General features: G+C 51.3%; 14 protein-coding genes across 14 annotated transcripts in view; 8 read left to right on the top strand and 6 right to left on the bottom strand.

Annotated features, from left to right (window-relative positions):
* Window positions 1-232: 232 nt before the first annotated feature.
* Window positions 233-2487, bottom strand: BDW47DRAFT_131794 (uncharacterized protein). The gene is made up of 3 exons (XM_024817396.1): window positions 2272-2487; window positions 1349-2134; window positions 233-1289 (listed from the first exon to the last, which is right to left on the bottom strand). The coding sequence occupies exons 1-3, from the start codon at window positions 2285-2287 to the stop codon at window positions 382-384; spliced, it is 1710 nt and encodes a 569-aa protein (XP_024671950.1). The 5' UTR covers window positions 2288-2487; the 3' UTR covers window positions 233-381.
* Window positions 2488-4199: 1712 nt separating this feature from the next.
* On the top strand, window positions 4200-6954 carry BDW47DRAFT_106092 (putative transcriptional regulator (Cti6)). The gene is made up of 5 exons (XM_024812704.1): window positions 4200-4443; window positions 4507-5145; window positions 5353-5634; window positions 5684-5934; window positions 5984-6954. The coding sequence occupies exons 2-5, from the start codon at window positions 4544-4546 to the stop codon at window positions 6664-6666; spliced, it is 1818 nt and encodes a 605-aa protein (XP_024671949.1). The 5' UTR covers window positions 4200-4443; window positions 4507-4543; the 3' UTR covers window positions 6667-6954.
* A 470-nt stretch (window positions 6955-7424) lies between these two features.
* On the top strand, window positions 7425-8366 carry BDW47DRAFT_117696 (peroxiredoxin; the record flags this gene model as incomplete). The annotated part of the gene is made up of 3 exons (XM_024815112.1): window positions 7425-7476; window positions 7596-7777; window positions 7923-8366. The coding sequence occupies 3 exons, from the start codon at window positions 7425-7427 to the stop codon at window positions 8364-8366; spliced, it is 678 nt and encodes a 225-aa protein (XP_024671948.1).
* Window positions 8367-8690: 324 nt separating this feature from the next.
* Window positions 8691-10854, bottom strand: hexA (putative Woronin body protein HexA; the record flags this gene model as incomplete). Its single annotated transcript, XM_024815111.1, has 3 exons — window positions 8691-9732; window positions 10131-10481; window positions 10826-10854. 3 exons carry the CDS (start codon window positions 10852-10854, stop codon window positions 8691-8693), a joined length of 1422 nt encoding a protein of 473 aa, XP_024671947.1.
* A 1220-nt stretch (window positions 10855-12074) lies between these two features.
* Window positions 12075-16658, bottom strand: BDW47DRAFT_106085 (uncharacterized protein). The gene is made up of 2 exons (XM_024812703.1): window positions 16294-16658; window positions 12075-16220 (listed from the first exon to the last, which is right to left on the bottom strand). Exons 1-2 carry the CDS (start codon window positions 16327-16329, stop codon window positions 12423-12425), a joined length of 3834 nt encoding a protein of 1277 aa, XP_024671946.1. The 5' UTR covers window positions 16330-16658; the 3' UTR covers window positions 12075-12422.
* Window positions 16659-20281: 3623 nt separating this feature from the next.
* BDW47DRAFT_106084 (uncharacterized protein) lies at window positions 20282-21544 on the bottom strand. Its single transcript, XM_024812702.1, has 2 exons — window positions 20598-21544; window positions 20282-20531 (listed from the first exon to the last, which is right to left on the bottom strand). The coding sequence occupies exon 1, from the start codon at window positions 21354-21356 to the stop codon at window positions 21042-21044; it is 315 nt and encodes a 104-aa protein (XP_024671945.1). The 5' UTR covers window positions 21357-21544; the 3' UTR covers window positions 20282-20531; window positions 20598-21041.
* Window positions 21545-23404: 1860 nt separating this feature from the next.
* On the top strand, window positions 23405-25571 carry BDW47DRAFT_106082 (DHHC family palmitoyltransferase). The gene is made up of 5 exons (XM_024812701.1): window positions 23405-23710; window positions 23776-24286; window positions 24335-24458; window positions 24514-24554; window positions 24607-25571. The coding sequence occupies exons 1-5, from the start codon at window positions 23602-23604 to the stop codon at window positions 25265-25267; spliced, it is 1446 nt and encodes a 481-aa protein (XP_024671944.1). The 5' UTR covers window positions 23405-23601; the 3' UTR covers window positions 25268-25571.
* A 3468-nt stretch (window positions 25572-29039) lies between these two features.
* BDW47DRAFT_32893 (uncharacterized protein) lies at window positions 29040-31769 on the top strand. Its single transcript, XM_024818765.1, has 2 exons — window positions 29040-31213; window positions 31275-31769. Exons 1-2 carry the CDS (start codon window positions 29491-29493, stop codon window positions 31472-31474), a joined length of 1923 nt encoding a protein of 640 aa, XP_024671943.1. The 5' UTR covers window positions 29040-29490; the 3' UTR covers window positions 31475-31769.
* A 5722-nt stretch (window positions 31770-37491) lies between these two features.
* On the top strand, window positions 37492-37747 carry BDW47DRAFT_106078 (uncharacterized protein; the record flags this gene model as incomplete). Its single annotated transcript, XM_024812700.1, has 1 exon — window positions 37492-37747. A coding segment is annotated over exon 1 (218 nt), but the record flags the coding sequence as incomplete, so codon positions are not given.
* Window positions 37748-43474: 5727 nt separating this feature from the next.
* BDW47DRAFT_32849 (uncharacterized protein) lies at window positions 43475-47886 on the top strand. Its single transcript, XM_024818764.1, has 5 exons — window positions 43475-43934; window positions 44735-44996; window positions 45095-46147; window positions 46609-47334; window positions 47600-47886. Exons 1-5 carry the CDS (start codon window positions 43860-43862, stop codon window positions 47797-47799), a joined length of 2316 nt encoding a protein of 771 aa, XP_024671941.1. The 5' UTR covers window positions 43475-43859; the 3' UTR covers window positions 47800-47886.
* A 1466-nt stretch (window positions 47887-49352) lies between these two features.
* bgt3 (putative cell wall glucanase) lies at window positions 49353-51848 on the top strand. The gene is made up of 2 exons (XM_024818763.1): window positions 49353-51329; window positions 51400-51848. The coding sequence occupies exons 1-2, from the start codon at window positions 49543-49545 to the stop codon at window positions 51542-51544; spliced, it is 1932 nt and encodes a 643-aa protein (XP_024671940.1). The 5' UTR covers window positions 49353-49542; the 3' UTR covers window positions 51545-51848.
* Window positions 51849-51907: 59 nt separating this feature from the next.
* On the bottom strand, window positions 51908-52835 carry BDW47DRAFT_117689 (SRR1 family protein; the record flags this gene model as incomplete). The annotated part of the gene is made up of 2 exons (XM_024815110.1): window positions 51908-52290; window positions 52388-52835. 2 exons carry the CDS (start codon window positions 52833-52835, stop codon window positions 51908-51910), a joined length of 831 nt encoding a protein of 276 aa, XP_024671939.1.
* Window positions 52836-53758: 923 nt separating this feature from the next.
* BDW47DRAFT_32793 (copper acquisition factor BIM1-like domain-containing protein) lies at window positions 53759-54790 on the top strand. The gene is made up of 3 exons (XM_024818762.1): window positions 53759-54074; window positions 54130-54443; window positions 54509-54790. The coding sequence occupies exons 1-3, from the start codon at window positions 53864-53866 to the stop codon at window positions 54710-54712; spliced, it is 729 nt and encodes a 242-aa protein (XP_024671938.1). The 5' UTR covers window positions 53759-53863; the 3' UTR covers window positions 54713-54790.
* A 5993-nt stretch (window positions 54791-60783) lies between these two features.
* Window positions 60784-60948, bottom strand: part of BDW47DRAFT_106059 (uncharacterized protein) — a 4933-nt gene continuing 4768 nt past the window's right edge. Inside the window, exon 6 of the mRNA XM_024812699.1 lies at window positions 60784-60948. This exon is cut by the window's right edge and continues 578 nt beyond it. The gene's annotated coding sequence lies outside the window, so the exon portion shown is untranslated.

Raw genomic sequence — 60948 nt, 5'->3', positions numbered from 1 at the left:
CGCCGTTGCTCCACGTGAGAACCAAACCGATCATACCATACCAAAACCCAAAGATGAGAGAGAGAAACCATGCTGTATCATGAGACGTAATGCTCAGGTGTGTAGAGCGGGGATTCGTTGATGCTATTTTTGCAATGATAATAAAATGATAAGATGATGAACCGAGGGGGAGGGGGGAAGAAAAACGGGGGGAGGGTACAAAAGGAAAAGAAAGTAAAAATAAAAAAATGAAAAAAAACCGAAGAGGAAGAAGAAGAAGAAGAAGAAGAAGAAAGGCTAATAGTGAAGAACAGGCCATGCAAGACAAAGGAAATAGAGACAGCGACGGCAGGTCAATTGCCTTCAAGTAGATAGGCAGACCTAGACGCCGCTGGCCTCCTGTCAGGGCGGCCTGTACGTGCCTGCGTCCGCAGCCCCTTTAACGCCGGATGCACTCGCCGGTGCTTTGGGATGATTCCCGGGCGGCAGGGGTGTTTTAAAGGTTCCGGTTGGAGGTGCTGTAGGAGGCGGATCAACAGGTTCATCATCGTAGTCGTAGTCATCGTCATGCTGCCCCGATCCACCTCCCAAGGACGAATGGTCGGCCGATGCCCGATCGTGACTTCCATCGCAGCACCCCTGGTGGCTCGCGGTATGCTTTGTCGCCCCCTTGGGGGTCTTCTTGTTCTTGCGGCCCTTCATCTTAGCCTTCTCCAGTAGCCGCTTCTTCTCCGCCAACCGCTTGCGCTCCTTCCGATCCTTAATCTCATACTGTCGAATCAAGGCTTCCGGGGGATGGCCGAAGATACTCTCGTACTCGCAGAACTCGCAGATCCAGATGTCTTCCAGATTCGGAGGATGGTGCAGGTTGGTATACTGCTGCTGGATCTTGCGTTGTCGCGCGGCCAGCGCATAGATGCTGCCGGGAGACCGCTTCTTCTTCCGCCCTGCGTTGTTGGGTTCGACCCCCGTAGCAGACGGCGGATGACCAGGCTGTTGGCTCATCTGAGACGCGGTGTTGTTGGGGCTAGTTTGCGTCGCCTGCGTCGAGAAGCGCCGCTGATTCTGGGCGGCCGCGATCGATCCGGGCGAGCGGTGCGTGGCCGCGTACGGACTCTGCGGCTGCAGCGCCATGCCTTTGGACGAATCCGATTCGCACGTGAAGGTGAATTGGGTCTTGGTAGGGGTCGTGGCCTGCTGTTCGAGCATGCTTACCGCCTTCGATCCGGGGGGAGGGGAGGGAAACGCCGAGGCGGCCGCATTGGCGATAGCAGCGGAGATGATCCCCTGGTCCGAGCTCGTATATTCCCCTAACTGGATTAGCGGGATCCTGGATGGTAGGGAAAATGACCACCCCGAAGGAACATACCTGTGGAGCCAGGCGAGGACATACCGTCACGGCGAGCCGGCCCCCGTCCCTGCGACCAAGCGACCGGACTCGGGTGAGACATAGAGCCTCGCCCCGTGCTGTTTCGATGTGCATGACGACCGAGACGGCCTCTCCCGGGACCTGACATGCCATGGCCGACGGGAGAAGCCGGGCTACCGGTGCCGTAGAAGGTGCTCACGTGGCTTCCATCTCCAGGAGGCCCCGTCGATGGAGCCGAGGAGGTCAGCCCCATAGTCGAGAACTCGGGCGACAGGGTGGAGTGACTTCCTAAATTTCCCGGCGTGGGGATTTTGCGCTTCTTTTTGTTGTTGGTGTTCTCGAAAGCGTCGTACCCGTCGGGCCCCGCCGAAGACTTGATCGGGGTGCCTTCCCCGTTGCCCGGGTGGGGTTGTGGCTGCGAGTTGACCGCCGACGGGGACAGGGGCGACCCGCGGAAGCCAGCACTTCGGTGAACCACCACGGGACCGTCCTCATCATCCCCGCTCTCAACATCTACGCCGTTCTCATACGGAAGGTGATCGCGTTCCGGACTGTGATCATGGCCTTCGCTCTGCTGCACATACACTTTGGCATCATTCACCACCTCCCCGCTATCCGCACATGCACCATAGAACAATTGGGTCGCCGGGGGAGCCGGGGGGTAGAGGATCGAGTCCGCGGCGTCGGAGGATAGTCGGGTACGCAGCGGGCGTTTGGGAAGAGGACGGATCAGTCGATCTGGATAGACGGGGGACGGTGTATCCGGAGCCGAACTGTACATCCCATCTACAATTAGGCAGGCAATATCAGTAACCAATCCACTAGCAGGTCCCGATCCCGGCCACTCAGTGCCACCCAGTTGGATCCTGGGGACGTCCGGGGAAAATCTGTAGTTCCCATACACTCTTGGTGAATAGACATACTCAGCGTAGCAGCCATGATGCAAAGATCTCTCGTCTCTCGACCGTCACAGCCACAGCCGGACGGTGCGGTGACTCCAGCTAACTCGACCAACGGAGGTACGGAAGATGATTGTTCCTCGCTTGATCCGTCTGGTTTGAGGGACTTCAATTATAATTTTACCCTTCTCGTATGAAGGCCCTCCACCCGGATGATCGACTGTAGGATAGATTTATGGGGGCGAAGATTTAATTGACACGGGGTCGGTGGGAAAAGAGAAGTGAATACGGTGACGGATTCTGGATCGGGGCAACCCACTTGTCAGTTGGCATGTTGTTCAACCGAGCGCCAGGTCCGAACAGACCGGGTACGTCCCCCAGTCTCACCCCCCAGGAGCAAGTCAAAGCGCAGGACCCGGTCTTACCGACTCGATCGACGTAATGGGAATGGAGCTTACCCGTGAATCATCCACCAGGACCGCGTCTGCAGACTTTTTGGCAGCCCAAGTGTCGGGTAGGGGAATCGCCAGGCACACCCGACCGACACCTCACCACCAACGGGCAGAGACGTGGAAAGAAGGATCAGAAAAGAAAGGACGGACTAGTCGGAGTAATCCGAGAGGAGACCTCACTGATCACCACGAGCCAGGAGGGGAGGGGGATGGGAGAGGATAGGGGGATAAGAGGGGTGAAATGGAGAGTCGGGATCTTGGATGAACAACCGCTCATTACGGGGATTATCTTTATGCCTGTCGGGCTTAGTCAGGTCACGCATAAGTCTTGGATTCGTCGGGTTATGCAGGTGGAGGTGATGTAATCAGCGATACCCTCTCACCGCCTTCTCAAGCGAGCGATCTCGTTTCCCCACGTTATTCTGACAGTTGTTTGCGAGTGATAACTCTACACTACAGCCGTCTCTAATGACCCCAGAACCATATCCGATGTCCAAACAAGGAGATCCACCTGTCTGGTTCAGGAATTAAGGTTTGGGAAAATGATAGTTCTTGTTCAGTGCAGGAATCTTCTCGCCGCAAGGGTCGGGACTTTCTCCAGGTACACTGCACGAACACCAACATAACCCGTGCATCCTCGGTGCCCAACCAACGATATATCCGACAACGACTTTTATGCTCTGACGTGGATCAGTGACTGTTGGAGAATTGATTCCAACCAGATGGCTAGTTGTTCCAATGACTACACAATACCGGACTACTACCGGACTACGCTGTCAGGGCCAAGTTGAGGGGAATCGTCTGCGCTGGCACATCGCATTTAATGCGCGACTGGACACATATCGAGGGTTCTCATGGCCATGTCAAGACCATGTAGAGGGGGAGATTCTTGCATCGGATCAATCGAGGAACCGCCATCAAGTATGTGGACAGCCGTTTTGCCGATGCGAGTGTCCGATCTCTTTTCCGTAGCTTGCTTGATGCAAACAACACCTTGATAGAGGTAGTCCATCATGTCCATCCTACTACAATCGAGTATTTCGAGACCATAGTATATCTATTATGATGAATTGTATTTGGAAAACTCGAGAGTCGGCAGGTATCCGAGATGAGTGGGGGGAGGATGCAATCGGGAGAATCTGTTTGACAGTAAGCCAGGGATTAATCACGAAACACCTCAACGTATAAGATCTAAGAGAGAGATAGAGATCCCACAGTGGACCATATAAAATTCAAACGGAACAAAAAGCCCAAAGAGGGAAAGATAAAAAAAAAAAAAAAAAGAGAAAGAGAGAAAGAGAGAAGTTGGATGACTAACACTCGAGCGGGGAAACCGGCGACGGAACGGACCAATTGAGAAAGCCGCGCAGAGCACCAGTCCAGCAGTAGCAGTAGCAGTAGTAGCAGTACGGTGCGGTGCCTCCAGGTAGTAAGAGGCAGTCTAAGTCATAGTGAAGTCCGCTACTCTCTCCCTCTCCATTTCTTTCTCCTCTTCTCACTCCTCTCTTCCCCTCCCCTCCCGCTTCATCCTCTCTTCGGACTATGTAGTTCGCCGTTTGCTTGCGAGCTCCCGGTCGCTTTCCTCATTTTGGCTCTATCTCTCCTCAACGGGTCGCAATTGTCCTCCCCTTCTCATTCTCTTCTCTCTCCCGCTTCTCCATCCATTCTCCCTCCACCTATCCCGTCCGATACCTCCTCCACCGTGCGACAGCTCGCCTACGGGCTTGTCTGTCCTCGATCTCTGGTACGTTCTCTCCAGCTGTGAAGAAGGAAAAATTTTAATCTAATTCACGTGGTTCATCTTCAGATCCTCCCTTCCTCCCCCGCCAATTCTGCTTCTTACCATGACACCTCGTCGCTCTTCTCGTGCCCGCACTTCTCAACCCTCACCAGCGATCCTGCCGCATACAAATTCATCCAGTTCCTCATCCTCAATGACTCGCGAACGAAGCACCCGATCCAACCACAAAATCCCCTCCCCTCACGGCTCCTCCGGCCACCGCTCCCAGTCAGCCGAAGAGGTTGACGCGGGTTCGAAAATGGATTACCCACAGACGCGGCAGCGCCAGCGCGCCCGCGGTGACGACGACCCCTCTCTAGGAGAAGGGGAAGAAGAAGATGGCGAAGAGGATGAGGAGGAAGAGGAAGTTACAAGATGTCTCTGTGGACAGCAGGAATACCCTGGTCTACCCCCCTCCCGTCGGGAAGCTCTCGGTCGCAGTGGCATGCGGCCCCGGGTCAAGGAGGATGCGTCCTTGAACCCGCCTCCCGACTCATCCGAACTGATGTCGGATGATATGGGGAGTATGTTCATCCAATGTGATTCCTGCAAAGTTTGGCAGCACGGCGGCTGTGTGGGAATCATGGATGAGGCGATGAGTCCGGACGAGTATTACTGTGAGGAGTGCCGCAAGGAGCTCCACAGGATTAAAAGCGAAGTCAATGGGTGAGTTTCTCTGTTTATTTTTTTCTCACTTGTCGCCGGCGTTGTTTTTTTTTTTATTTTTTTTCCCTCCTTCTACTTTTGGAGCAGGGTGAGCGAGTTGAAAATTCTCTCATCCGGAGGCCACGGGTGTCATACCCTTCGCCTTGTGAAGCTTTTTCTTTCACCTCCTAGCACAACATCACATTACAAAGCCTAACCTGATTCCAGCTCACGCTCTTCTACCTACCTTCCTGTCGTCGCCCCCTCTTCCACAGCGGTTTCCTCCCGCGAGTCCTCCCATGATCCCTCCAAACGATCCAAAGATTCCAAATCACGCAATAATGACATGCACAATCCCAAACGTCGCTCCACCATGAACAGCCGCGATGCTGCCTATGACGAGGAGGAGTTGATCCGCCGTGCGATCGAAGAGAGCAAAGAAGATAACCAGCTGGACACCGATGAGGCATCTGTCCGGCGGGGTAAAAGAAGTCGCAGTGACAGCGAAGCGTCAGTCATTGAGCCCATTGCGTGAAGAATATTGCTAACAGGTCTTTAGTCATAAGCAGGTGGCCAAGAAGCAACGCACGAGTTCGCCGTCGCCCGGGATTCCCGAACCGAGCAAACCCGTCTCGCAGCCGGTGTCCGAAGACGATAAGGAGAAGGAAGTCACCAACGGGACCCGACGACAGCGAGCGACGTCCCGAGGCCAACGCGACAAAGAAACCAAAGAGCCGGAAGAGCCGGAAGAAGAGTCGCCTGAAAACAACCGACGCAGGGGGAGAACCGATCCTCAGAAAGATGACGGTGGTACGTGTTGATCCAACTACAGACCACCAACGAAGCTAACACGGAATAGAAGCCGAATCGAACCACGAGGCGGCCTCTTCCCCAAAGCCGGTGGTGGCCCCCGAACCCGAACCGTTACCCCCCAGCCCTAATGAGACCCCCGTCCCGCCCCCAGAAACAACGGCCGCACGCCCCTCCACACGGAAATCCGGTCGCCCGCCGGCGCGTCGTGGCGGCCGCGTGGGCCGCAATCAGTACACGCGGGATCGCGACGTGAACGGCACCGATTCGAACGGCACGCTGAATTCGCCGCGGCGCGGACAGTCCTATGATATCGGTGGGGAGTCGCCGAGAATAGGCGGACCCAATGGTCACGTCAACGGAGAGGTGGGCAAGCCAAGCCGACCCCGCTACGTGAACCAACGGACAACCATGAACGAGATGAAGAGACGCGTGGCCGGCATTCTGGAGTTCATCTCGCGGATGCAAGTCGAGATGGCCGTAGCCGGTCAAACCTCACCTCCGGGAGGCGACCAGCCGAACGGGAGTATCCGGGCGATGGCGGAGCAGATCGACGCCAAGTTATCATCCCTCAGCGACGGCGAGTCCGCGACGACGACCACAGACGGCGAAGCGGGGCCGGTGTCAGCTGAGAAAGACTTCAAGGGTCTCAGCAGCGTGGAGATGATGGACGTGCTAACGCGACATCTCTTGAAATGGCAGCAAGAGTATGGCAAATTCGGGGAGCGGTGACTACTCCCCGATTGCAACCTACATACTGCGAAATCAGCGATACCCTGTTTGTCCTTTGTCTCTTCAGCAAGGAATGTATAATACGGAGGAGCATCAGACTGGTGTTGGCGTTGGTGCGCCATAGGCGTAATATCATCTTTCTCTTCTTTTTTCTTACCCCTTCTCCTTTTTGTCCTTTCCTTCTATCTCTTTCTTTTATCTTTGTGTGGTTTGTGATCTTATACGGGGTGGAAGGATTTACGGTGTTTGACTAGGGGATGGCGTTGATTGTCGGATATAGTACCATTTTAACATTTTGGATATGATCAATATCAAGAAGTGCAATTTACAATCACAGACAGGAGTATGTATCTACAGGAAATAAATACACGGCGTATATGTCCAAGAATAGAAAAAACCGTCCAGGCACCGTGCGAATTCGGTCCGCCGGAAGCAGACAACTCCCATGATGTAATCCTCCACCAGCCCAGCACCACCTTTGACTCCAACCTTTCACTCCCATCAATTGATCAATCAATCAATCACTCATTAATCAACCCAACAAACCAATTGACAAATTTCCCCAAAAGAAAACAAAAAAGAATTAATAAAGACAAAAAAAAATGTCCTCCATCCTCTCCCGCAGCCTCCGCGCCTGCACCAGCACCGCCCTCCCGAAGACCGGCATCGCCCCGCGTCCCGCGTTCCTGGCGCCCCGCCTGAGCCAGCATGGTCTACGCCAGGGCCTCCGCCAGGGGACTCCAGGAGGGTCACTGGGTATGGGCGTGCGCTTTCTGTCCGAGCAGCCTCGTTTGAGGCTGGGGTCTATTGGTATGTCCCTCTTCAAGCTACCAATGCCTATAACATAACATACACAATCCCACCCCCAAGATCGATATACGTCTATAAAACATCTATCCCAAAAAATACTAATGAGAATAATGCAACAGCCCCCAACTTCACCGCCCAAACAACCCAAGGCGAGATGAACTTCCACGACCACATCGGCAACAGCTGGGCGATATTGTTCTCGCACCCGGCGGACTTTACGCCCGTTTGCACGACTGAGCTCGGCGCCTTCGCGAAGCTCAAGGATGAGTTTGATGCGAGGGGCGTGAAGATGATTGGACTGGTACCTCCCTCCCAACCCCTGCCCCTCTCTCTCTCTCTCCATAATGAAAAGGAATATATATATATGTATACGGGAGTATATATATTGTCTATATATGGAGGAATATGTAAGAATCTAAGCTAACGCAAGGTGGTGGACAATGTAGAGCGCAAACGACCTAACCTCGCACGCGACCTGGGTCAACGACATCAACGACATCAGCCAAACGCAGGTGCAATTCCCGATCATCGCCGACGCAGAGCGCAAGGTAGCCTACCTCTACGACATGCTGAGCGCGGACGACGTCGCGCGGGTGCAGACCAACCCGAAGGAGATCGCGTTCACGATCCGCTCGGTGTTCATCATCGACCCGGCGAAGAAGATCCGGCTGACGATGCTGTATCCTGCGTCGACGGGGCGCAACACGGCGGAGGTGTTGCGGGTGATTGATTCGTTGCAGAGTGCGGATAAGAATGGGGTTGCGACGCCTGTTGATTGGGCGGTGGGGGAGGATGTGATTGTGCCGCCCTCTGTGAAGAATGAGGATGCGAAGAAGAAGTTTGGGGATGTTAGGGTTGTGAGGGATTATTTGAGGTATGTTAAGGTCTAGTTGGTAGTTTTTGTTATGTATGGTAGGGAGGGAGGAGGGGGGAAGAGAGGGGTGGAGGTAATGTGAGTGTGTATGGTGTACTTCTGCTATGTGGATGTTGAATCAGAATGAATACAATTTAATACATGAGATCGATAACCAAGTGAACTACGTAAATCCTTAGGTTCAGATGTAAAGAATCGTCAATTATCATCTACATAGCAAGTACATAACCCCATCATCCATCATTCATTGTGAAAATCGTAGCCTACTTCTGTCAACACATATTCATCACAGAAGAGCGCTCCACATACCTAGGAAAAAAGGAACAGAAAAAAAAAAGAATTACAGACGGCTGCCGTGGATCACCTTGAAGTCCACAACCAGCTCGCGGCCGCCGTCATTGATAACCAGAGCGCGCACGCTGCCACGGCCCTCTTCGAAAGCGTCGCGGATGCGGCGGAACAGACCGCCCTGGGTCACAACCTGCAGACCCTGCTTGACGTCGCCGCTCTCGGTCATGGCGACGATGCGGCCGTCGTCGAGAAGATCCAAGATGCGGTAGGTCTTGTAGACCGGACCCAGCATGGTCTGGACGACGACGGAGGGCGAGGGGTTGGAGACAAAGGACGACTCCTCCTGCAGCTGGCGCGAGAACAGGTCGACACCGAGGTAGCGGTGCTGGCCGGTCTGGGGGGAGACGGAGACGCGGATGACCTGGCAGGGGCGGCCCTGGAGGATCAGGATGTCGCCGACGCGGATGTAGTGGCAGGGAATGGGGACGGTGTCCTTGGTGGGGCGGGCGCGAGGCTCCACAACGCGGACTTCCTCACGGACGCCATCACGGAAACGAACTGGACCACGGTCGTCAGCAACGACGGCGTCCTCACTGTCGTGATGATGGTGATGGTGGTCATGGTGGAAGGGGTGCATGATGCGGTCGGCAGCGCGCTCCACACCACGCCGGAAGGAGTGGTATTTACCGTCGTCGTCGTAGTAACCCATCTTGCGAGGGGGTTGGTCAACTACAGTGGTTGGGGAAGAAACCTTAGAGCGGGAGGAGACTGCGGGGATGGAACCGGCAGGCTGAGAGTCAACGGCGGAACGCGAGTAGGCCGAGGCGGCGGGGTAGATGTCGACGGGGGCGGGCTGGTAGGCGCGGTCGTACGGGACGTCCTCACGAGGAGCGCGACTGTACGAGACGTCGGTGGCCTGGGGAGGGCTCGAGTAGGAGTCTACGGGGTCGGAAGGATAATCCCGGGAGTGGTTGACGTCGTAGGTCGGGTGGACGCGACGACGATATTCCCTTTCGGTGATATCGATCTGACTCTCAACGGATTGGTCGTAGGTGGGTTTGTCTTGGAAACGGACCGAGGGTTCACGGTAGCTGTGTATGTTAGAAGGTATATCAAAGGAAGAAGAAGGTATGAAAGGTATGAAAGGATGATAGAAGGATGATAGAAGGATGATAGAAGGATGTGATGGAAGTATGAAAGTATAAGAGGATGAGGAACGGGAAGGAGAAAGGAAGAGTAAGGCAGGATGAAGACAGAAGACCGAGCATATATAAACACAAGAAGGTTGTTTTGATGTGATGGATGTTTGGGCGCCACGTAACCGATCTAGTTCTCCAACTAGATCTAGCTCGGGCATGGGTGACACCGCTTGTTGGCCCACACCAACCAAAATAGAACAAAACAAAACAAACGAAAACATAACAAAACCATAACAAAACAAACAAAAGTACGGGGGGAAAAACAGGGAAGGAAGAAAAAGGGAAAATACCTTTCACGGGTCAAATGAACCTCCGGATGCGAGACACGCGAGCTGGCAGAGATATCCACAAACTCGTCACGACGGGGCTTGTTCTTCCTGGGCGACGGATGACTCTCTCGATGCAGATGGAGATCAACCTCTTCCTGACCGTAAACACGAGGCTCGGGAAGACGGGCAGCTCCAGTATCTTCCCGGTCGACGTGCGAAGTGTGATCGAGATGGACTTGACCCTCTTCTTTCTCCGGGGTCAGATGGGGAACAGCGTCACTCCGGTACGACGACGGGAAGACACTGAAGGGGATGGGGACGCGGGCGTCGAAGTCCAGATTGGCTGATCTTCGGGCGTCCTTTCTCGAATGCCTTTCGAATTGGCCTCAACTCGAAAGGCGACAAGAAAAGACTATAATTTCTTCTGTTCTTTCCTGGAGGGGGAAGAGAGAAGGATGAATTGATCTAACAATCAATTGATCGATGGATGATCCGATAGATATGATAGATCTGAGGAATGGAGATGACAGGTGATGGGAAGAATGCAGATGAGGAATGGAGAGGAGAATGAAGAACGAAAGAAGGAAGAAAGAGAGATAGAAATAGGCCTGGGAGGGGCGTTTGTTTGTTGACTCGCCAAGCCTGTTTGGTCCAACCTCGCATTTATTATTTATTTATTTACCTCCTCTATTGTCCGAGGTTGTTGATCTACATACGGGGATTCTACTGGATTACTCCATATCATTGGTATACCAGTACTACAGTGTAGAAGGTAGAATATATAGAAGTCAATGTACACACAATAGAAAGATATAGAATCTCCAGACTGGCTTCATATACGGAGATACACAACAAAACACACCGCACATCCAACAGACAAAACACAAAACAAGACAGAACAAAACACACGAGACAGAAAGAGAGAGAGTAACAGAAACAGAAACAGACAGATCACATGCTCTCCACTTAGCTGATCCTCTCTCCGATCCTCTCATCTTCTAACCACCGAGCGGGGAGTTCCCACGGCAACTGATAGCATCATCCTGATGATCTTCCTCATCTCATGTTTATCACGGACACTCAGACCTTACAGAGAACAGTCCATCAAGTACCCTCCAAAACACCCAGAGAGAGAGAGAACATGAGTCCATCCATATATGACATACAGTCTGACTCAATCTGTACACGATACACCATCCACCTCATCCAAGAAACACACCCACATACATCAGACATACATGAGAAAATCCCCAACCACCTCCAAAGAATCAATCATCAATCACACAAGAAAGCAAGATAAAACCAGCCACCGGCGTGGTCTCCCCCCATTCGTCTGGTCTTGCCCTTCCCTCCAGCAACGCATCCATCAGTCTCCACTGTCGGAGACTAGATCAGACTAGATCAGACCAGACCGTGTTAATCAGACCCACCCCCAACCTCCCCCCCCAACCGCCTGATTTTCTCTACCTATCTACGGAGCACTCATCCATCCATCTCCCTAACAACCAACCGACGATACTAATCATCTACCAGAAACAGACCTAACCATTGAAAGTCTGGCCAAAGGTTTCACCAGGAGCCAGCAAGCTAACCTAGTGTGGTAGGTAGGTACCGAGAGGTTAGTACAGAGGCGAGTACGGCTGAGCTGAGCTGAGCGAAAAGAACCGGTTGGTCCAAACAAAGTGGGTCCGATAACACCACAGACCACCACTCATTCGATCTGGATCTGAGCGGGTGGATCCTAGATGGACCAACGATCGCGGTGGAGATGGAACCGAGAAGAAAGAAAAAACAACGGACACCAGATGGGTTGTGGGCACTGGGTTGGCCCGACGCCCGAGGTTGTTGCTGGGTCAGTTTACTTCCTGTTTCCGTGGTAGGTCTCTTATCTTATTTTATTTATTGATTCCGTAGTGTTTTGTTTATAGATAGCGGTTGTTATTAATATGATCATTAGTAGGAGTATTCACGATAATTGCTTGATTTTTTCTAAAGTTGTGTCTTTACTAGAAGTGAGGATTGTTCATTCCATTCTGATTCATCATGCAGAGCATAGCATAGCATTGCATCGCAGTCCTATTATTCATTAGTCGTACCATATCCATCATCCTTCCATCAGTATTAGGTAGTATCGTATAATATAGCATCAAACGAGGGTATCATCATCCTGTCTCCATCCACAGCCTTGTCCTCCAACGTATACATTAATCTCAATACATAAGACAAAAAATATAGATAATAAAGAAAGTAATGATGAAGAAAGAAGAAAGAAGGAAGAAGAAAAGAAGAAAGAAGGAAGAGAAGAAGAAGAGATTACAACCCAAACGCTTTCCGCAACCGCGGAAATCGGATCTTCCGCCCCCTTGCAAATCCCACGTCCAGTGCATGACTGGCCGCTGGTTCCGGTGCGGATGCTGGTACTGATACTTCCGCCCCGACAGTCCCGTCTGCCGTCCGCGGCCGTCCATGAGTAGACGGGGACCCTCCCGCGTCCATTGGCGGGGGCTGCAGAGGCCAGCCGTTGCTGCTTCCCTCCTCAGTCGCCGACTTAGAGGATCCCTTCTTGAGAAGTCGGGGGGTTGGGGCGGCGACGCCGTCATTCGCAGTGATCGTCGTCGTGACCCCGCCTACCGGAGCCGACTCCGGTATTGGCGGGGCATCCACACTCGCCTGGAGGGCTCCTCTCGCTGGAGACTTCGACTTGCGGATGCTAAACCGGTGGAGAAGGCTCGGCTTGCGGCCGCTCACAGGCTGTCGGAGGAACTCCTCAAGCTGCGACTCCGTCATGCCGCGGGCTTTGGCAACGGCTGCGAGGGCAGGCTGCCGGGACGCGTCGGGGTCTGCGGCCTCGTTTGCTACCGCGCGTGGATTCTGGGGCCGGGCGGCTCGTGACTCGTTGTCCGAGCTGTCTTCTAGCTCAGTCGAGTCGCCGTCGTCGAAGCGGCGGGGGATTCCCCGTACCGGACGGAGATCGTCTGCGGCGCGACCTTCGACGTCGTCGAATCGTCGGGAGAGTTTGCGCCCTAGGCGGGGGTATGCATGTCCGCCCGTGTCTGAGTCGGAGTCGGCGAAGCGGGAGGTGAAGGGTACGCTGGATGGCTTGGCGTTTTTGATCTTGGGGAGCTTTCCTTTGGGAAAGAGGGAGCGCTTTTCTCGGCGAGGGGTTTGGCCTCGTAGTGTTGCACGTAAGGTGCCTGACCCTGAGATCGACCCTGACGAGGTTGGTCGGGTGAGCGTGGAGGATCGGTGCGATAAGGGCATCGGCGTCTGGTGTTTAGGAGTAGACGGTGTCCCTTCCGTCGAAGGGGGCCCGCGCAAGGTCCGTCGCATGGTACGATGCGAGCTGTGCGTCGCGCGGCGCGATCGCTTGAAGCTACTGGACGAGTCACTGCCGTCGGATGGCACGCGGTGGAGCGGGTTGTGCATTTGGTCCCGACCCGCAGGCCCGGCCAGAGAGACAGGGCCCCACGAGACCGGTCTCCCTCTTCCTCGTGGTCCTGCAAGCTGACGGGCGGTAGGCTGCATCGACGCGTCACCATCTGCATGCCTCCGGGCATCGGCCGACATAGACCGTCTCGGTGGCCCCGTAATCGTCCCATCCCCGGGCGTGGAACGGACCTTGCCGCTGGGCCGTGTGGGGAAAGGCGGGTAGGCCGACGAAAACGGGCGGAGGCGGTGCGGGGAATCGGGTGAGAATGAGCGCGGGACATTCGCACCCTCCGCCGGAGTCACCACACGTGCTATCCGACAGGGTTCTGGGACCTCGGGCATGTCTTCGGGCTGCTGCCTCAGCGGGCTCCGGTCTGTAGGCCCCTCCGACCGGTGCTGAGGCCGGCGCGTGTCCACGATAGCGTTGATGGAGCCGAAGCCATTGCCGTCAAAGGTTTCCTCCGCATCGCTGTAAACACTCTCTCCAGACTCGTCGTCACTTTCTGCCTCCTCGGATGGGAAGGTGACGCTCTTTTCAAGGGATCGTCTTGGGCCATTATGTCTGCCCCGGTCCACCTCCACCGACGTGCGTGGAAATCCGCCGGGCACGTCATACCACTCGAGGCTCGCCCGCTCCTTTTGAAATTCCGGAGTGGCGGGCTGGATAGCAATCCCAGGGATGTCTAGGCCCGATTGAGGCGTGCGCGGCGGCTTGGGATGACCATTAGTTGCTGTCTGTTCCGCAGTCCTCGCCTCGTCCGCTTGCGCGGCTGGGCTATTTTCCTTGGGCGGGCTTGGCTTTGAGGAGACCTCAGAAGCGTCCTCAGGAACCGGTGATGGCACGCGGTTCAACTGGGTTTGCCTTACAGGCTGCATCGGAGCGTTCGGTAGAATACCCCAGACACCAGGTTCACTCGACGTGTCCCGCACCTCGTCCAGCTCAGACGAACTCGTGGACTCATTATCGCTTTCCTCATATACAGGCGGGCCCGCATACTGGTCGCCCTCTCGGTCTCGGCGAACGCTGCCGAAAGAAGGCAGAGCGCGTCGGGGTTTGAGCATCTCAGTGAACTCGTCCGCCAGCGCCGACGGGCCATTCCTCCTTCTGTTCGCCCCAAACCAGCCCGTTTTCAATTTAGACCGCCCAGGGGAATCCGGGCAGACGTCCTCTGGTGATGTCGGGGGGCTCGCGGCCACGCCCATGATCTCGGCTTCGTCGTCGAAGCTGACTTTGACGGGCTTTCTTCGGTTTACTCCTGCGCGGACGCCATCATCAGAGGCTATAGAGGTCCCATCGGAACCCTCGCTCATTGCCGGACCAGGGCGTACTGTAGCCCCCGTCACCCCGTCCGGGGAGAACGCATTCTTTCGCGAATCCTTCATCGCAGACTTGACGGGCGACACCGATCGAGGCGGGGGACGGTGCAGGTATTCAGTCGCTAGACCCCCAACTAACACGTGGGTGGAGAAGCGGGTAAGTCGCTCTGGGCTACTGGTGGGCTGCGAGGTAGGCGGCGAAAGTGGATGTGTCGGAACCGGCGAATGGTGAGACTCAGGCGGACTGAGAGCCGACGATCCTGATTGCTGTCGCCGTTCGGGCGTCTCTGGCAGTTTTGCGTCCGCCGGAGGTTCCGGGGACGCCAGTCCTACCGGTTGAGGGGTGTCTATCTTGTCTCCCGAGTCACTTTCGAGGGGACGTTCGTCTTCCCGGTGGTCTTCTGGTACTGTTGGCGGCGACAAGATCGGACCGGAATAGGGGCATGGCTTGCGATCTGGTACCGTCGCCAGCTTAGATTGAGAAACCCGAGCCCCACGCTCTGTAGGCGGCGCTATGCTCCGAACCATGGCGGCCGGGGAGGTATGTTCCTCATTGCGGGGCACAATCGCCGCCTGAGCAGCGGCAATTGCCGTACCACCCACAGAGGTCGTCCCTCGGCCAGGATTGACGAATCTTTCCTTCGTTATCCCACGGAGTGACGTGTTGGCCGGCTGCCTGACGATCTGCTGACTCTGAGGATGCGGCGCACTTGACACCTGGGCGGCCAGTGAAACGCCAGACGCCGCGTCCCGCCGCTCGTAGGTTGTCGCCGGCGGAGGGTCGGTCGGCGAGGTGGGTCGCGAATTCAGGGGGTACGAGAAATTGATGGAAGCCCTGCTCTCCGGCCGTTGCAGCTCCGGAATCGCGTTCGACGATCCCCTCCGCCCCCGATCGACGCTCATCCCCCGCCAAGTATCCACGACGGGCGATGGGGGCCGCACGGTGGGACCCATACTGTAGGATCGCCCATTCGGATGACTGCGCGATGTGTACTCGGACGGAATGGACGGGATCGGGGGTGTCGGGCGTCGCGGGAGTGTGGTGGACGAGGGCCGGCGCGGCGACTGGTCCCGAAAGGTCCGGGTGGTCATGGACCCCGAGCTGCGCGTCCGACGGAGGTCCTGGCGACTTGCGGGGCGCAACAGACTCGGGGTGGCCAAGTGCTGGGAGGAGGAGGAGGATGAGCGACGCTGGACCATGCGCTTGGTCTCGACATTTTCCACGCGGGTCGGGGTCGGGGTGCGATTGCGCAGGGCTGTGGCGGCTGCGGCGGAGGACAAGCTGCTGGAGGAGGGTTGGGAGTTGAGAAAGGCATGGGAGGCGGCGGAATGGGCGGACTGGGAATTGGAAGGGGATAGTGGATGCTTCAAAGGTGTGGATTAGAAAAGTTCTAGGGCCAATGGAGTGAGAAGTAAAAGGAAAAAGTGCAGGACCAACCCGGTGATGTGAGGAGCTCTTCCGACGACGAAACATGGTGATGCACCGGGTGTCGCCGCGGGGGGCGACCACGGAGGACGAAACCACAAATGTGCAGGAGACCAGTCCAGATGTCGATTAATATATTCAGTATAGATGGGAACTCGGGTTTAGATGGGATTAAATATGAAATAAATAATAAATAATAGACAATAAATCAATGATCATAGGTAAATCAATCAAAAGATTAAGAAATGATGAATTATACAGGTTGAGTAATATGGCAATATATAAGTCGAAGCGATGATAAAAACCGGAAAAGAGAAACGATCAAAGAGAAAAGAGAAAGAAGAAATGGGAGAGGGGAAGTGGAGGAGAAGAAGGACAGGAACGAGACAGGGATAGAAGACGAGAGGGTTTGAAGAAAGGCAGATCGACAACACGATTGAAGTTCAGAGTGCCAAGATGGAGCCCAAACAAACAGCTCCAAGGAAACTCCCGTCATTGCGTCATACAACAATGGGAATAAACAATAAGGGGAAATGAATCATATGTTCATCACTGCAAGGTGTTTTTCTTCTCTCTGTTCTGCCGTTGAGATTGACAATCTCCTCTGCATCGGCGATTTCTGAAGAACACACCCACCACGCTTTTACCAATCGCGTGATGCCCAAACTGGAACGACGGGCACTAGGCCACGGGTTTGGTAGGATCGAGGAGACAGTTTGCAGATCTGTGGTCCATGCATCCTCATTTGGATCTTTCATCTCGGGGGAGGACTCTCTTGGTATTCCTTAATAAGTAAGGGTCTCAACTGGCAGTTATTAATTCGTTCTAGTCGAAAGGGATTCGCTATCATTTTCTATATGCCGACAAGCGGTTCCGTACAGGTGTAGAGTTCAATAAATATACAGTGATCGAGTATCCACGGTCAGCCTCTTGGATAAATCTTGAGCGGTTGACCATCTCATCCTGACCAAAGTGTTAGACACTCTCAAAGACAATAGAAAGCAGTCTATGCAATATACTTTCATTTGAAGTAGATACTGCGGTATCTGTTGCAAGCAGTCCTTGCAGCCATAATATGGTCTGGGAAGGACTCAGATCGCTGACGAGTGTGAGATGTGTGAGATCAGATGAGAGAAAGTCAATGATGAGAAGAACGCAGCAGCAGGATTATTAAGGTCTATTCTGCTAGCATCATCTGCCTCCACAGGACTTTTTTGATCCTTTTACAGTCATCCTAGCAGACTTAGTCTATTCAGTAGCAATTTGTTCTGTAGTATACGATGTTTTAGAATGTTGTAGACATCAGACTATAATCAGGGCTAGAACGCAATGTTATCACCAATAAAAAAATTATAAAGCAATCTACAAATCATCCTCCTAAACACTACCTACAATATATAATCCAACCCCTAAACACAACATTACACCCCCCCAAATGCCAATCAAAGCCAACCTAAAACCCCCCCGTATCACAATCCAACCCCGCCCTAGAAGAACCCCCAAACATGACCCTCCCCATCCACCCACCCCCCCTCAAATGCAACATTTACCACTCCATCCTCAAGTAAGCCGAAACACCTACCACCCCAAGGCCAAATTAGAACCAAACAAAGATCGAAACAGCCTACGAAACAGGGATACGAAATTCGGGGCCATATATATATATAGTATCAGCGATCATGGAAGGCTTTTTATAACAGCGTGGTCTTATGCATAATGACAGGCCACATGGTGGGATGGAGGGTAGGACTAGAAGATCTAAACCGAGATGGTGGTTTTGTGCAGACGGATCCTGGCAAAGAACAGGATTGTGGTTCCAGGATGAGGGGACGGATGAACTGGACAACGTGGCTATGGATGGTAGATCTGTAAGGCTGAGATTGATTGTCTCGGGGAATTCCCACGAGGACTAGTTATAGTCGACTTGGTTGATTATCCAGGGGTCTTGGATAATGGTGTAGATAGACAGTATAATGTGTATGGTATAACACGGCGCATTTTTAAATATATACCACCGTTTACTTTCCACTCGTACAACAATCACTTCAGCAGTATCCGTACACTACACATCGTATAATCAAACCCCAGAGATATAAATAAACTCGTAAACCCGTAAACCTGTAAACCTGTAAATCAATAAATCAATAAGTAATATACAATAAACACATTGTCAGCAAGACCAAGTATCTTGTGTCAACCAGGAATAAGCCACCACCCCCCCAGTCCGTAACTGCATTCGTGCGACCTCAGCCGGCCTGACATGTTCCTGGCCCGACTGCTGCAGACTGCTGCAGATTGCATGACTGCGCCCGATGAGCAGAGAATCGGAAGACAGAGTACGAGGGGGACAGCGCAAGAGAGAGAGAGAGACAAGGCTGATCTTAGTCCATCCCCGCCATCCAATCTCCAGCACGAGTCCCTCCTGACCCCAGCTGGAGTAATTTGCGTGATATTCTTGATTCGACGCACCGTATATTAACTCTCCATGGTACATCCAGCATGGATTGATTGCCAGGTGATGCAAAGAGCGGTGGGAATAGTAAACTAAATCTTCTGGAAACTTCGCCCGGTGTTCTCTGCATATACTTCCCTACCGGCCTGTCAGGGTGATCAGGTACAACGATATCTAATATACGCTTTCAGGCTGACATGGTTGTAGTGGCTGGGTGTGTGATAATGACAGGGGATGCTGATGTATGGGTGGTACATTGTCTAATCTTCGATATTTAATTCTACTTATGGCTGCTGAGATCTACGGGGGCCAAATACATGATCGGATCGGAATCGACCAGGAAGAGTAGAGTATTTTCTGCCTCTTTTTCTGGGAACTTGGCCCCCAAAGGTACTCTACTTGCGTGTAAGCCTGTCATATATATATATTACAGTAGATAGGGGGGTTGTTTTAATTATATCTCTCTCACATCATAGCTGAACGGGCTCGTATAAACATTTAGAAGACAAATTAAACGAGACAAGATGAAGAAAAACGATAAATAAAATAAACAAAAGTACAAGGCACTGCCCACAACAGTAGTATAGTATACTAAAGACGCCCGGCGAGACCGACCGCCAAAACGCCCGGAAATAACCAGCGACAGAATCCCCACGCGGGGGAAAAGGGCGGTGGATGGGATAGTTTAGCAGGCACTAGGGTCAGGCTGGTCAGGTGCGGCGTGCATATGGTAGAATGATCTGCGTCCTAAACCGCCTCATTACTGCCAGTCGGGTTCGGTCGGTCCGTCGGGCACTGGAAGTGGAAGAGAGAGCCCCGGGTCTTGAGGCTCTGTCTGGTCCGGGTGGGATCCAATCCTGTCCATCCAATTTAATCCAATCCAATTCAATGCCGATCCACCATCTCATAGGTATAGTGGATGATGGATGACTACAACCAGGGACGGTAAGTCGAGTCGGTCGGGGTACCTGAGACTTTACCCACCTCAGTAATGGACCCATTCATGCATCCATAATTGAACCATGGAGACCGTCTGGTTTGACCTACCCACACTACATAATAAAATCAACACATTATTATGAGAATACGAGTGAGCGCTTGACCATGTGGCTCGGCAGGGTGGCTGTTCAGGGTAGCGGGCAGCAAGGCTCTCCATAAGAATGACCATTCGAGTTAGGGCTCTTTTTCCCACCCCACTAATTGACTAACCTGGAAGGGTTTACGGTAGCGAGCAACAACGGTTTGGATGAAGTCATGGATTGTCTATTAGAACTAGACAAAACAAAGCCACAGAGTGGAATGTCAGAAAAACATAAGATGAAATCAGAACACGCTCATTAACAGTCTTGATGTCGTCGTAAAAGGGGTCAGATACTAGACACGGGCAGACCCCACAATCTGACGGTCCAGATCCAACCCCAAGGCGTTCTTCACGGCTGCATAGCACATCCAAGCCCAGCAAGCACAGCTTAGCTAGCCGCCCCCAATTTGAACAAAGAAAGAAACAAAACACAGTAATCCCAAGCCAAACACCCTCTCATCTATGTCGCATGCCAATGCAATATTCTTGTTTCACAGGGAAAAAGAAAGAAAAAAAAAGCAAAAGAAAACAGAAAGAAAAAGAACAAAAAAAGAACAAGGCAAAAAGAACAATAAAACAAACAATCATTCACATAACCGTTTCATACCAATTCATGTCGATAATAGATTCAATGCCGCTCAAAATAACACAATCAAAGGCCAAAGCCAAGCTCAAAGGAAGATTACAAGCACAGGACTCAAGGCGCAGCCTCAGAATCTAATTAAAAACATGAATCAGCTTCGGTTGATCCAACCGGACAAGGATGTAAGCAGTGGATCTCACCTTGACGAAGAGATGGTAGCAAGCTAGAACAGCCACACCACTCACTTGGCAGAACGGCAACTGGAGCAGACGGTGTGGTTGCAATTCACGCACCGGGGTTGGATGCTGTAGAGTTTGGGCCCGTCGTTGCACTGGCAGCAGAAGTAGAGGTTGGACGAGCTGTTCATGACGGGCTCAGTCAAGCCGTGGCCGTGGTAGTTCGGGATGTCGGCCGGGATGGCAGAGGCCAGAGGAGAGGCGCCGTAGTTCGTAGAGATGCACATTGTGTAAGGTAGGGTTGTTGACCGGTGGTCAGGAAGAGGTCACAGAATATCGCGACGTATCAATGGAGTAGCTTTAAGACTGGCAGGGAGAATAACCACAAGAGATAGAACTGTGGTCACGATGGATCTGATCAGGTCTGATACAGCAGTGTTGCAATTGTATAGAAGACGAAGTAGATATTCAGAGACACGACACGAAGCTAACAATAGAGCTTGGAGGAGAGTATAGATGGATAATAGTAGTCAAGATTGGATTTGGTTCGAGATGATGATGAAGGAAAAAAAGAGCCTGAGGACCGGACATCAGAGTGGTATATATAAGAATTTGGAAGAGACGATTGAAGCTGCGCAAGACGAATGGCAGCGATGATTCACACAAGGCATCCTTTCTTCGCCCTGGGTGCAGCCATAGGCAAAAAGATCCAGTGCCAGGTCTAGGAACTAGGCAGGCTTCAGCCTGTGCCCCAATCGGGCTAATCCGTTTGATCTCAGTCATCCTCAATGATCTCCCCGATTCCTGAAAAAGACTGGCTTCGAGGGTTGATCAGCGACCATGCGGGTGGTGTGGCTTGGAGGGCGATGGGCGATTGCTGCTGTCGGGACGAACTAGACCCTCAGGGCCAGGGGGGGCATGATTGCAGATTCTGGACCGCTGGTAGACCCAGATGGATTCCTGAGCAATTCGACCCGAATGACGTCTGACAGGCATTTGGGGGGGGAGAAATTGATTCAACACCGCTAGAATTGAGTCAACGGAGGTTCACTAGTGCTGTCGAAAAGGCGGACTTGAGTGAGGCTTGGACGCCAGCTTTTTGCCCTGGAGACCCTCGTTCTTTTTTTTTTTCTCCGCCATTCGGGTGGTTTTGATTATGACGAGAATCAATGAATATTATTCCCCTTCATTGTTTGATTACTGCTTTGGTGATTACAATGAAATTGACATGCAATATTCTATAGTTGATATCCCTGTTCTCTTCAGAATTCTGGCTTCTTTTTACTCAAAAATACTTCCTTATTTTGTGTTCTTTCATTTGATTTGATTGATTTAATATATATTTTTTGATTTATTTCTATGGGGCGTCGGTTGCCTATAAGGCTCCACTTTCGACCTGAGGCAACGAGGCTACCGTTCTCTCCCCGCTAACCCCGATTGTCTACAATGATTGACCACGAACAAGAGACCGACCGGAATGGATGCACGCAACTGTATAGACCCTGGCTGGACTCGCTAAAAACCTTCCTCTGACTCGACTCAGCGGTGATCTTGACCGTTAGTTCGATACGGTTTGTAGGGCCTCCCAGGGCGTTTACTCATGCTTTCTGCGGTCTGCTCATCTGCCACTAGACCATCATTTGGACCCCCCCCCCCCTGTCGCTCAGCCATCCTCATCATCATCATCCTGCTCCAGCTTCACGAAGTATGACACACTATCCGTTTTGGGCGTCGGGGTCGCGGCTATGTTTGATGATTTGAGGTTTATGTCTTTTTTTATTATTCATTCCAATACAACAGCCCTGATGAATCATCCCAGGGACAGGGGAAGAACGCATCTTGTCATCTTTCCGCAACCATGGAACCTGTCCTTTTTGTTCCTTTTTGATTTTTTCTCGGTCGCATGTCTCCCCTGATTCGCCTGGTGTCTCCGGTCAGCTGCCGTGTCATGTGTGTGTCGTATGTGTCAGACTGCGATCTTGCACCCACCGGCTGGGTCTGTCCAACGGTCTCCCGATTTTACACTCCCTGAGGTTTTTGCGACGGGTTGTTGGGAATTTCTGGCCCCCGTCCCTGTCCCTCCTTCCTCCCACTCTGTTGATCCTGCGTGATTTCTGGTCGCGGAGCTGATCTACGAGATGGATTATTCTTGACAATGGTTGCGCTTATGCTGCAGGGTTCCTCGACTCGTTACACGTCCCGTATCAGAGTCGCATCGATCCAACAACCCTACACCTCGTGTGTCTACGATCACCATGCGCTTGCGTTGCCTTGGGCTCGAACCTCGACGTCACATAGATTGGACTCGATTCTCCCGCATCGCATTCGTAACGCTCTCAGGCAGAAAAATTTGTGCCTACGCAAGAAGGTATCAGCTGGTAGACAAGGGCGACGTGGACATCTTGCAAGACTGTTGGGTGTCCTGCCTATTGACGGGATTGCCGACGGAAAGGCTGTTTTGGTGATAGATCGGGGATAGTGCGGGGAACAATACGATCTGATGGGCATTTCACGAGGCTTTTCGACGTAGCCTAGACATGATGCATTGAAAGCGGTGGTAGGGACTGTCGTTAACATCTCCACCGGCCGGGTCGCTTCGAGAACAACTATTCTCCGTAGCATGTAGAAACATCCCTGACAGTCGAAGATCAACGCGACTATCGCGATCGTCTATCTTATCAGCGCGTGAGGCACCATGACGTCATTGCGGCTGTGTTTGTCAAGTTTGGCATATTTGTCCTGTTGGCCTTGTTTGTTCTTGGTGCCCGTTCCGGCTGGACCTTTTTCTCCGGGCTGCTCCTGATGCTCTTCAAGGACCCTGATCAACTATCGAATCCTGCGCGCTATCGTGTCGCTTCAGCTCACAGCTCGCTCGGAGCTATTTCCCAGCCTTGCTGGTGGTGTATACCCAGCTGAAGATTCGTTGTCGTGTTATACGATGGAGCCCATCTGATCCCTTACGCCGACTATCTTACACCCAACTCTATCTATGCGGTGCCCACGGTCCGCACTCGACAATTGAGTTCAGATGGCACGGCCGGACAGGCGCATGAACCTGGCCGTAGCGAGGGTCATTCCTCCGATCTTGCTAGGGATCGTCATATATGCGGCGTATGCTATCACAAAGCCGTTATGCAGTGAGTATCCAGCCCCCCCCCCCTGAACTCCGCTGGAGAGTCCGTCGGGCTTACCCCATTCCCAGTCGACTATCTTATCAATCCGCTGCCGAAATATCACCACCGCCGACGGGTGGGCGCTGGCGCTGCCATCATTGCGGTATTCTACGTCCTTTTGATACCCGTGTTGGGCACGTACCTCCGACTATTATATAATGTTATGTGGGCCCCGGGGTTCCTGCCTCGAGCCACCCCGCTGAATCCGGATCCACAGCCGGCCGACGAGACGTCGAAACGTCACCACCACCGAGGAGGTCCCCGGAGGAAGAAGAGTCGTCGGCGATCGAGGACAACGGAGAAGGCGGACCGGCCCGATGTGGATCTGGAGAGCGGGCTCCAGTATAGCCCGGCCAGTGATGGCGCATTCTCCACTGACACGGAGGGGTTGGAAGATTTCTACACGAAGGATGTGTTCGTCTGCCAGCCCGACGGAAGACCGCTTTATTGTTCGACCTGCCGTCGGTATAAACCGGACCGGGCGCACCACTGTCGCGAGGTGGACCGATGCGTTCCGAAGATGGACCACTTTTGCCCTTGGTGAGTGGATTCTCTGCGTGTGCTGGGCGCAAACTAACGTGGGACTAGGGTCGGCGGCGTGGTGTCTGAAACTTCGTTCAAGTTCTTTATTCAGTTTGTATTTTACACGATGATCTTCTGCTCCTATTGTTTGATCGTCTGCGCCGTCTTCACGGCAGAGCTCAAACGAGAGGTGAGTGAGCTCTGGCCCAAAGAACGTGGGAATACCTGACTAACTGTGACGATAGACCGGCGCAGCCAATGCCCACTGGGCGGTTGCTATGGGACTGTAAGTGTTGTCTGCAAGCGCGCCTCTCTAAACACCCACTAACAAACAACAGGGCGGGCCTTTTTGGATTTTTCACCTTCGGCATGACCCTCAGCTCCCTCCAACTCGCGACGTACAACCTCACAACCATCGAGAACCTCAACCGTCGCTCGGCAGTTTGGACGCTCGCCATACGCATCCCAGAGCGGATCCTCGCGAAACTCGGCCCGAATTCCCAATGGGCCCCAACCTACCACACAGTCACCTATCCTCTCCCACCCCTGCCATCCCCCATCCCACTGCCACAACAACCACCACCCGCAGACAACAACACGCCCGCACCGCCCGACTCCGAGCCCCGGCACCCCCCTCCAGCAGCAGCACCCACAACACTCACCCCAACAGTCCCCTACCCACCCCCAGAAAAGCAATACGTCTTCGCAGTCCTACAGACCCTCCCCGGCGAAAACCCCTTCGACCTCGGCAGCCCGATCGCAAACCTACAGCAAGTAATGGGCTACACTCTGCTCAGTTGGCTCCTACCGATCAAGCACAGCCCGTGCGCTGACCACCACCGCCGCCCCGAAAGCGTCTTTGCGCTCGGACCGGTCGTCGACCGCCTCAAGCGCGAGGCAGGGCTTGAAGCGCCCGATTCCCCCGCGCCCGACGGGGGAGCGCGTAAGCCTGGTCATAGACACCGGCACCGGAGGAGTCATAGGCGGGATGAGAAGTGATTTGATTGATTACTTGGACTAAATTGGTTCTTGCATAGGTTTTGGTGTTCTTCTTCTCTTCTTCTCTTCTTTCCATCCATTCTTCCATCAATTCTTCCATCAATCCATCATCAATCCATCCATGCATACACACACCCTACACAATTACATACAGGCACGCATACATACATACATACATACCCCCGGTTTGGTTTGGTCTGGTTTGGTTTAGTGCATCTTATCTCATAAAGCTCAGGTTATTCTATTCTATTCTAGTCTAGCATGGTCAGGCTAGCTGACTCACTTGAGTCATGCAGTTCGTGACCTGTTCGTTATTAATTAATTATCGATTTACTTTCCTCCCTGCCTCTTTCTTGGTTTTTATATTCCCTTCTTGTTCCCTCCTTGTCCTTCTTGTTCCCTTCTTAATCTAAGTCTTCTTACCTCCCCACCTCTTCATTATCACGTGATCCAATCGCCTACCTCCTATTATCTCCGTAGATCTACTTACTTACCAGGGTCCCTAATAAACCACTAGACACGTGCCCTAATATACCCAGCGGATGTGATTGGAAACTCAAGTTGGCACCCCAAGCATCTTGATAGGTTCGATTTTCGATACAAGATGGATGATCTGCGCCATAAATATATGCATATATGCATACATGCACGGCACGGAGGTGAGTAGGTAAGTATGCGGATGGAAATAAATCAATTTGCATGGTCTTGGTCTATTTGTACATGATGAACGCTGCACTCTGAACAAAGCAAATCAAGTGTTTAAAGTAGACAAGATTGAAGAAAGCATGGGAAAGAAAAGGAAAGAAAAGAAGAAGAAGAGGAGGAAAAGGAAATCTATCATCACGTCGACATCGTTGAGAAACATCCCATCATGAACATCGTTTCTAATTACACGCGTCGACCAGGATAGGAAGGTCGATAAGGTGAAATATGAATTATGCGCTGCGGCAGGTCGGGTCTTGCGTATGGCCGCAGGTGCTGCACCGCTCTGGACTTAGGTCGGGGTTGTTCATGTTACCGCAGCGACAGCAGATCCACCAACCCTCCATTTGATGGCGATAACCGGTCTGAATGGTGGTTGGCTGGACGTAGATGCTGGTATTCATTATGGCGAGGAAGTGAGGTTGAAGATCGATTTGAATCACACTGTAGGAAAACCGTGTAGATGAATGAGGTGGGACGCTTCGGGAGTGGAAAGGGCCTTCAAAGCAATTGGTATCAGGTAGATTGATAGCACACAGCAAGGTACAGCAGATTCCAAACCAGTGAAACGACTGATATGGAGGCTTGGATAGTTGAGAAGGATGGATTGGATTGAGATGTTCGTTTTGGTCGAGGTATCGTCCCATTCTTAAATATATCCAAAAATCGTGTTTGTCTCCGTCAAAGACCGTTTGTACCTTCAACCATCATAGCCCAACAGGGCGGATACGCGCGTCTGGTTCCCATTTTGCCCTTCAGGCGCGCATTGATGAAGCAATCGCCACGACTGGGAGACAGAACCTGGGGATACACGCATTGCATCTGTATCAGCCACAATCCATTAGCCACCAGACGTTCTTGCCTGAATACCCAAGCGGTCTGCTAGCGACCAAGTCTTCATAGGGCGTCAAAGGTGCGCAGCCACTGTAGATGAGGCTGGTGTGACTCGCTTCAAATTCCCGAGATGACTCGACCAAGAGCGACGGGCCTCACGCGTACTCATGACAATGTAGGACAGGCCACTCTAGACACGCCCTTCCGCCCAAAAGGTTTTGTCACCAGATCGGTTCCCCCAGACGCAGAGAGTGTGGCTGAGCTTGTATGTGGCGGGTGAACAACCTCTGTAGATCTTCGTGTGCCCGTCCTGCATGGTTCCTGGTGTCGGCGGGCACGTTTGAAGGGCTCTTTGCCCATCCAGTATTGGCCAGAACTAGCCCATGCGACGGCATACCGACATAGTGCGGTAGAGCCTTAACATACCCGTCTAGAGGAGTGCAAACTACCAGTGAAAGGACGTCGGACCTCGACTTTGAACCGCAGTGGTTCTCATGAAACGGATGTGAATGGGAAACCAACGGGCGACTCTACGCCGTCTGCCCAGGATATTCGGACATGGACACGATGGTACATCGTTCCCTTCACGAGCCTCTATGACAGAGTGTCCCGCGATCCCTCAGTTGCCGTGCCAAGCGTCGTAGATATTCACCCCTATGTCGCCTGGTTGCCCCCGCGCCCCCCTCCCGTTTACATGAAACGGATGAGCACCGCGTGAGTTCACGGGGACATTTCCACCACGGCAACAGGGGGGTAAAGGGAAAATCCCGCACCGGCCGCAGGGAATGTCGGTGAGGCATCAGGGCACTCGAGATTCGCGGCATGGATATGAGAGGTGGGACTACCCTGGTGGGAGCTTCACCGGTTCGTCGATTGTTTCAGGGCGGTAATAGTTGCCCAAGGCCGATATTGCATAGTAGACGCGCAGGGCAGGGGGTGAAAAGTAGGCGCAATAACGCCCTTGCGACGGATCAGGCGCCCAGGCGACGAGGTAGACGAGGCTGGCGCCCGAGTACCCTCGGCCAACTGAGGCTGAGCCCGTCTTGTTTCCTTTTGGGAACCCCAATTATAGACGACCGATGGCCCGCATTCCGGACGACGGTTAATGCCGGGAAGCCACCAGCTAAATCGATGCGTTACCATGTAATCCAACATTGAAAAGTCTAGATCAACTTACTCACCGGGGGGATGCATGGAAGCCATGCATACATCCCGTTTCTAGAACGCGGAACGATGCAGCGGCACGATGCCCCGAACTCCTTGGTTCTCCTCGGAACCGGTCCAACCCAGCGAGAGGGATCCAATGGGAATCAATGACGTCTTGTCTCTCGTGACTTTCAGCAAGGAGTGGGGGATATGCGACAGGGGTGTTTCGCCCGTCGGGCAACAAGGAAACCCACCCCGACCGCACGGGAATCGAAGGATAGTGCGAGACGGGAACCAGACGAAGATAACGATGACGATGATGATGACAAGGAATGGAAGTGAAGCATGCCAAGTTAGGACTAAGGCTGTCCGACTTCAGCCGTGTGTGCCAATGACGACGTGGATTGACCACGCCTGCAACTGAAATGAAAGAGATGACGGATCTGAATGGACCAGGGGCGGGGCCGGGGAAGGGGAATGTGGAGACGCCCCGATCGCTGGGATCAGAGGAAGAGTCGAAACCATACCACCTCGGTAGTATCGACCTGGAAGTGTAACCCTCAAGTGATGCTGCAGAGCCTCATTCCATGCAGGGAGGGACCCGTATGGTCGGAATGGGAGGAAGAAGGACGAGAGTGAAAGAGAGTTGAAGTGGGGAAAAGAAGACGATGAACCGCTGGATCCCGTGATTGGGGATACCCAAGCGGATCATTTCCATGGTTCTTCTTCTCAACTATCCAGATATATACTTCAACATCTTACTTACCTAGGGACCTAAATGGAACGATGGATAACGCTCATCCCTTTGGCTAGGCAAGTCTACTGTGATTCGCTTGATCCCAGGTCTCTCATCCATTCTGTGCGTCTTGTCCTACTCCACTGCCCGGGTCAGACTCGATTTCGTCACTCTGGGCTTGAGATCCGATGAGTCCGGTCGCCATCTGCATGGGTTCCCTTTTGATTTATCTTCTGCTGACCTCTGAATCTCTTCAACCAGATCTTATTTGGCTTGAATACTCCTCCAATTGTTCCTCGCATCGACTCGATTGATATCGAGTCAAGACTCTTCCCAAACCGCACTCTGAAACGATCGACGACTCGGTCGCCCCTCGGTCGGCGCCTGGCGAATCAGGCACTGACAGATCACGACCGCACTGGATCTTCGCTCTTCTCTCTCTGCGCTTCAGACGCTTTCTTTGTTTTGCCCCTCACTTTCTGCAATCATCTGTTTCCTTCTCTTTGTTTCTTTCCTTCGATTGTGCGCCTTGGCCCTCATCTTAGGAAAATTCTTGCGCCCGGACCCTGCTCCAATTGTGCTCTGACTCAATTTTCTTGATCCACTCTTTGCATCGCTCGACTTAGAGCCGTGATTTAAAAGATCATCTCGAGCGCTCGAGCTCCCGAGATCTCCCCGCCTTTTGTGTGCGAATCCCTGGGCTCAAATTGATCAGATTTGCCCTCTCACTATCGAAAGAACTACAAACATCATTCAAACCCGCGGTCACGCTTATTCCGGTTTATTTGCGAAGAGTGTGTGCAGGATGAGCCCTGAAGCGCGTTATCGCACCATGTCTCCGAGCAGTTCGCGCATGGTTGACCCCATGCGCGCCTCCACCGGATCGGTCCCTCTCAGCTCCCCCTACGACCCTTACGACCTCTCAGCCGTGCGTCAGGGGCTCCCGGCGTCTTATGCGTCTTCCCCGGTTTATGAACCCCGGTACCTGCGGGAACCGCGATTGGAGGCTCAGCCGATTTCATCCAAGTCCTACCGAGACTCGGATCATGGCACAAAAGTGAGGACCGAGTACGCTATCCGTTCTCGGCCGCGGAGCAGCACGACCTCGGTGGCAGATGGACGACCGGAGAATCTTCATCCAAGAGCCTCTCCGGTAATCACAGCAGGCCACGGTCGGACCCCAAGTCCTCTTCCGAACCACGAACGGTACCTGATGCCCGCGTCTACGAGTCGGCATCAAAGGCACTACCACCTCGCGCCTACGGATTATTCCAGCGATAACGGGCGGCTGGACCCCAATGCGCGAGCTGGGAGGTCGCGGATGGCCCACGGCGCTTACCGGGGCTACGAACACAATGACCGGTGGCGATATCCGCCGATGGGAAAGCTTCGCAAGGGTGAAGACATTGACGATTACGAGTCCTACACCTACACCAATCCTCGCGAGCAGTTTGAGAAGGATTCGGCGGCGCGGTTGCGCTCCGACCGGGGCGGTTACCGCCGCGATAGACCGCTGAGCCTGACGGGAATTGACGATTCCCAATGGACGCACCGCAAAGATCCCCGAGCGCTAGGCCCCCCTCCTTCTCGGAGGGGTTTCGAAAGGCTCGATCAGGACCGTCGTCTCACCTACACGTCCGGCGACAGCGACGCCGATCTCACCAGCGCACGGCGACGACGGCCGCCCGTCGCTTTGCACCAGGACCCCGACGAAGTATACGACTCCCACTGGGATGACCGTGAGGAGGATCATCATCGACGCCACCGGCGGCGACCCCAGCGACCCGATGAGGAGGGCAGTCGACCCTCTCACGGAGATGATCGCTCGCCACGGGCGCCCACCACAAAAGACTTAGTCCTCTCGGGGGCCGCACCTGGTCTGGGGACAGCGGGTCTGGCGAGTGGGTACTCGGGCGACTATGAGCTGTCGCCCCGCCCCGGGCGGCCGCACCCAGATGATCACGACGGCCGTCCGCGTCATGGCCGGTCGCGCCGACCGTCCCGACGCCGGGCTGGGAGTGACTCTGACGCGTATAGTTCCGATGAGGATCTCAAGAACTACCGTCGAGAACCGCCCGCGCCGCGCAAATTGCCTAGCCCCAACGGATCGCCCAGCGGCAGTGACCGGTTCTTGGGGATTGAACCACGTCAACACCGGAGGCACTCTCGGCGACGGACCAGGGACGTGTCAAGTCCCCGGGAATCCGGCGAGATCAGAAGGATCGAGTCAACCCCAACCAAGGACATCATGGACACGCCGCCCAAAGGGATTCTGAAGCGCCCCAAGGACCGATTCCCCGAAGATCCCAATCCGGTGCGGGAGGGCGTCGCCCCGCTCAAAGACGCCCACAGCAAAGGCATCCCGCCGGGAGCCCGCTGGACCAAGATCGATCGACGCCTGGTCAACCCCTCGGCGTTAGAAGCCGGTAACGAGCGATTCGAAGAACGGAGCGAGTACGTGATTGTGCTGCGGGTACTAAGCAAGGAGGAGATCCAAGCGTATGCGCTCAAGACGCAAGAGATCCGAGGTAAGCCGCCGTCGCCAACCGGCCTCCAAAGCCAATAACATGTGTGACTAACGCGACCCAGACGAGCGCTACCAAGAATATGTGAACGAACGCCGGCGTCGACGCGAAGAAGACCGACGACACGGTCGCATCACAGACGACTTCTCCAGCGACGACGAGGAAGATGATGATGAAACCCCTCTGTCCATTGAGGGGACGTCTGACTCCAAGTCCGCGAGGGTGTCTAGACCGATGACTGAGCCGGCAAAAGCGGCTGCATAATTTTTTTTCCTTCTTTCTTTTTATTTACTATTCCTCTTTTTCCCTTTTTGGCCAACCTCAGCAAGCAATGCTGGTGATCATGTGGCGGGCGAAGATCAACCGCATGGATGTGCAGCGCGTACGGAGTATGCATCTGCTGTCTCTGGGCGTGTGCATGTATGACAATAACCTCTCGCGCAACGATTTGATTTGACAGTGGATTTATATTCGGGTTACTCGGGATGAGGTGTTAGCACAAGATATCCAATTGCAGGGAAGCAATATAGCAATCATACATTACTTATTCCTCTTTTTCAAACATGATTATGATGATGATGATGATGATTCCACCCGCGGGTTCACGCTCACGTTCACGTTCACTCGCATCTACCTACTACCTAAGTCGCATGTCATGCAAACCCTGCTGAAGCAAACAATCGCAGACAACCTCTCACCCAATAGATCCGCGCTCCATACTACACAAACCAGGAAAAGGAAAAAAAAAAGGGAAAGAAAAAGCATTGACGCCCTCCTGACCCTGCTTGCTACCAGCCACAAAACTGAGATTGAGGTGACACTGTGCAACCGGACCGGGCCCAGACAATATCCGGAGTGGAAGGAGAAGGGCAAGGAGAAGTAAGGAAGGGGGGAAAGAAAGAGAAAAGAAAATCAGGAGGAATTCAGGATTGTCTAGCATTGCATGCGTTGCTGAGTCCGGTACTGGTAGGAAGGTAGGTGGGAGGAAGTCATCTGCTACAATCTGTCATATAATCAACTTGTTGTGGGCATTGGGTAGCTGTACATCTGTGGATTTACTTGCTTTTCTATCTACATTTATCTAAGTATACGCTGCATCGATAATTAGCTTTCTTTGTTTTAAACATGTATACTTGTTTGTGCATACCCTTGAGACGAGCCCAAGTAGTGATTGATGATTAGTATGTATGTACTATGTATACCGATAAAGACGCAGTATGTATGTAAGTAGTATGTAGCACACTACCCATGCAGCGAAAGTGAGTTTTAGACGGCGTGGGTTGCGTAAGAGAATAGAAGGATCGTTCCAAGGGGGTGATTAGGGTATATTCTGCTCCTGTATCTGGTTTTCCATCCTTACCTGCTACCTTGTTCATGAAGAGAATACTGAGAGATATCTACCTAGTAGTCGCAAGATAGTAATAGACGTTCTAGGTAATAGACTAGAAACAATCAGTAGGCATGGTCAGTCATGCCAACCGGCAGGGAATCGACGGGTAAGCATGGGTCCCTTGATATCTTGATTCTCTTCACGTCTAGCAGGTCTCTTTCTCGATGCATCTATTCGATATATTATGAATCCACTGATTGACATCTATATAATTTATAGTATCGTATGCAAGTATGAGGTGGCATCGCATCACCATCAACTTTCCTCTCCATAATTAATTTATCCCCAGCACAGGCAGGTCTCGACATAACGTAATACTTACACCACGACCGTCATCAAAACAATCCTCCAAAACAAACACTAACGTAGTATTAGTAGTAGTAGTAGTAGTAGTAGTAGTAGTAGTAGTAGTAGTAGTAGTAGTAGGAGCAGCAACAGTAAACCTAAGTATTGATTCAATCCGTGGCAAACTCATCATCAACTGATTGGATCGCCTAATCAACAACGGACGGAGTCCGCTTCCTCCCCCCGGTCAATATGATTCATTGGTTGATCGCATCTCGACCACTCGGTAAGGAGGGCAAACAAGTTCAAGAACGTTCTTGATCTCCGTGGCGCTGGGCCTTTCCGAGACCTAGACGGGTTCCCAGTCGGGTAAATCGCATTGTCTATCGTTGCGCTAGGGGGGTGCGAGTCCAAGACATCGCTAATTTAGTTAACGGGTTGTCCGCGGTGGTTGATCCAGAGCATGGAAGTTCTTACTCTCTTGCGGAGTATTATTGCGTGAATTGTTATCTAGTTATAGGATTGATTTGACCTATAATATCGGTAAATATGTATGTTGACAACTGGGGATACTTACCGGTAATCCTCATACAAAAGATGGGTACAAGCGAAGCTTTGGATAGGTCACATCGCTTGACAGTCGGTGAATATTCACCATTCCCCGTATGATCACAACTTGAACCAACCGTTTCATCATTTCTTTTGGCAGACCTCGGTCTCTCCAGTCTCCATCGATTGAACTCTGTCGAATGTGGACAGCCTTCCGATAATCATCCGTCGTTAGTGGGTGGCAGGATGAAACAGGAACATGGGTTTAATCGGACTTGTCTCCATTTTCTCGGCTGGTCTGTGATTTATCTTTCTTTTGTTTTATCTGTCTTTTTATCTGTTCTTCGATCGGGCCCACTGTTTCCTTTGTTTCTTTGATTATAGTTATCCCTGTTTTTGCTCCGTAGATTCTGTCATGTTTTATTCTCCGAGTGGTTGATTCACAATTGTTAGCACGATCTTCATATATTGATCCTGAAAATCAAGTGTCAATTATATATTATTGCCATAATGAGATTGACCCGAATCAGTACCCAACATGATAGACCATCTCACCCTCCCTCCTCCATCAAGCCCTCAAAGACACTACAGCCAGATGAGATAGACATCGGGCAAGGATACGACCAGTTCGTGATTCGCGGACGCCATGCGCCGCTACCAACACTACCGAGTACCTAGCAGCATCGAAGCAAACCGTCCATCCAATCGGCCAATTCGCGGACGGCTCGTGAGGAAGAACAGTAATAATACTCCTTCCATAACACAACACGAAGTCAGGGATCTAAGGATTCCCTCGAAGGAATTGATTCACGACACTGAAATGAGATCCTGACGTAACTTGGCCACCAAGCCTGGTTGTTAGTGGTTGGGCGATACGCGTGGGTCAAGGGTGAGCGCGTTGGAAGTCGCACCAGCTGGGACTATTAGTGGAATCGGCCACTATGACCGATGGGGGATGGATGATGGATGATGGATGGGAGAAGAAAGAGAGACAGAACGAAAGACCAGGAGGAGGGTGGGTCCGGATAAGCCGATGAAGTTAAGTTAATTAATTCTACCTTTCCTGGTCCATAATCATGGCCCATTCATAGAAAGTTAAACGGGTGAAAGATCACGGTAATCACCAAGCATATCATAATTCGAAAAGTTTGGTGTGGCCTTGACCGGGGTCGGAAGGCGGCTCTCGGGTCCGTATGTGTCTAGTAGAACAGATTGGCTGTTTCTGGATTGCGGAGAAAACAGCAGCGGATATAGTCTCAACCACTCAGACACTACGCCAAAGTAAGTACCAGATAGACTTCCCCCTCCCCCCTCTCTACCCGTCCATTCCCTTTGTTTAATGTCCGCTGGGAAGCATGATTGGAGGGGCTACTCAAGCCATGACTCCATCCGTCGGGAGCGTGGAAGTGGGAAAAAAAAAAGCCAATTTCATTCGATTTGATCCGAGTGGATGGCTGTTTGGAGTATGGATCGGCGGAGTAAGTGCGTGGCAACAGAAGTACATGATCCATAATCCGTCCATGGAGAACGGAGACCATGATAGTAGTGGGATAGTACAGGTCGGTTAGGGCACGGCACATGTTTCTCTAAAATAAGTAACACCTAGCTTCATGAGCCCGTCCTAAGCGCAGGGTCGTGGGCGAGGATGAGCTGGTGTGGAGCATTCCAAGGCCAGCCCAGGATGGTGATCAGTGACTATGGGAAGGCCTAGACTTGGAATTGAGATGCGGTTCATTCTTGATCGCTTTGCGCCATGAGGATACTACGCAGGGGTGTGCTGCAGCGCACGGCAGATAGATATCAAAGAGATGGAAGCGGAGAATCGCCGGGATTGGTTACCCCTCCTCTCTGCTGCCCTGCTGTAGCTGACCTTGAGAATGGCTTGGAAGTACTGGTTGTCAGGCAGGTTATCGAACACTGACACTTGTATCACGGAGTAGAGAAGTCTTTCTGTCCAGGCGCTTTGCTTCTAGATAAGGACGACTTCCAAAGATGCGTAGATTGTCTCATTCACAACGACTAGTACAGACACAACAGACACGGAGCATAGATACGTATCTATCTACCCTCGGTATAAGCTAGCTGAGAGGTCGAAGTCTGACCCACCGAGGCATATAACTGCACAACGGTGGAAATACCGACAATCCCTACCCCGGTCAACATAGGCCATCGGCCAGCCTCGCTCTAGTGGCTCTACGATCTATTTCGGAGGGCAAAATGTTGTTATGGTTCTTCTCCTCCCGTGAGACAACGGCAAGGACTCGTCCATCATAATCATAATGTCAACTCCTATAGCCATAACAACGTCTGCTATTTCCCGCAAGCTCAGCCGAATCTCATTAGCCTGAACGCGTTCCAAGCCGTGCAAATCGGACAATCCATATCACGCCGCACTATGCTGATCGCATGACATCGTGATGAGAGAATATGATCCATGATGACACCTTCGTCTATACCTCCTCTCGTACCTTGGGTAATAGGACGGCATGCCTAGCCAACCTATTACCGGATTCGTCCATCACTGAAGTACCTCCATTAACCTCCCAATCAATCACGGCGCCTCAAAACTCGACTCGACTCGACTCAAGTCAACTGGATTCGAACGCAGCCCGATCCACGCGGCGCTACAGCAGCGCCGGAAAGACGGCAAGTAATTCCATCCCCCTCCCTCTTTCCCTCCCCCCCCTTGCCTCTTTCACTGCGCGATAAAATCCCGTCGCGTACCATACCGAGATCCTCCCGACGGGTTCGGTTGACGAAACGGTCAATAACGTACCCAACGTGCGTGGACCCGATCCTGGATAGACTGAGTTTATTAGATTTTGATCCTTCTACTGTATTTCTCCGTGTCCACCGACCAGGGTGGTTTTGACTTTCGACTAGGAATAATTCTAACACGGGCAATCCTGATGTTCGACCACCCGTTTCTCCCTCCCTCCCCTAGTCGCCGATCCCGTCCTAAAGGAAGTTAGTTCGAGAGTCGTTAACGGATTTTCTGAAAGTTAGTCAAATAGAATCTAACATGGGAAATGTGAAATAAAAAAGTAAATTCATAAACCATACTGAGAGAAAGTTTATCTGCCACCCGTGGGTTTACTTTGCACAGTTCCGCTTATCAACAGGATTTTTCCCATTTTCCGTATTTTATTAATTAATTATTATGCTATATTTTACTTTCTTCAAATATATTACAATTATTAATGATTTGACCTTTTAATTTGATTGCAGATTACATGTACATTTCACCTGCATGAGATGAGCCTTCGTTTTCGAGAGGTCGAGCAAACTTCTCCCACCTACCTATATAGCCTAGTCCGATGTTATGTCCAAGTATGCTCACCGGAATATTCAATTTACTCCGTCGGCCAGGAAAAAAATATGCGAAGATGCCGGTGGAGACAGCTCCGACGGTTAAGATGAATTAAATAAGATAAATAGTCATAATAATAATTATCCTAATATTGCCGTTCAGTAAATCAAACGCGATGGATCCAAACTGTCGTCCGTTCGCCGCCAGTCGATCCGGCGATATCGAGAGGGGAAAGACGGAAGGAAGTCCTCGAGATCATGGCAGGTTCCACGGTTGATCCGCCCAGGGGTTGTGATTCCTCGACGGGATCCGGGACCGCTGCCCCCCGTGGTTCGTTGGTCTGGGTGGGTTCCGCTATACTATACATGTGGCTCTATCCACTGTATGTATCTTGAATTGAGTGTGTATTCTGGGTACGTTTTGTTTGGCTCTTTTTTTCCACTGAGTTTTACTCGAGAATGAATCCCTCGCAAGTACGATTGAACTGCAGCGCAGTGCAGCGCAGTAGGTGCAGTGAGTGGCTTCGGCATAGTACCTTATTAGGAAAAGTAAGTACGGAGTACAACGACAAAGCATGCCAGGGTAATACCACACTAACTCAACCAAGCTAGTCCCAACAATGAAACAAACAAGTCGATAAAATAGTCTTCTACCCTCCGTATCTAGTAGAGTATCTCGTAGCAAGCATGTGGGAAGCACAAGACAAGACAACATGAAGCAAAGCATAGCCTCACTGAGTTCATCCTCCCAAGCTAATGCGTGTCCTCCGCGGAGGAAGACCAAACGTACTAGTCACAACGGGCTTGTCAACTGCCTGTCTGTCCGTCTGTCTGCCATCGAGTCGAAAGTTAAACCTGAATCTTGGTGGGAAGCATGTGGCAATAATGACAGGTACAGATCTCTTCTGGCTGCATCCTAGGTCTGCATGTCGTCTACCCTCCTTGGTTTCCTTCTCCTACAGAGGTCTGATTAATTAATTAATTAATCAACTGCACAGTGCTCCTGCATTGTACGTCGCTTTCACACGGAATGTTATCTATTCTCTCCTCCTACTCCATACAGTCTACTCAATCCGCAGCCAAGAAAACTAGAAGAAGAGGCGGGGAAGAAGAGGGGAGATGGCTTGCCACAACCCAATCGACACGCCTGATCGTTAACAAGGATAGATGGCGTCCCGAAGCGAGCCAACCCGAGCTCAAACTTGTTCAGTACATCCCCCAATATATACTAGACACAAGATGGTAATAGCCATGACCAACGGCGCAATCTCAATTAACGAGCCATCGATTGGCTCCATCTCGACTCAATCGATCAATCGTTTAGTGTGGACTAGGTCTACTACCTAGGTACCTACTGCCTAACCTCAGCTACCGTGTGCCTAGGGCCTAGGGCCTAGGCAGATGGGTAGGAGGAGGGAAAGTCTCTCTTACTTACTGCTCAGTACAATACAGTACATTGTTCTAGGATTGGTGGGCAAAGAGGTGTTTGGCTCCGCACTCTTTTTTTTTCCAATTAATTATACCTGTTATAATCTATGCTGACTTCGTGAAAGCTTCGCCCGTCGGCCCCCCTCCTCTCCTCTTTTTCTAAAACATACCCTGTAACGCCCACTCCCGCGGACCCATCAAGAGATATACAGAGATCAGCATATACAGCACATATCAACGAATGAATAAGATAGAACAAATTAGATATGCTTTTGTAGAATAACAATGTAAAATTGGATGAAATACGAGGGATTAAAATAAATGGTGATAATGAGATTTAGAACACTCCGAAGAGGGTGGCAGAGAAATATGATCAGGAATTTGTGGAAGACTGAGTATGACAGTTATTATTATTGATTATCATTTGAGCCATGTGAATCTGACAGAAGAAGCAAGACAAAAAGAAAAGAAAACATGGCATTCATGTCAGCAACGAGTGAGATGAAACCACTGAGATGAGATGAGATTCCTGAACCAGTATTCTCTTCTGGTTTACGGAGTACGGAGTACTCCGTGAGATTATACTAATTTGATCACGGATGGAGAAGACATCGAATGAACAAGACACAAACAGTAGAAAACCGGAAATATCAAAAGTAAACCGTGTCAAAATAGAAAATAATAAAAAGGACACGTCTTTGAGCACCCTGCATCGATCACAATGGCGACTTTACCCTGGTAGCGAGAAAACAAAAAGAAAAGAAAAAAAGAACGTCTTTTGACGCCGTTACTCCTCCCGCTAGGCTAGCTAGGCAGGAGCTGGTAGTAGTTGTTGGTACTGGTGGTGCTGTGGTTGCTTGCCTTGCCCTCTAGTGCCTCCACCTATGAGCCCCACCCGCCCGACGGCTAACTAGGAAGCTAACCTCGCGGGGGGCGTGGGTGTGGGTGTGGGTGGGACTGGGGCGTATCCCACCCTCCCTTTTTTTCCTTTCCTTTTCTTGCTTACTTTTTTTTTTTAATGGTTTTTTGGCCGTTTTTTTTTATCACTGTTATCCATTATACTTATTTTTATTATATATATTATTTTTTAGTCAATTCTATCTTCACAAAACAACAAGTTTGACGGTCTAGGCGAATTCCCAAATTACCATGCATATGAGAGGGGAAAGGAAAAGGTCCGATTACGACGACTCCACTAGCGACCTGCCTTAGTGTATTGGGTTGTTCCTTTAGAGGCGATGGTACTCCATCGTTTGTACGGAAATATACTATTATTATGATGAGCCATCGATCTGGAGTTCTGCCTGTTTGGGTTAGATTTAACGAGTGCGCGTGTAGACCAGGTCTGTCGTGATACTGTTGATATACTTCTTGAGAATGAATACATACCGGAGTAGTACGCTGGTGGAATATTAGATCTCATAGTGCATAGAAGGTAATGAGTTTATATCTCCAGACTGTTCATCATGAAGATAGAACGAGAATAAAGTAATCTCACATGGTAAGGACTCGACTCTTTATTACTAGTCTTAACTAAATATAATAATAATATCAAACAATGCACGGGAAGGGGGTTCAATCTCTTTCTTTCCGAAAGCGGAAAAACCCTCCAGACAAAGCCAGCAAACATACTCCGTCGTCTGCTCCGTAGAACAACAACAACAACAATAATAAAGGAAATGACGGTTACAGTGTGGCTGGCAGACCTTATACCATGGAAAGCCTCGAAGAGCCGGAACGCACAAGCATCCACTTTGGACCGAGTTTACCATGCGCTAGCCCGGTGGGGAAAAGCCTAACTCGCCTCCTGGTCGATTGATGGAAGTATTGTGTCCACTCTGATACTTAGTCGCAGGAGGAGGGCTCCGTGGTAGGAAAGTATTCTCGGTCAGAGTTCGCGATCATCAAGTTGGTGGTGTCTAGATAGTCAATGTCCAGAACAAGGTGCAAGGTCAAGAGCGCAGGGTCTGTGATATGTACGGAGTATTATGTATTAGGTCGGTGATTAGCTTCCCGACCCCGACATGCAACCCGTCCTAAATACACTTTGGTTTGACTGGTTTGGGAAGTAGGAAAGATTTAACTTCCAGCATCATTGTGAGACATTTGCCCTTAATTCACGTGGTTGAGTGGCATGCTGTGAGGCAGGCAGACCTGCTTCACCCGAAGTATTTGTAAAGATAGATAGATGGTGATGGTGAAGGAGATGATGACGGTGATGCGGCGCAGGAGGCTAGCAGTGTTACTAGGTACTACTCGCAGTCCACGGGAAGCAGCAGTAATTAGAGCCACTAATCGATCAGTTGCCTCGCACATTTTCCCTCTGGGGTTACACGGCCTTTCTTTTCTTTCCTCCTTTTGTCTCTGGTTTATCTTTTCTTCATCTAAATAATTCACATTCTCTATCTTATGATTTACTCTTGTATTGTGATTTATGTATGATCAGTATTATTCAAGTGAATCACCCGAGCGGACTCTATTAGCGCTGTTTCGAGTTTATTTGGACAGGATCAATCGGCCAAGGAAGGAGAGCGCTAGACCCTATAACTTAATCAACTAAGAGCTCGGTAGAGTCAAGAACAGGCAGGTTGCATCATCACGGAGGATGGTAAGCAAAAGCTCCCTCCTTTAGCATGCGGGAGAGGTGACGAGGCCTGGAATCGACGCCTGTCATTTGATGGAGGGCTCAGGGAGGGGGGTGGGTTTGGCGTGTGGCGCTTGTGGATGTGGGAACAAGGCTGACGGGACAACAAGTCAGATCGATTGTTTTCCGTACTCCCAACCTCAAACTGAGAAGTGTCCAGATCGATATTATATATTATATAGTATAGTATACTATGTACTACTATATATTATGTCATTACCATGACATCAAAAGAGGGGAAGACCAAAGGGGAAGGAATCAAACCAAAGCAACATCATTGTGTCATCAATCAGCCAAATCAATTCTAGAAACGTTTGGAGATTGACAGTGGCTGGCGGGCTGGCACAGACAAAAAGCCCATTGAATGTTTTGCCATATCAACCATTGTGGGAGGAGTGCTGACGATCCCTTCGATGTAGCAACGAACGGCCCATGCACCACTTGAGGTGCGCCTCAAGTGGGCACCAGCCAGATAACTCCCCCGGAGGTGAAACGAGTGCACTGTCCTTTCTGGATATGTAGAATAATCTTTTGATATGGTCCATGTTCTTCACAGGAGATAGAAGAACCCTACTTCGCGCCGTCCTCCGTACATCATCCTGCATTTGACCAGGGTCAACACCCAGCATCCACAGATAGACCGGGGATAGACTCGTGTCGTGTGGAACAGGGGGAAAGGCGTGGTACCTGAATTTTGGTCTGGTCGCTGCGAGATCCAAGTCGACGTTAACTGTCTGGACCGAGTAAACTTCGACTAAGAATGGCGGGCATGAAGACAGTCTCACCAAAACCAGGCTAGCCATCAGGCTAACGACGACTACTGTACGGTGCCTTTTCCCTCCCGGCGCCAATCTTCATTCCACTCTCCTCAGCTGTTAGAATACTAATCCGAATAATAATAATAATAATGAGGAATAATATGGAGATTCAGCCAATCGGTCTGGACTGTCGAGACGGGGATAGATTCTCCTTGGAATGATTTTGATCCTGATCGTTAAGATCACTAGTACCATTCTGATTCTCATTTAGACTAGTTATCGACAAATCTAAAATTATATGCCAGTCATTGTCTGTCTGGTCACCCACTCTCCCACCCACCCATATCCCATTCACACCCACACCTACCTACTCCCACACACACACATACACACACAATCATACACACAGCGTTAGCTTGCTTAGCTGCATCTTCTTTAGCAAGTTCATGCCCCGGTAAGTACAGAGCAGATGGATTGATTGGCTGTTCAATACCTCACCCTCATCAAGTCTGGGTAATTAGAAGCAGGATGTTGAGATTGTCCGAAGCGACCGCTTCATCTAGATGCATTATACGAACCATCCCAATTAACGCTCATCAGATGTTGGTGGTCTACTCAGTAGATATCTACCTAGGCATAGAGTAGATACCTATAGCAGGTCCCGTGTATATCTTCCTGTCCAGTATTCTCCAATTCATTCTTTCTTCACATTTCTCTCTTCTCTTCTTGTTGATTCAGTACATCCTGTGCCATCAAATACTCTTACCCGACCCTCTACTTCGGAGGAAGACGCCGTTCTCCACGAAGCCAACGACTCCGTCCATCACGGGCGGTTCTCTCCGAATCCTTTGTCCCAAGTCCCTCACACCTTTATTTCATCCTCCATTCTTGCTTTTATTACTGTATTATATTTATTTTATTATATTTATTTATTTCATTATTTTATTTATTTTCTACCCATTAATATTCCCTTTTATTATTCCTTTCTTTCTTATTTCATTTTCTTCTTTTCTCTCTTTTTCTTTTCTTCGCTTTCCTTTTCTTTTTCTTTATTATCTCTTCGTCTTTCTTTTATTTTTACCAAATCCTTTATTGCTTGAGGGTCACCCCGGCCATCTTTCATCATTAGCACTACCAAATTTAACCCTCTTCGATTTCTCTCGTTTGGGTTGATTCATTGTCTGTTCTTGATTTTGCCTCCCAATTGCAACACTCTGTGAACCCTTCGCGTTTCGTCTGAGTAGCATCAACCAATCTTGAACCACTGTCTTCTTAACCCCCCCCCTCCTCTTTTGACTTGATTGTCATCCACCGCATCGAGGATCTCATTGCTGGACTCGGTGATACAGAAAAGCCAGGTATGGTGGCTCCGAATCTTTTGAATTTCTCTTTGATCTATATCCCCCCCCCCTCGTCTTTCCTGTTCACGCACCTGCAGCCTGCAAAGAATCCCTCCCAGACATCGACCTTCTACTTGAATTCTCTGCTTTGCTTCTCTACTTCTCTACCTATCTGACTCCGCCGTCACATCCTTTTCACCTGCGTTCTGCATACATCCTGGCCAATATTACACCACGTTCCCGCAAAGTTACAAGCCCATTTTTTGATATCCCCACCCACCTCCAGGATTAAATTCCCCTGCCCCATTCGATCCCTGACCTCTTAGTGCGGCCCTTGTTGATTATTATTGTCATTATCTTCGTCATAATCGTCATTATCACTGCTTGTTTTGTGTTTTATCTATTTTTCCCTTTCTCCCTCTATGATCTTCCCTTTCTTGGGATCATCCTTTGATTCATTTCTTTAATCTGACTCGACGGATTAATTGATTCGATTGTTATCTGCTGTTTCCATTCAATGCTTCCCCCCTCCATCCCCCATCCGGCATAGTCCGTTCGGTGCCTTGGCTCGTCTGGACGGCCTGAATGATGGGTTTCTGTTGCAGCTAAATAACGACCCTGGACCCCTCCACATTACACTGGTTCTGGCATCACCGATTTTACCTACTTACAAGGCCCCATGGTCCAAAGATCCCCATCCCTTCCCTTCCATCGATCCCCGCAGAGCCAACGAGCCTTGAAATTCAGTCCGTACTGCCCTTTGTTTACATGCCATATCCCTCCCCCCCAGCCAAACTACCCCCGCCGTTTTTCTCTCCTACCATTCGATTCGCGTGGGACTTGGGTCTAATTACCTTGCCCTCAGATTGCAGTTTCCGGGGATTGAACCACAAATCAGAAGTAGTAAAAAGAAGGTTACTCGATCTCGTTGTACTCGAGGTCAGTCATGACCGGCATGGTTCAGACTGACCTAGCTCATCCCACGGCGCCCAAGTACAAGGACGAGCCAGTTGACGACACGGTAGGTGATGATTGTTGCTTTCTCTTCTATCCTTTTTCCTGGTTGTGTTCCTTTGACATTTATGGCTGTGGTTTTCTCCCTGTTTATGCTATATTCCCTCTGTTGCAATCTTGTGTATAGCTTTGTTTTCTGCGTGGTCTACCCAGTCATGTCTGCGATGGTACTGTGGACTCTCCCTATGGGATATAACTTGGACATCGTTTCGTCAATGAGTCCATCGTTATTCCCGACGCGTCTTTTCACCTTCTCCTCCTCCTTGTCTCCATGGCATCAATCGCGTCTGTTTGTCCTCGCAACAGTTGTCGCCATAGCCTCCAAGATTGATTGCGCGGCTTGAGACTCAACCGTGCTTCAATCAAAAGTGGTATGATGTCGTGGCGTCAGCCTTGACTTCTGGAATGGTCCCAGCTGCACCTGTCTCTACCCGTGTCAATCATTGCAGCCGGGCCCTTGGCACCGCCGTTGGGTAGTCTCTGGTGACCAGCGCCTTTGGAAAGTCCTTGGGATCCAAACTACCCAGAATCAAGTCTAAAACCTACGAGTACCTGACTGTCAGCTCGACGTTGGGATCGTTTGATACTTGAGGCACAGTACCCCCTTTGTTTTGGCATCATTACATGGCGACAACCCCTCAGACGAAGTCTACCTTGAGAATTTGCATTTGATATTACTTGCGCGCATCCTGCTGGGTGCACAGATCAATGCTTGCGAGCCTAGAAGACCTCACCTGTGGATTCTTCTCCTGCTAAATGGTGTTGCATGATCCTCTCAAATCAACTGCGCTGACTCGTCCTTTTTAGATCCGACACTCTGGGCACCCTGGCCCACACCATCTTCAATTGCAGCATCCTCGATCAGCAACCTTACTTCCACACCAGAAGCCTAGTTCTCCACATCAGTCGACTACGACAATCCCCCCTAATCCGTACGGACCGTCACACACAGTAGGCAACGGCGTCTTGCACAGCCAGTCTTCCTACGGACAGGCACCCCAGGACCCTTACTATACTTCTCACCAGCCGTACACGACGGCCAGTACGCCATCGCAATACCCTTCAAGCGGTAAGTAGCGCTCTAATTGTCTCCCCTCTCATAGTGTGGACTGTTGGGTCTCGTTCCCGCGCGATTTTCCGAGATGCGGTAGCTGATTGAAGAACCAGGCCCTCCGGAAATCATGGCGACCACCACCCAAATGCCGAGGCCATATCCGCCCATTTACCATACCCCCCAGTCCAGCTCCCCTGCGTCGGTGGCCTCCCAGACGCATGAACAACATAATCGCAATATCTACACGCAATCCCCTCAGATGCCATCCGGCATGTATGGATATCAGCATTATTCAACCGTGAACCCTGTACAGCCCTCGCCGTATCCGACGCACCCTTCCCCTCAGCATTCCCTGACCTCGCAGCCATTGATGATAGCCCACTCGACCGGGTCGCAGTTGCAGCATCAGTCTTCTCAGGCCCCGCCAGGCTCGATGAGCAGCCCGAATACGGCCACAGCTCAGCAGCCGACTCCGCCCCAAAGGGCTATCCTGCATCCTCCGTTGCCCGCGGCGACGGGCGGACCCCTGTCTGCGGGGAGCGCGCACCATCCCAGCTCGAATGTCGGCGCCAGTTCAAGCGCCGCACCCGGTCCCATCCCGGCCACGACACCCCTTGTCGTCCGGCAGGATAACAACGGCGTCCAGTGGATTGCCTTTGAATACTCCCGCGATCGGGTCAAGATGGAATACACTATCCGGTGCGACGTTGAGTCCGTCAATGTGGATAACCTCAACCAAGAATTCAAGACGGAAAACTGTGTCTATCCTCGCGCCTGTTGCAGCAAGGACCAATACCGGGGAAACCGGTTGGTCTACGAGACCGAGTGTAACGCGGTGGGCTGGGCTCTTGCGGATCTCAACCCGGCACTGAGGGGAAAGCGTGGCCTGATCCAACGAGCAGTCGATAGCTGGAGGAACAGCAACCAAGACCCCCGCCTCCGCAGCAGGCGTGTGAGACGGATGGCGAAAATGACCCGACGACAGGGAATGCCACAAAGCTCGTCCCACATGGCCAGCGCATCACCCGTCACCCCGAGTGTACCGGGCGTCAATCTGACGGCTGCCCCTGGTTCTCGCCCGAGCCTTGGTCCTCTGACCATGGGACCTCCGCAACTGCATCATCACCACGCCCAACCCGAAGGACATCCGAATGAGGAAGTAAGCGGTATGTTCCACCATATCTGATATATCCTGTTCTGCTGTTTTCCAAGTGGCTTTGTTTTGTTCCTATATATACGATTGTCTCATTTGTTGTGCCACATGACCGGTGGGAAGGACACATGGAGTGTTTGAGGGTGTTTTCTCTGCTTCTCTGGGGATTGTGGCATGGTGGATATCGTACAGGTGTATTTTTATGTGACCCGATGCGATTCCTGTCTTCTGTCTTTGTTTCTTAACCCATACCCAATTTTCTATCTTTGACTATTTACCTTTTTCCCTTCACATTCCTTCACTTTCATTCATTTTCCTTTCTTTCCTTTTCCCTTCTTCCTGTCCTTTTTCTTCTTTTGGCCTCAGATGCCTCAGATGCGACTGTCCATGCTTGTACCCCCTTACGCCTTCATTTCATCACGTACCCCTTGCAGCCCATGTAGGCTAATTCTTAATTTCTTGTCTATATTTTAGGTGCCGACTTGACGAATGGTGCCAATCGCCCCGCAACAATGGACAACCACGGGCCGGGACCCTCGCCCACCGACATCCGCACCGCGCAGGTGTTCCACGGCTACCCCGGATTCCCGCCCTCGTCAGCAATGGCCGGAGAGGCACGCGGCCCATCTATTCCACCTCTCATGCGCGATTCTGGAATCGGCAGCCTAGGCCGGCATCCAGCCGTGGCGACCTCGAGCAAAGCCGGCGAGATGATGAACATCGACGAGGAGGGGGACGACGACGAACGCAATCCCACCGAGGACGCTCTATTCGGCACCCTTCCGGACGGCAAGCGGCGGAAATTCATCCTGGTCGAAGACCCCCAGCGCGGCGGCCGTGTCCGCGTCAAGGTTATGCTGGACCAGGTCGACATGAATGAGATCCCCGACTCGTACCGCATGTCCAATTCGGTCTACCCCCGGTCATACTTCCCCGTGCAGATGAAGAACCCGCGTGGCCGCGTTGTTCCGGGAAAACGGTATCTTAAGGACGACACCATGACTGACGATGATGAGACCGCGACGGTGGGGCGCATCATGGCACCTGCCCCGCAGCTTGACGGCGAGGGCGAGATCGCGGTGCCTCGATTGACTCGTAGGCGACACCGTCAGGATGTAATGCTTAACGACTTGGGTTACCGAATGAGTTGGAGCCAGAGCCGGGTGTTTGCTGGCCGACCGTTGTTTCTGCAGCGATCTCGTAAGTGCTTTCCCTATCCCTTTTATTTTTTATATTTGATCGTCTGGCTTGCATATCCGTTTCTATATATTCATTCCTGTTTTGATATCATATTTTCTGTCTCTTGTCCTTTCCTTCCATTTGTTCCTATTTCATTTTCGAACTATGTGTCTGCCTGGCCCCCTTGCATGCATGCGGGTCGGAGACTTCACCCACGCAATCGGCCATCGCTCCCGGACACGCGGCCCGGAGCCCCTTGAATGCCATTACTAACCAATTCTCGCAGTTGATGCATACCGGAACAAGATGCGCAGCACGATGCTAGGAGCCGGCCAGGAGCCGACCTCCATCCCGCGCCACTTTGAGACTCGGGCGGGGAAGCGCCGATTCCTGGAGCACAGGAGACGACCAATGGCGCCCTCGGGCCGCGGCGGCATGCAGTCGCTGTCTGCTGCGCAGCGCAGCGCCGAGGAAGTGGAAGCTTGAGGTGGGGGGAGTTGATCTATCATATCACTTTGGGGATGATGCATCGTTGGCTAGCCCTACGTCGTCATCCCACCCCACCTTTTCTTTTCTTTCTTTTCCTTTTCTTCTTTTCCGACTTTTTCGACTTTTTGACATTTTTCTTTCTAGTCTTGGCCCTCGGTTCCCCGGGGTTAACTATTGGACTCTGATCCGAAGACGATGATTGCGAACGAGTCCGCTATGTAAAATACGATAATGAGCTATACCGCACGGCAGGACAGGGTCGCTAGGGCTTCGGGATTGGAGTTGGATGGGTATCGAGGTATACTTGGGTTTATTCTTCTTCTTTCTTTCTTTTTCTCTGGTTGATCTTCTATTTCCCTTTTGTTTGATGATTGTCTGTTGTTTTTCCGTTTGTTTCCTGCTGCTTCTGGTTTTCTTGATTGATTTGTGAAGTTTTATGATTGTGATGATTACGCTGGGATTCAAGGGAACGAGGCATGAATCATGATGGGACTTGGACTTTGGATTCGGGGGACAGGACAGGATTGTTGGGTTCTGGAATGGAATGACCGGATTGGAGTCCACTTGCGTTGTGCTCCTACTACCTCGTCGTTTAGTATTACCTACTATCCGTATATGAATTGATTTTGATTGTTTCATTTGACTGTGGCTTGATTTTGATTAACCCCGGACCCTTTTTTTTCAGTGTTGTTTTGAGACATCCGTATTAATTAATTCTGCTGACATGACGGAGTCATCTCTTTCCCCTCCATTCACGCGATTTCAACTGAGACATGGCAAGAATGAGTGGAATGGAGTCTAGTGCCACCGCGTGCGGTTCCCAGGACGGGATGGAACCAGACGGAAGCGGATGAAATAGACGGGTGTCAGGAATGTAGGATGAATTTAATATATTTATAGATTGACACAATCCGATTCAGCTGTCAGTACTCTGTCCGTACTGAGTACTCTGAGAACGTTGCCCGGGCACGGGACCTCGGGAAACCCAACCACCACGAAACTAAACATCACCGCTTGCAGTCAAGCCTACTTTAATCCTAGTCCGTCTTTCGTCCAGCCATTCTCTCGTCGCTTTCTTTCTCTTCCTTCTCTTTCTCTCTCTCCCTCTTACTCTTTCCTCTTTCTCCTCGACTGGCTCTTCTATCTCCTCGATACCCTCTCTTCCTCCCCGACATCATTCCTCGATTCTCGCCATCGCAAAGAATCTAAGATCGTCGACCGATCGACATCCATCCACCTAATTCAGACCCCCGATTGACCTCTCACTTACTCTGTACGTCGTCGCATACTGTCAGTTCCACTGCCCACTCTCCCCGTCCCTCCATCGCCGATCGGGTACATCCTCAGATCAAATCCAGAACGGTTCAAAACTGACTCTCCCGATCCAGCAGTGACCCGAGTCCCCATCGCCCCAAAGTCTGGGTCGCCCTCTGTGGAACCGCGGTTCGATACCCTCGGATTCAAACTCGAAAAGTGCACTTCCCCTGCTGTTTCAGATGATCCAGGGTCTGGGTTCCGTCGCTTCAGATTGATTGATTAATCACCTTCCCGCTTTTCTTTCTTTCTTTCTGTTTTTTTATACATATTCTTTTTTACCCCCATCTCGTTGAGCCGATTTATTTTTTTCGTTCCTTTTTTTTCTTCTCCACCGTTCAGCCTGCTACCACCGAACCGCCCGACTTTCCCCCCTTCGCGAGGGGCACTCGAGACCAACAGAGGCAGCCGAACTCACGCACCAGCATGTCCGGTGGTTACCGGGCTTTCAGCTACGAACAAGGCGATGACGGTCTGGGAGGAGCCGATCGGGGACAATATGCATCGCCGGAAACCCGACACCTGATGGGCGGTCAAGGCTTGTCGTCGGTGTCGGAACAAGGACAGCGGAATCTCGGGCCCTCGCAGTCGATGCGCACGAATTCGACCGCGACTCCGGGCATGGATAACCTGGGCCCCGCCGCGGTAGGTGGCGGCATTGGGGGAGTCGCTCTGGGCGTCGCTAACACCCATGACCGGCAGAGTGGCATCGATGCGATGAGAGAAACGGATGGCCCGATGCACCACATGCCCGCCGAACGGGAGTACCACGCCACCGGCGCCGACAACCCCTACATTCCCATGCCGCCGGATGGTCCCTACGCACACTCGAACGCCTTGCGCCCACCGCGGGAGACGTACGGACCGTCCGCGGCGCTGGGTGCCGTGGCGGGCGCTACGGCTGCCCATTCAATCCCTGCGTCCAATCCGTCGCAACCCAGCCTGACCGACAGCCCCTATCAAAACGTCGGCGCTTTCAACGGCGGTCCGTATCAGCGACAGTCTGCGTATAACTCCAACGAGTACCCCCTCGTCATCAACCCGGACGAGATCGTCGACGACGGCGATGACGGCTTCATCCCTCCGAATTCCAAGTCTGCCGGTTCCAAGGCGGCGGCGGTGGGGGCCGCGGCCGGCGGCGCGGCGGCGTACAATGCAGTTCCGGGCTCAGGCCTGGAGGCCGGCAACGAAAAGAGCCAGTGGATCAAGCCGAAGCCCAACGGGGGCAGTCGCAAGCGGGGCTGGATCGTGGGCATCATCCTGGCCTTCGTCATTGTCGGGGCCATCGTCGGCGGCGCGGTCGGCGGGACGCTGGGCAAGGGGCAGAAGGAGGAACCCTCCGGCATGTCCGCGTCGGATGACAACGAGACGAACGGCGATCTGGGCAAGGACTCGGACGAGATCCGCGAGCTGATGGACATGCCGGGCCTCGCCAAGGTGTTCCCGGGTATGGACTATACGCCGTGGGGGGTGCAGTACCCGCTGTGCGAGAAGTACCCGCCGTCGCAGAACAACGTCACGCGCGACATCGCCGTGCTCTCGCAGCTGACCAACACCGTCCGTCTCTACGGCACCGACTGCAACCAGACGGAGATGGTCCTGCACGCGATGGAGCGGCTGGAACTCAAGGACATGAAGCTCTGGCTGGGGGTGTGGATCGACGACAACAACAAGACCAACGACCGGCAGATCTCGTCGCTGTACAAAATCCTCGACAACACCGACGACAAGACCATCTTCAAGGGCGTCATCGTCGGCAACGAGGCGCTGTTCCGCGCGGGCCACGACATCAACAGCGCGCGCAGGAAGCTCATCGGTTACATGAACGACGTTCGGAAGCGCCTCAAGGAGGACGGGTTCGACCTACCCGTGGCCACGTCCGACCTGGGCGACAACTGGGAGAAGGACCTCGTCGAGGTGTCGGACATGGTCATGTCCAACGTCCACCCCTTCTTCGCGGGCGTCAAGGTCGACCTCGCCGCCAGCTGGACCTGGGATTTCTGGCAGAGCCACGACGTGGTCCTGACCAAGGGCACCAAGAAGAAGCAGGTGATCTCGGAAGTGGGTTGGCCCAGCGGCGGCGGCAACGACTGCGGAAAGGGGGCCAACTGCCCGGATGATACGTCGGGCTCGGTGGCTGGTATTGACCAGCTGAACCAGTTCATGTCGGATTGGGTGTGTCAGGCGATGGATAATGGGACTGATTATTTTTGGTACGTTCCCCTCTCTCCCTCTCTAGCATCACATCAACCCCATGAAGAAAGAAAGACTAACAGCACACAGGTTCGAAGCCTTCGACGAGCCCTGGAAAGTCCGGTTCAACAAAGGAAAGGAACAATGGGAAGACAAATGGGGTCTGATGGACCCGGGCCGCAAACTCAAGCCAGGCATCAAGATCCCAACCTGCGGCGGCAAGACCGTCGATTGATCCTTTTTTTTTCTCTTTTTTTCTTTTCCGTTTCCTTTTACGCTCCTTTTTACGAAGAGCACAGCGAGATGCTATGGGCTCCATTCGATGCATAATATCATGTTAACTTCTACCTTCCTTCATGTATGCTTGGTCGTCCTGTTTCCGGAGTTGGGTTGGGATTGTTATGTTACGGTGTGTATTCTATGACGCTGTTTCTCCCTGGTGTTTTGTGTTTGATATTGTTTGTTTATGGGTTGTATATATTTGGCTGGCGTGACTACCTAGGATTCACATGCATCTAGCGTAACTATTATGGAATATTCTCTATTACATGATGCTATATTATAGTATACAGATGGAAAACGGGGAAGAAAGGTAAACTCAGTAATAATAAACCCCCACCCCCCAAAACGCACTCTCCTGCTCTTCAAACAGAGGTAGCTTGACTCCTTGTCTGGTCTTCGCCTCTTTTTTTTCATTATCATCGCCACCATTATCATCATGACCATTACCATCATGACCAATATTCAAGTTCGAAAGAATCTCATCATCATCGCAAGAAGAAACAACGACCCCCGGCCCGCGCAACATCATATCTTTCAGATGCGCCCTCTCCGCCCCAGGACAAAACAGTAATGTGCGAGGACCGACTGACTCGAATGCGCGGGGGGATTCCACCACTGTTATGTTGAGCGAGGAGAACAGGGCTTTGTCGAGGGTGTTGAAGACAGGGTCTTGGGCGTAGATTGGTATTCTTTTTGTGTCTTCTTGGGTTTCTTACATTTGTTAGCTTACTGGTAGTCTGTATGGTTTGGTTGGATTGGAGGAAGGACAGAGAAGAGGAAGAGAAGGTAAGAGTACCAAAACACTCAATGATCCCCACCAGCGCAGCAAGCTGATACATCGATACCCGACGACGATCGACCCATCCGCCGCGGAGGAGGCCGCTTAGGCTACCTAGACCTATGCAGATTATTTCTGTGGGGAGCTGCTTATTGAGGTTGTCATTGCCGTCGTCGTCGTCGGGGTGGTTATGATGGGAAAAGATATTGCGGATTGTAGATCGGAGCGTTTGCGCCGTCGCGGAGAGGTCATATTTCTGCTTGTGGGTCGCGAATTGGGATTGAAGAATTGGGAGGGTGAGTTTCGGGGGGCTTTCGGCGGGGAGAAGTTCGTCTATCGTGTTGTTCTTATTAGAGGTGGAGGAGGAGTGGGCGGTGGTGGTGATGTGCGTCCAGCCGGAGGAGGGGTCGGAAATTTGGAGACGTTTGGTGTTGGTGGGGCGTTTTTTGCGGGATGTGTGTGGCATTTCTTTTTTTTTTTTTCTTGGCTGTTCTTTTGTTTCTTGATGTATGTGTATATATTGTTGGCAATTGGGGTCTTGTTGGATAGAGTGGTGATGGTGATGGTGATGTGTGGAGAGAAATGAAGAAAATCGCGATTAGATTGGATGGGCGATAAGATAGGGTCGGGTCAGGTGGTGATAGTGGTATCTTATCTCCCTCTCTCTTCTTTGGCTTCATCTACTTTTCTCTCTTCTCTTGCCTTGTCATCCATTCTTCCTCTATTCTATTCTCGTCTTGCTTCTGTAGTGGGATAAAATCAACCAATGATTGCTTTTAAGTCACAATGCAGTTTGTATCCCTAGAACCATGTCTATGAGGTTGATCTCTGCTCATAAGTATGAACAGGATGTATTCGAGTACACAAATCAAGACGTCAAGGATCCTAGCTACTAGGTACTACTCCTACCTTAGTACCTAATATACATCTGGAGGCTTCTTCCAACTACTGCAGGCCAATCACCACGCTCGTCACTTACGCGCCCAGAATCGACTACTGAGGTCTCCAAGGTGTGATAACTAGTTCGATCGGGCGCTTCCATCCACGAATCACAGCCCTCACTCGCCCGTCGAGGTGATGATACCTGCATGGCTGATGTGCAACCGGCCAATCCTCACCCCATGTCCATTCCCCTCTCTCCCCTTGTCAACCCCATCCCCGTTCCTAACTGGCCCATCCCCATGTCAACACCCTCAGCACGTCCATACCCGTCGACCAACCTGCGGGTGTGGTCACATCCCCTCTCGTACATCTTCACTCGCCCGCCACTCCACCCCGGCTAGTCCTGATGTGAGCGCCTGCTGCATGAACGGCTCCCCTACCAGCCGCCTTCCCTCAAAAAGTCTTGTCCTTCCCGTCTGTCCTCGTCGCTGCTGAAGCTTGTTTCGCGATGATCAATCCGTGCTGTGTCTGGTTGACCGCAGAGACTTGACTGGTGCGATTGCTCGACTTTGCTCGGTTCGCTGTTCCATCCTTCTCTTCCTTCCTTCCACCATGAGTTCCTTTTCCGTCTCGCACTGGGTGGCTGTCCTCTTGTTGTGTTTGGGATGGACAAACGCCCACAGTGTCATCGTCTACCCGGGTTATCGAGGGAATAACCTGCACACCAACGGCACCATCGAGGCCGCTGACGGTTTGGGTGTCGCCTACAACACCAAGAATGACACCTACATGTATCCCTACGGGATGCAGTGGATCTATCCATGTACGAGACATTACCTCCAGAACACTTTAACCCGACTCCATACTAACTCCTCCAGGCGGCGGCATGCCCACCTCGCAAAACCGCACCAAATGGCCCGTCGGCGGCGGTGCCATCTCCCTCCAGCCCGGCTGGTTCCAGGGCCACGCCACAGCCTTTATCTACATCAACCTCGGCATGGGCGGGACTCCCCCGAACATGAGCCACCCGATGGTCCCGCCGTTCCAGATCGTGGGGCCCACCAACGACCCCTACCCAGGCACCATCTGTCTGCCGCAGGTTCTGCTCCCTGAGGGAGTATCTCCCAAAGTGGGCGACCTTGCCACGATCCAGGTGATCGAGACTGCCAAACACGGCGCTGCCCTATATAATGTATTTCCCCCTTTCTCTTCTTATCGCTACTTCAATCCAAGACAGCTAATCCGAAATGCGAATAGTGCGCCGATATCGAATTCGCCGAACCAGAGGACGTCGCAGAAGTCACCCGCGACAACTGCTTCAACTCCAGCGCCATCTCCTTCGAAAGTGTCTTCACATCCACCTCGCTGAAATCAGCCGCGCAGCCGCGCAGCGCGATAACAACGCCTATGGCATACGTGATTCCGTTCGTGGTGGGCGTTGCGGCTTGGATGACGTTGTAGTTTGTTTTTTTGTTTTTTTCTCTTTCGCCCTAAAGCATGCATAACCTGTCATATCATATCATACCCATATAGTATTGTCTTTCCTTTTTAACACTTTATCACTGACTGTCAGCCTGACAAGTGGGACTGTTCTTTATTGGCGTTACGGTAATTATCTATCTACTATCTACCACTCGATGAGTGTTGATGTGGTGTCGCTCGATCACATACATATACATGACAAATATAAAGTTCGAAGTATCGCAGGCCGGGAATCTAATTGCTTTCTTCCGGTGTCAGAGTCTACTACCTACTTCTGTCTTGCGTTGCACAGAGTACTGTACTGTTTGAGTATCTAGCGATACAGTTTATAGCCTACTACTCATACTACTACGCCGGCAAGTTTAGCGACTCTCCAAGTACGCGTCCCTACCACTCAAAGGGCTGCCCATGACGCGTTGATTTGACCAACATCAAGGAAGAAGCCACTTGTAAAGTAGATTTGAGATGCAGATCGACGTGGTCTTGCACCTGGTACTAAAGCCATACGAAAACTGGCTAGTGTTTTAGCTGACAAGCGGTTACAAAGTGCTCAGTCGTCCTCCTTTGCTGAACACCATGAATCTATCTAATCAAGCCTTTCAAGACAATATGTTTACCTAGAGGTAGGTAGGTACCAACGGGGTCAATTTGAGTATCCTGTGGTCATTGATAATTATTTCAAACTGGACAGATATTTATGATTGAAAAGTACGGAATTCAGGGTGATGATATGTACAATTTTGTTCGGACTGGGTTCCAGTGGGACTAATGTCAACCTGCAAGGTAAGTAGGTATGTCTTTAGTCCTGTAAATTAAGGGGGTTTTCTCATATATTCCAATATATGATTCTTTCTGGTCAAATGCATCATGAAATATAGTATAAGGATATGCAAATAGCTCAAGTGCTGCTACAAGTGGGACAAAAACAAAACAACAATGAGTTATCGGTGCAACTGCTTGGTGAAGTCTGACAAGCATATAAAACAGCCAAATGAGGATATATACCGACTGCGTGTTGTCATATAACAGCGGAGATCAAGGTAAATGTCAAGAATAATGAGATGTTTCTGCTTTAAATTCCTCCTCAGTCGTCTCGTCTGCATCAATTGCCTGCTTTAGATCATTAAAACAAGCCTATAGTTACTGGATCCAAGTCTATATACGGGTCGGGGCGAACCATATCGACGATAGCGAACTTTCTTCAGATTTCTACTCTTATTCGGCCTACAACTTTTGTGAACGCTGGTACGGCTTTTCTTCTGTGGGTTCATCTTATACGAACATGGGAAAGTCCTAGACAGGGTGCATTTTCAACAAGGGCCAACTGAACCGAAGGATATAGGGAAGTATGGGGCAACCACGGAAAAGCCCCCCCCCCCGCAATCTCCCTGGTGCTCTACACGTAAGGTGCAGGGTTGGACACATATAAAATGTCTGTCTAATGATGCTTGAAATTATGCTAATCTCAATTAAATTTCAAGACCCTTTCTCGCGCTGGTTTTGATGGTTGAAGGGTTCAGAAATGGAGAGAGTTGGTGAGGGTTACTAGGTTGAATGATGGATCGCATCATGAGAATACTCCCTCATTCCCCATTCCCGATTGAAGATAACAGGACAGCACATACATTATGTATAATGTATCATGCTGCGACTCCGAAATGAATGCCTCGTGAGAAGAACTACGTGGCACCAGAACTTGCTGTTCTTGGCCAGTATTCGAGCACGAGACCATATAGATCATGAGCAAAATAGCTCACCTGCATCATTTTGCTACAGAAAGGACAAATCAACCTAGAGAGGTGTAGACCGGAGTATTGGTCCTGTCACTTATGCAGGTGGCAGGGTGCAATTTAGATCAGCCATTGGAGTCTGGACCTTGGGAAGATATCTACTCCGTAGACACGCTTTGCAAATGCAACCTAGCGTGACGTGGTGCGATACGACACAAGTCTATAAAATAGATCATGACAGCTCTGAATGATCTGGTACTGCTACCCTGCCACCGACTCCAGCTACCGACGATCCGGGACGCAACCCTAAGGGGTGTCCCTGTCCGCATCCGTCAGGTTGCTGAGCTATCATGATGTAATTGTACTTCATCTTCGTCTGTTTTGTCGAAAGACAAGGGTTAGTTCTTGAATGAATTCTACTAATCTTTCTTCTCCTTTTCGAGGTCTCGTCCTTACCGAGTCAATCTGTTTTTGTTCGGTTCAATGATCCTTACAGTTGACGTGAAGAGATCCAAGTGCTGTGCAGTATCCACTACGGAAGCTCCCGGGAGTGTCCGCGATGGATCTAACATACACATCACCTGCGGGCTGCCAACCTGGATCTAGAATGTAGGCCTACCCAGTTGGGAAAGATTGGGCCAGTCTATTCCGTCTCCTTCCGTGACCGATGAAAAAGACCCCCCACCCCTGGGCTTTGAAAAGCCCAGGTATTAGTGGCAGTGGTAGTGTTAGCATCAGAAATCAGAATGTCAGTGACACGAGACTTCACTTACCAGCGATACTCGGATGCAATCTCCTATACCATCCTAGCGAGTGACTTGACACTCACTGCCGATTTGATTGATCCTACAAAGAATTGTTACATCTTCGCCGATACCCTTACATTTGATGAAGGGAAAGGAAAATTGATCTTCCCCGGCCACAGTCTCGATATCTATTGCCGACACCTGGTCACAAATGGCATACAGATCAGTACTCGGCCCCCAGACTCGAAGAAGGATGCCCCGCCGAAAAAGCCCCCGATCAGCGGTGATCCACAGGTGAACCATGGGAATGTGGATGGGCAAAATGGGGACCCGATCGCCAAAGAGGACTTTGGTGGCCACGGAGGAAATGTTACGTTTGTGACTGGCAGCATTGAGGGTGAATTGCTCATAGACGCATCGGGTGCAAACGGACGCAATGGCCAGGGGGGTGGGGATGCCGCAGCGGGAGCATCTGGCGCTGATGGCCTGAGTGATGGTAGGTCAGGCCGGCGTGATACTCTTATTTTCCGAGGGACACCGGGGAAGGACGGCTCAAGAGGAGGAAATGGGGGCAATGGCGGGAGACCGGGGAATGGAGGCAACGCAGGCATTGTGACTACACGCAGTGTCGTTGCGCCTGAGCACTGGAAGTTCACTCAAATGGGAGGGCTCGCTGGTGAGCCAGGAGCTCCTGGCGCTGGAGCTGCTGGTGGGAAAGGGGGACGTGGAGGAGGGATATACGAATGGAAGGAACTTCTTTTCCCTGGTTCGGGGGTATTTCAGTGGAGATACACGGGAAAAACATATAGCAACGGGAAAGACGGAAGAAATGGCCATTCTGGCCAGCGTGTCTATGGCGAAAATGGGAGAAAGATCGAAGGTACTACGCCTATTAATATCAAGGATATCCAAGCGGCATTCCCGCCTCATCCCGAGCTGATTCTTCAACTTCAGTTGATGATGCAAGCCGTCAAGATACGCTACCTTGACCACGAATTTGAGCCGGCCAAGAATATCCTCGCGTGGATATTCGGCTTGACAGCGGACCGGAAGAATGCCAAGTGGGACGGTTTGCACCAGCAAGCGGCCACCTATCTGTCACGGATTGTACGGGGACTCGACTTTTTTGGCAATGCGGCCAACTTTGTCCCTACTGCATCTTTTGCCCTGTATTGTTCTTCTGTCACGCAGATGTTGACGCTGGGGACAACGATACAGATTGTGCTCGATACTTATACCCAATATTTAGGGGAACAGGAAAAAGGGTATAACGGGTTCGCCAATGCCTTCAGCGCAGGATCGAAGGCCATCCAAACCTACAAAGACACTATCACAGCCAAAATTGAGCAGCGGAAGAGACTGTGGGACGAATGCGCCACCCTGGATTCGCAAGTCGTCGCGGCTCGGGGCAAGTTGTTGGGTGCTGAGTCGAAGTTCAAGAACGCGGTCGAGCGGAAGGAACGGTGTATGAAGTTCGAAGCGGCTATAAGCCTTGTTGCTTCGCTGGCACCACTCCCGGCAAATATGGTGGGTCTCTTACAGAATATCAAGCAAGCAGGCTTCAATGGTGCGGGCATCGCGTTCGCCGGCCAATTACCTTCGGACGCCTTGGGTCTCGTGAAGACTATCAATATCCTTACACACGATTTGTCTAATGCGGCAGAGGAGTGGTCCAAAACCGAGAAGTTACTGGAGTCCGACGGCCAGGATTCTGCGAAGCTGGCCGCCGATGTGGCCGCAGTCGATCAGCATCTCAATGAGTACTCGGACATACCCGAAGCCCAGGCTTACAGAACCGTCATACGAAGCTATGTCGAAATCTGCAAGGCACGGAACATGAAAGTCCTTCAGTGTGCTAGAATAGATGAGGATATGATGGAATTGAACGGCAAAATCGGTCAAACGCAAGCGCAGCTCGATGAGCTCAAGAGCGCAGCGAGCGGCAAGATAGATCCAACATGCGCACCCTATCGAACCTTCCTCCTGGGGTTGTACCACAACTACAAAGATACCCTCATTGATAAGCTCTTTTATGAGGCTATGGCCTATCGATACCGCACATTGGAGGACTACAACCCAATTCTCCAGAGTGGACACAGTCTGGCCGAACTGAACGATATGCAGACTAAGATCCTCCACGCAGCACTCGATCATGAAAATAAAACCAGTTCAATTGAACAGCCGTTCGATAAATTGGTGACACATCCCAAGAAGAATGCAACTGATGACTCCTTCACCACGTTTCAGAAAGGTGGAGATCTCATCTTCCACATCCCCCTTGATGAGCAATGCTTCCAGGGGCTGGCACAGCTCCAGCTAACGAAATTCGCTGTCTCCCTGCCTGGTGTGCGGTTTAATTCGGACCTCAAGGAGATTAATGTGAGGTTGAAATGCTACGGAGATTGCAGGGTGGTACACCCAAGGTCTCCCACTACTGTCCTCGAATTCACGCACAACCCTATCATCGGGGCATACAAGTATGAAGTGGCCACGGATGCGAATGGCAATACAACGGAGAAGCACATTTCGGGCGGCATGTTGGTGGATTTCGACGAGTCAGTCCAGAAATCGATATCCTTGAGTCCATTTTGCACTTGGACTTTGAGCCTTCCGCGGAAATTCAATGCCGGGGTGGATGTCTCCCAGGTTCAAGATGTGCTTCTGTTTTTCGGTGGTAAAGGGATACCTTTACCAGGCAAGGGCAAGGGCAAGTTCTCATGGAGTCATCAACAAAATGTCACAAGATAAGACGACATGTCATGGAGGATGAATGTGCAGGTGAAGGATTGTAGGAAAGTGGAGTATTGATCGGTGGTCAGCATCTGTGATCTGCGGTCAGTGGATATATACATGTTTCACTCGAACAAGATGTTTTGACCTCTTTTTGCAGAGGTAACAGCGTGAATCTCACTGGACTACGCACTGGGCGCACGATCCACTAGCCATGGTGCCTAGTAGGCCACTTGGAGAATCATCTCTCACACGGCACTGAAACTGCAAGATATACAGGACAGACACCCTGGATTCTATTCTCGATGATTATTACAGATGAGTATCATGACTGTAGGGATTGAAAATACCAAGTCTGTGTTATAGACAGGTAGAAATCAAGTTTCGACCACACACCCTGTCTGTGATCTCTTAAAACAAATGGCGAAGATGACGGAAACCCATTCCATGCCCGTTTCTATTCCATGTCAACTACGTAGAAAACTGTTCGATGACTTATTCCGGGGAAGTCGAGCCAGATTTCAGGGGTGCAATGTTGTCGGAAGACTAACTTGTCAACTACCTACTTATGCGTCAAAGACCGGCCTGTAGATAGATGGACGATGGGGGTCGAGGAAACCTTCGAGTCTTACCAAGTCAACTGACATGTTGGCCCTTTGCGGTTATGACTTTTGCCTTGTTTGTATTAGTATTGAGAAGGCAGTGAAATGGTTTATTGTCAGACACTTATGGTACGACATATCGTGGTTCATCTGACCGATGATTAGATACTATTTTAAAAACGTCATTTCCGACAGTTTGATACCAGTAAAACATATAGTCATATGTGGAAAAGAATATAATCATTCGCTATGCTATGTATAGAATTCTAGCCCAGTGTCTTACTGACGATCGACCCTCGATCCGTCATATGCCCAATTCATCAGGCAACTGGCTGGGCACCTGTCCAGCTGTCGAATTTATAGCGCAATCAGCTTGCGTCCACTTCTCAAGAGGCGGATAGACAATG

This window comes from Aspergillus candidus (assembly GCF_002847045.1).
Source record: "Aspergillus candidus strain CBS 102.13 unplaced genomic scaffold BDW47scaffold_23, whole genome shotgun sequence".
Lineage (NCBI taxonomy): Eukaryota > Fungi > Ascomycota > Eurotiomycetes > Eurotiales > Aspergillaceae > Aspergillus > Aspergillus candidus.
The sequence above is the reverse complement of the archived record's forward strand: the minus strand, read 5'-3'. Positions and strand labels throughout refer to the sequence as shown.

Bases quoted from the DNA above. Each gene is read 5' to 3' on its own strand.
- BDW47DRAFT_131794 (XM_024817396.1), bottom strand. The intron at 1,290-1,348 runs GTATGTTCCTTC...TAATCCAGTTAG, and splicing joins GTCCTCGCCTGGCTCCACAG to GGGAATATACGAGCTCGGAC.
- BDW47DRAFT_106092 (XM_024812704.1), top strand. From the start codon at position 4,544: ATGACACCTCGTCGCTCTTCTCGTGCCCGCACTTCTCAACCCTCACCA. The intron at 5,146-5,352 runs GTGAGTTTCTCT...ACCTGATTCCAG, and splicing joins ATTAAAAGCGAAGTCAATGG to CTCACGCTCTTCTACCTACC. The intron at 5,935-5,983 runs GTACGTGTTGAT...AACACGGAATAG, and splicing joins TCCTCAGAAAGATGACGGTG to AAGCCGAATCGAACCACGAG.
- bgt3 (XM_024818763.1), top strand. From the start codon at position 49,543: ATGTCCGGTGGTTACCGGGCTTTCAGCTACGAACAAGGCGATGACGGT. The intron at 51,330-51,399 runs GTACGTTCCCCT...AACAGCACACAG, and splicing joins AATGGGACTGATTATTTTTG to GTTCGAAGCCTTCGACGAGC.
- BDW47DRAFT_106084 (XM_024812702.1), bottom strand. From the start codon at position 21,356: ATGACTGAGATCAAACGGATTAGCCCGATTGGGGCACAGGCTGAAGCC.
- BDW47DRAFT_106085 (XM_024812703.1), bottom strand. From the start codon at position 16,329: ATGTTTCGTCGTCGGAAGAGCTCCTCACATCACCGG. The intron at 16,221-16,293 runs GTTGGTCCTGCA...ACACCTTTGAAG, and splicing joins AGAGCTCCTCACATCACCGG to CATCCACTATCCCCTTCCAA.
- BDW47DRAFT_32893 (XM_024818765.1), top strand. From the start codon at position 29,491: ATGAGCCCTGAAGCGCGTTATCGCACCATGTCTCCGAGCAGTTCGCGC. The intron at 31,214-31,274 runs GTAAGCCGCCGT...AACGCGACCCAG, and splicing joins CAAGACGCAAGAGATCCGAG to ACGAGCGCTACCAAGAATAT.
- BDW47DRAFT_32849 (XM_024818764.1), top strand. From the start codon at position 43,860: ATGACCGGCATGGTTCAGACTGACCTAGCTCATCCCACGGCGCCCAAG. The intron at 44,997-45,094 runs GTAAGTAGCGCT...TTGAAGAACCAG, and splicing joins ATCGCAATACCCTTCAAGCG to GCCCTCCGGAAATCATGGCG. The intron at 46,148-46,608 runs GTATGTTCCACC...TCTATATTTTAG, and splicing joins TCCGAATGAGGAAGTAAGCG to GTGCCGACTTGACGAATGGT.
- BDW47DRAFT_106082 (XM_024812701.1), top strand. From the start codon at position 23,602: ATGGCACGGCCGGACAGGCGCATGAACCTGGCCGTAGCGAGGGTCATT. The intron at 24,459-24,513 runs GTGAGTGAGCTC...CTGTGACGATAG, and splicing joins CGGCAGAGCTCAAACGAGAG to ACCGGCGCAGCCAATGCCCA. The intron at 24,555-24,606 runs GTAAGTGTTGTC...AACAAACAACAG, and splicing joins TGGGCGGTTGCTATGGGACT to GGCGGGCCTTTTTGGATTTT.
- BDW47DRAFT_32793 (XM_024818762.1), top strand. From the start codon at position 53,864: ATGAGTTCCTTTTCCGTCTCGCACTGGGTGGCTGTCCTCTTGTTGTGT. The intron at 54,075-54,129 runs GTACGAGACATT...TAACTCCTCCAG, and splicing joins GATGCAGTGGATCTATCCAT to GCGGCGGCATGCCCACCTCG. The intron at 54,444-54,508 runs GTATTTCCCCCT...AAATGCGAATAG, and splicing joins ACGGCGCTGCCCTATATAAT to TGCGCCGATATCGAATTCGC.